The sequence below is a fragment of the Saccostrea cucullata genome, unplaced genomic scaffold (genome assembly GCF_032062105.1).
Source record: "Saccostrea cucullata isolate Sc308-1 unplaced genomic scaffold, CSIRO_AGI_Scuc_v1 ctg1220, whole genome shotgun sequence".
NCBI classification, from domain to species: domain Eukaryota; kingdom Metazoa; phylum Mollusca; class Bivalvia; order Ostreida; family Ostreidae; genus Saccostrea; species Saccostrea cuccullata.
This window is the reverse complement of record NW_026931211.1, coordinates 272,782-344,870: the sequence shown is the minus strand read 5'-3', so window position 1 is coordinate 344,870 and position 72,089 is coordinate 272,782. Positions and strand designations below refer to the sequence as shown.

At 33.6% G+C, this 72,089-nt stretch overlaps 4 protein-coding genes and 2 long non-coding RNA genes across 7 annotated transcripts in view; 4 read left to right on the top strand and 2 right to left on the bottom strand.

The window, feature by feature from the left end:
- Nucleotides 1–2,402, top strand: part of LOC134231809 (uncharacterized) — a 2,683-nt gene extending 281 nt beyond the window's left edge. The window contains exons 2-3 of the mRNA XM_062713780.1: nt 2,051–2,161; nt 2,308–2,402. Of these exons, the coding sequence (XP_062569764.1) occupies nt 2,051–2,161; nt 2,308–2,402 (206 nt within the window). The remainder of the gene's footprint in view (nt 1–2,050; nt 2,162–2,307) is intronic.
- Nucleotides 2,403–20,896: 18,494 nt separating this feature from the next.
- Nucleotides 20,897–22,694, top strand: LOC134231833 (uncharacterized). The gene is made up of 3 exons (XR_009984635.1): nt 20,897–21,010; nt 21,598–21,702; nt 22,583–22,694. It is a non-coding gene; the product is annotated as an uncharacterized LOC134231833 (long non-coding RNA).
- Nucleotides 22,695–28,896: 6,202 nt separating this feature from the next.
- On the top strand, nt 28,897–39,626 carry LOC134231824 (uncharacterized). Its single transcript, XR_009984634.1, has 4 exons — nt 28,897–28,940; nt 29,161–29,315; nt 32,601–32,705; nt 39,503–39,626. It is a non-coding gene; the product is annotated as an uncharacterized LOC134231824 (long non-coding RNA).
- Nucleotides 39,627–46,521: 6,895 nt separating this feature from the next.
- Nucleotides 46,522–48,538, bottom strand: LOC134231823 (uncharacterized). Its single transcript, XM_062713792.1, has one exon. The coding sequence runs from the start codon at nt 48,313–48,315 to the stop codon at nt 46,657–46,659; it is 1,659 nt and encodes a 552-aa protein (XP_062569776.1). The 5' UTR covers nt 48,316–48,538; the 3' UTR covers nt 46,522–46,656.
- Nucleotides 48,539–55,573: 7,035 nt separating this feature from the next.
- Nucleotides 55,574–63,043, bottom strand: LOC134231808 (protein O-linked-mannose beta-1,2-N-acetylglucosaminyltransferase 1-like). Its single transcript, XM_062713779.1, has 19 exons — nt 62,890–63,043; nt 62,147–62,221; nt 61,276–61,360; nt 60,771–60,901; nt 60,473–60,538; nt 60,235–60,348; nt 59,889–60,006; nt 59,460–59,558; nt 58,675–58,796; nt 58,422–58,492; nt 58,170–58,245; nt 57,856–57,981; nt 57,477–57,532; nt 57,258–57,330; nt 56,931–57,059; nt 56,359–56,549; nt 56,036–56,144; nt 55,787–55,858; nt 55,574–55,627 (listed from the first exon to the last, which is right to left on the bottom strand). The coding sequence occupies exons 2-19, from the start codon at nt 62,183–62,185 to the stop codon at nt 55,574–55,576; spliced, it is 1,731 nt and encodes a 576-aa protein (XP_062569763.1). The 5' UTR covers nt 62,186–62,221; nt 62,890–63,043.
- A 7,095-nt stretch (nt 63,044–70,138) lies between these two features.
- Nucleotides 70,139–72,089, top strand: part of LOC134231822 (trimeric intracellular cation channel type 1B.1-like) — a 4,943-nt gene continuing 2,992 nt past the window's right edge. For both annotated transcript variants that reach the window (XR_009984633.1, XM_062713791.1), the window contains exons 1-3: nt 70,139–70,351; nt 71,675–71,831; nt 72,022–72,089. The exon at nt 72,022–72,089 is cut by the window's right edge and continues 117 nt beyond it. Coding sequence is in view for 1 of the 2 variants with exons in the window: in XM_062713791.1 (XP_062569775.1) it covers nt 70,222–70,351; nt 71,675–71,831; nt 72,022–72,089 (355 nt within the window). In the remaining variant the exon portion in view is untranslated. The remainder of the gene's footprint in view (nt 70,352–71,674; nt 71,832–72,021) is intronic.

The window sequence follows — 72,089 nt, the reverse complement described above, 5'->3', positions numbered from 1 at the left end:
GCATATATTTGCCCCCACAAAAGTCAGATTTTGAAAACTTCCTGAAATGTGCTGAATTCAATAAATTGTAAGAGAAATATAAATTAACAGAACATATTATTGTTTCAAAGTAGTTTATTCACAATTTTTGTTTTTATGACGTCACAAACTAGTCCGATTTTATTATCCTTTTTCAGAAAGAGGACAAAATGGGCAAAATTTCAACAATTTAGCTTTAAAATTTATAGAGCGCAAGTTTGTTCGGGAACAATATTTACATATTTCATTAATATTATCATTCTACACATTATATTAAAGTATTGAGCCTGAACACACATGCGTTCGGTGACTTTTACTCAAAATATTGACAAAATATGTACATTTTTATGTAGAATTCATAAAAAACTGAAATTTTCGTCATTTTTGTGACGTCATTTTGTACATATGACGTCATTACTTATGAAAATATTCAGTGCTTTGAAGTCAGCATATACCCCCCTGTTTATGAACATAATTAAATATTTCTCCATCAAAGTGTAGTTTGGGAGGCAAATATCGGTTATTACCGAATAAAGTTCTTTAATCTCCGATCGTAGACCAAACCCCAACGCTGAATTCATGATCTGACATTTTACAAAACTAGTGAATGTTTACTAGTACTGTAGTACTGTTACTTTATTTTAGGCCGAAAGAAGATTTTAAAATAAGGCCATTCAAAGTTTTTTTCCTCTTAAGCGTCCGCTTATTTTAAATAAAATAAACAATTACTTACTCGTAAAACAATCATACAGAACAAAAAATAAAGCACAGTCAGATTTAGTTATATATAAAAAAGAAGTGATACAAGGAATATTATTATACCTCATATAAATAAACACAAGTAAAGAGGAATCTGATTGGCTAGTTACTTTCTTTATGTGTCGATATGATATATCCCGACGAGCTTGAGATAAAAGATACCACAGAGTATGACACATCTGTTTTATATTGGGATGTTTTACTTGAAAAAGACGTTAATGGTAACCTAACAACCAAGTTATATGATAAACGTGACAACTTTAACTTTTCTATCGTCAACTTCCCTTACTTATGCATCAATATACCTTCAAAAACCTGCATAAGGAGTTTACATGATGTATAGCAATTAGTTGATTCTATACGCAGGAGCATGATCTACGTATGTACATTTTTTAACACGAGGTATATTGAAAAACAAGTCGATGAAACAAAAATATCAGCAGTCTCATTTAAAGTCATCATTTTGTAAGTTCTATGGTCGATACAATGATCTTGTCAGCGATTGTATTTTGTCCTTAAGTCAATTGCTAACGTTTTTCGCAGTAATTATTCGTCAATTTTTTAAATACTGAATTGACGACGGATTTTTCCGTTATTTCCCGATCATGACTAAGCGAACACGGCGGGTGTGACCGGTTGGCAGAAAATGTTCACTTTTCCATAGGACCTGATCCCACCTCTAATGTTTTGAAGGTCTGTGTTTGCTCTGCTCCCATTTTGTACTGTTAAATAGACTTTTGAGCTTGAATGCTGTTCGTTATCGCCATATATTCCATTTCACCAGAATGATCAATTTTAGGGCTACTCTTTTTTTTTTCTTCTGCTATTTGGTATCTTAAACCAAATCGCATGCAGACCCTAAACAAATAAAAAAAATGGAATGGGCTAAATTTTACTTGCTCATATTGACAAATATTGAAAAGCTGTGACAGAATCTGTGCTTTTTAATAAAACATATGGAGATAACAAACAGTATTCAAGCTCAAAAGTCCATCAAATATTACAAAATTACTTTAATAAATCTCAAGAAATTAAATGAAAACTTTACCTTCTTGGCTCTTTTTTCATAGAAAAATACCATCAAAACAATAGTCCACGAAAACAATACGAAAACGATACAAATTATGAGCAAAGCAAACAGGAACCACTAAACTATCAGTTGTGTGATCACGTTCCATGGAGGAGTGAGCATCCCCTGCCAACTGGTAACTCTACACCATTTTCAGCATCATCGATGTTATTTCTTTTTAAACACTTCCTTTCTGTTATATAGCGTCCTGCTACAGTTGTTTATATGATGGTCAATGTAATGGAAAGGTCGTCTGTCCAACTGGTCAGGTAGCGGCGTGCTCTCGGAGACAGTGTTTTTGCAAAAGGGGAACACGTGAGTATTCAAAGCACGTGTTTGTAAAACTAATTTAATGTATTTTGCTATATAGTTTGAACAGAAAAAAATTATATTATAAACCAAAAATAAAGACACATTGCTGGCATGTATGATTCACACTGGTATGTTTTTTTTTAATCTAGGATGCACGATTGATAGTAATTGCAAAGGCGACTGCTACGAGTATCAGATATACTGTAAATCACATTTTATTCGATATATGATTGTCGGTCATTAAAAGTATTCCTTACGATTATATAGTTTTTGTCATTAAATAAGAAATTAAATGCTGAACAATAAAAATTTTTTTATATACGAGTCATTTTATTATTTGCCATATTTAGCAGACAGTAGTGTACTCTCGTCTTTGTTTTTTTCTTATAATATATTATTTTTTTTAGTGATGCATGCTCTTGTGTATCGAATAAACCGAGAGACATAAACCCCAAATGCAGTTAATCATGATGTGTCGCCACATAAGTAAGAGATGTTGAAAAGCTGAATGGTTGAAATCCATTGGTTTATCATAACGTGTTTTCCTGTAAGAAAACCATTGACGCCATCTTTTGAAAAAAAAAATCTCTAAAAATGAAACGTATGAAAGGTATGTCAGACTCTGTCGTATTTCAGGCCAGGCTGGGAATATATCGACTTTACATATGAATGAAAGTAATTAACTATTGTTAATACGGCGTTGATGTCTTGTACATAAATGTCAAGATGAAGAATAGAAAGCAAATATTTTCTTCTCATGTAAAAGATTCTGAATAAAATTTACTCTCTGTACGTGGATCAAAAATAGGTATGTTTATTTTTACCTATTGGAATTCCAGTAGAGTTTTAAAGGTTTAGTCTCCAAAACCTTCATTGGCTCGACTGATCACATCTTGAAAAAAATGAGACAGTTGTTCCTTAAAAATGGAACATTTCCTAGCAATATATTGGAATTGCCATGAGTACCAATTGCGACCCGTTATTAGCACATCTATTTACGTGTTCATATGAATCAAAATTTGTACAAAATCTTTTAAGTGAAAAGAAAAATGAACTTTTTGTGCACGTGTGATCAATTTCTAATAACAGGTAGGTTATTGACTAACAAGTTGATGAAGCAAACATATCAGCAGTGGCGTTTAAATTCATCATTTCGCAAGTTCCATGGTCGATATAATGGTCTTGTCAGCGAACACAATTCATCATTGAGTCAAATGCTTTCTGAATTTTTTCAAACTGATTGCGGTTGCTCGCTGAGTTGTCCACGAATTTTATCGGGTTTTTTTCGAACATGAGAAGGAGCACATTGTGACTGGTCGTCAGCGGATTCTCACTTCTCCATGGCACCTGCTCCCATCTCTGATCTTTTTGAGATCATGTTTGCCCTGGTGCTATTTTGAAATGTTAAGTTGATGTTTGAACTCGAATACTGTTAATTATCTCCACATACAGGTATTTCATTACAATAAATAAGTTCTACAAGCTGTGATATTTCTGTTCCTTTTAATGTAAACAGCAGTAAGCAATTTTATACGCATATATACATTGTAAGGCCTTGTAATTTGCTACTGCGTATTAAATGATAAATTGGCTGCAGGAATCACCGTCACATGTGGTGTATGACAAAGGACATGTTTATAGTGCAATTAGTTATTTACAAAATGATATATTTTATCATCATATATCGACATATGTTAGAAATACATCCAGGAATCTAGGCATATATAGAGGTTTACAGTTACTCAGCAGGTTGGCACAGGAAAAGACAAACCAAGGACGGTATGCAATTACTTCTGAAACACGTGGTCATCTTTTGGCTGTTTGTAACAGGTGAGTTAAATTATAAATGTGGATTTTCCCGGAAATTAACACCAAAAAAATCCAATTGTTTAGAATATAGGTAAAAAATTCTTCCCTCAGATATAAAGAAAACGAAAGTTGTCTTTGCATTGTTCTAAATATGCCATTTTTGTCGTGTAAATATATCTAATATCAGACATTGTTAACAACATTGCAAACTCTAACAAGGTTTTCACAGTTATCCAGGCATATTGTTCTGGAATACACAATTTTTGTCTATTTTATATGATAAATTGACTTTAAGTTCAAATTCAAATTTTTACCCATTTTGAACATCACACATTGTAAACAACATTACAAACTATAACAAGGTTTTATATAGAGTAACAAAACAAATAGTTATCCTGGCATATATCCTGGATAAAATATAAATCTATGTTTTCTTTTCTGGAGAGAAAAAAATGTGTGTTATTCATCCTAAAGAGTATCTGCCATTTTTTAACCTTAAAGGTCGGCAGATAAAAAATGATGAATAAAATAATAATGTGGTTATCAATCGATCCATTTTTAGTTACAGCCTACGGTTGTAAAAATGATGGTGAATGCGGTGGAAAGGTTGGCTGTCCAAGTGGTCAGGTGGAAAATTGCATAAAATCACGATGTACATGTAAAAAAGGGACAAGTGAGTATTTTGCAGAATTAAAAAATCAACCAAATACAAATACCATTTACAGTGAAATGAACCTGTTTCCTTTTAATACATCTGAAAATTTATGGAAAACACAAAACAGTATAGATTATTTGTATTAAGTACTGTTGATCAAACCCCATTAAGTCATTGATGGAAGATCAGGAGTGTTTCATTGATAAAATTATTGCTTATAAATATTGGACTAATTTTCAGTTTTTTTAATTCAGAATGTGTGTTTGATCGTAACTGCAAAGACGACTGCAACCCAAACCAAAAACCGGACTGTTACTGGTTTAGATGTTTTTGTCATAATTCTTAATAAAGAAGACAAACATTTTGTATATTGATTAATTGATGAGGTGTATGCGACGAACATACTTAATGCCAATGTATAGAAACAGACCAATGCAGTCAAAATATAATAAGTTTAATTTTTAAATGAGTTGTGTCTTAATTGACATTTTGAGAGATTACGTCTGTCACAAGAGGACTATTATGGAATGAAACTCTAAAACAAATTATATATTTAGAATTAATAGAACCTGATATTTGATCATGTATTCATACAACGTACGTCTTTAATTCAATCAGACTCTGGGCGGGTGTGAGGATGCTTCCTTCTCCGAAGTACCTGATCCCCTCTCTGAAATTTGAGAGGTCCATGCTTTATGCCTTACTTACATATTTGTATTGTTTACAAATATTTCAGATCGATCACTGTTTGGTATCTTTTTTCCTTTTTCTGTTTACCAATACAAAAAGTCCTTGTTTCAATAATTCTTTCTTTGTTTTGTGTCATTTAAAAGTGTGAGAACAGAATAACAGAAGTACAGAAGAATGTATTCATTACATTAAACTTTTCCGAATTGAAATTCATGCAGCATTTAGATAGAATGTTTTAATATTCTTATGCACAATCGAATGAAACATATGGAGATAATGAACAGTAAGATCAAAAGTCCTTAAAACAAAACAAAATAGGAGCAGAGTTAACACGGACCTCTAATACATCGGAGGTGGGATCAGGTGCCATAGAGGAGTGAGCATCCCCTGCCGACCGGTCACACCCGCCGTGTGCTCCTTGTCATGATCTGGAAAAAAACAAAACAAAATCCGTCTTCGATATGTTTCATTCCTTTATTCCTTAATAAATCAACATGTATTTTATCTAACTGGACTGACCGATCATATATGAATCACTGAGGTAATAGAAAAGAAGTAAAGCGGTGGATCGATCCGGTTCACGATTTTAAAATATCTACACAATCGTTTAAAACTCTTTATTATTTTACATTAAATGTTTAAGCTTAACAAGCTGACCAAAAATGAAGAGATTATGATGAATTTAATCACGTATAGCACCTACGTTAATATTGACTCAGACAACGTAATACAGTCATGTAACAAAAAGTCTTGTTTCTCCTAAGTTAAAAAGAAACATCCAAATGTGAAACAAAATTTTCGGACTCAGGGAAAACCTGGGGTTATTCCCGTATCAACTTGATTGAACTTTGATATCTAATAATTTTTGAGTCATCATAACGTATAAAGCTATATGGCATTAATCTGTCTCTGAATTTTCTGACCCTTTTGTCTAACTGCACAGTCCTTTACCAGAAGGTGGTGGTGTTTCAATGTGATAAGAAACTTTTTTTTTACCTACAGTAATAAAAGTATTCTATTTTCGTGTTGTTGAATTGAGTAAAGCAATGACCTAGCGTCGTTTTAGATACCTCTAGGGCTTGAGTAAAAACTGTATTTACGACGTACATTAACTGTTTTAAATCATATATTAGCCTTATATTCCCACATATGTTCAAACTATATCCGGGAAGCTTTGTTTATATAAACAATTTAAGATTTCTAACATATTGGTTCCCGAAGCGACGCGGTATGAGCATTTATTTACAAGTAGTCTTCCTCTAGCTATTTGTAACAGGTGAGTCTGTTTTATCTTGGATCTCTTTTTATAGGCTTAACATTGACTTTCCGGCTCCAATAATGACCATTTTTATGTATATATTATTATGGGCGAGATGTTTTAATTCAATAAAAGGAAAATGAAACAGTTTCATCTGATTTTTACACCAATTTTTATGTCAGCAATTCCTAGCTAAGGCAATTCTACTTATTAGCAAAATTTTTGAACACCATACGTTGATTTAAAAAGGAGATGTAGAACTTGAAACTCTTCATGATGTAAACATGGCTCCTGTCCTAATTTTGTTTATATATAGAAAATATCGTATTTATAACTTTAAAAGATTCAGCAAATAACTATAATAAAATATGTGGAGATAATGAACAGTATTCGAGGTCAAAAGGCCATTAAGCATTACAAAATAGGAACGGTGCAAATATGGACCTCCAAAAAATCATAGGTTGGATCAGAGGCCACGGAGGAGTGAGCATCCCCTGCAGACCTGTCACAACCGTCCTGTTCTCCTTGTCATATTCGGAAAATAACGTGAAAATCTATGGGTAACTCAGTGTATAAATAATGGCCTAACAATCAATATGAAAAAACTCAGCATTTGACTAATGATAAGTTCATGTTTTTCTTCACCCTATAACTATGGTCCTTCTGGACACTCATTACAGGTGACAAAATTATAGTTAATAATGAGGACCTTAGATCACTTATTTTAAAAGGCTCTAAATACGAGTATAGGGGAAACTGACCCTTCAACTGGCGTCGGAATTTCACAAATATTATGATTTCACCAGACGATGGGCCAGATATGAAAAAGACGTTGACACTTTGTCGGAATGGATTAAATGTATCAGATCCATGTTAAAAACATATGTCAGTTTTGATTTTGATATCCCAAAGAACCAGAATGAATTTAAACTACCACAAATATATTTAATTATAAATTGGATTACGGAACTTCATTAGAATTCTTATAAACAAGAGATGTTTGTAAAACACTTATGTCCCCTCCCCAGAAAGTCCAAGGGGCATAAATCTGTCAAAAATGGCGCAATCGTACCCAAAACAAAGCTTGACCTAGATTTTCATTGGATAATTCTGTATACTCAATTTCATTTCAGTACATGTATGTGCAACTTCTAAGAAAAAAATGGAAACGGCAAATAATTGGAATTTTTAAGTCCAAGGGGCATAACTTTGTCAAAAATGGCTCGATCGTTCCCAAAACAGAACTTTACCTAGATATTTTTCTGTGTACCAAATTTCATTTCGGTATGTGCAACGGCTGTGAAGAAAATGAACGGAAACTAAGTGGACCAACAGACCGACAGACAGGAGCAAAGCAATATACCCTCCCTTCTTCCAAGGGGGACATTACGAAGACACATTGGGGGTTCCAGTAAATGCTCAACCAAGAATCTTTCTTTACTCCTCACTAAGATATAAACAGTAGTTAAGGAGAAAATTCAAGAGAACTGTACAATAATATTTTCAAGAAGCAGTGTAAATCAGATGTGGATACTGACAAATTTCAAGGAACTTTTGAAAATTAGAAATCACAAGATTTTAACAAAATCAACAGATTGAATGACTTTTCAACTTTATACAAAACCATTCCCCAAGAAACTTACTTGGTCATTGGTCATTTGCAAAATTATTTTTTATGTTCATATTGAGAAATGGTTGTGTGTAAAGTTGAAAAGTCAATTGATTCAATACGCAAGATCATCCTCTACGTATAAACAATTTCTAAAAAGAAGTAAATTATTGACAAGCAAGTTGATGAAACAAGAATATCAGCAGTGTTGTTTAAAGTCCCCATTACGTAAGTTCTATGGTCGATACAATGACCTTGTAAGCAAATGTAATTTATCATAAAGTCAAATGCAGGCTGATTTTTTTTCACAATAGTTGTTAGTTCATTTTTATATACTAGATAGAAGACGGATTTTTCCGTTATATCCCAAAAGCATGCTTAATAGATGCACAATTTCTAAAAGGAGGTAAACTATCGACAGACAAGTTGATGAAACAAGAACATCAGCTGTGTTCTTTATAGTAGTCATTTCGTAAGTTCTATTATCAATACAATGACCATGTTAGCAAATGCAATTTATCATTAAGTCAAATGCTGACTGACGTTTTTCATACTTATTAATAGTCCATTATTTATACACTGAATTGGCGACGGATTTTCCATATTTTCCCGATCATGAAAAGAAGCACACAGCGGGTGTAACCGGTTGTTAGGGGATGTTCACTCCTCCATGGCACCTGATCCCATCACTGATGTTTTGGAGGTCTGTGATTTCTCTGCTCTTATTTTGTATTGTTTGACGGACCTCTGAACCTGAATACTGTTCGTTATCTCCATACATTTCATATTGATCCTTTTTAAAACCTTGTAAACAAATTTCTAAATACTATTTTTCAAAGTTCTAAATACCTTCAGAACAAAATTTTAAACACAATTCAAAAGATTCTTAATACACTATAACACAATTTTGATCAGGAAATGAATTTGGGATGATCAACAAGCAGATTTACGAAGAAATAACATGATTAATTAAATAAAATGTAAATAACGAGTAAATACAAAATGTGTGTAATGTAGAAATGAAACTAAATATATAAAGCATCTTTTTTTAATTGTGATAATGTATTGAACTATGTTGTACAATAGAAACATATTGGTGTAGAGTTCTATTTAGAAACAGAATCAAAAACTCATTTTCCGGAAACCATTAGTTTCAGAGACAGGTGAAATGAATTCAGAAAACTACAGTGTGGTGATCCAGAAAGTCGGATCACGACGACATTTGAATGCGTAAAATCAACATTAAAATTGAGTGATACATATTATGTGTATAATAATTGTTTTTATCACATATTTTCACCTTTATCCCGTTGATAAAGCTCATGTGATATCGTTTTCGTATCAACCCTATGTATTCCTACGCCGCATGACGTAATGTATATAAACAAATACATATGCAAGATGGAGAGAATGACTTAAGTTGTCAAATTTCACTTTATTTGATATATTTTAACAATTTTTATTCATAATTTTAAAAAAATAAATGCTGAAATACTTTCTTTCTTTTATTTTTGTACGAACTATTCCATACACCGTAATATTATTTGTTACGTTATTTGGTCCGAGGTAACTGTAAGCGAACTTTGAATGAGAAATAAAGACAAAATACACATTTATAGTGAACAAAAATATGTGATAAAAAAAATCTCCCACGGTTTGTGGTTTGATATGATTTTTATCCAACGAGTTGTGTGTTTTCTATACCCTCTCCAAGGCTCGGGGATAGAAAACACACAACTCGTTGGATAAAAATCATATCAAATCACAAACCATGGGAGATCATATATATCTTTCATTATTAACAAGAGTCCGTGTATTCTAGAAGAGAAATCAGTCAGATGTCATTTACAGATCTTATTTTGTTACTATCAGGAAAATTAATTCATCCAAAAGAATTTTTTAGCACTCAAAACAAATATCTAATTCATCCGAATATAAAATATCCAATTTTCAAGATCAGATCGAACATCCAATAGAAACATGTATTTTAATATATTGCTTATTTGTACCTGACCCCACCTCTAAGGTTTTGGAGGTCCTTGTTTGCTCTGCTCGTATTTTGTATTTATACCCCACGCAACTAGTTGCGTGAGGTATAATGTTTTTGACCCGTCTGTCAGAGTGTCAGTCAGTCCTTTTTTTGTCAGCGCAACTCCTCATAAACCGCTGCACAGAATTTCGTCAAACTTTGCAGGTATTTAGGATACAATGTGTAGATATGCATATTATCAGGAAAATTCGATTCCTTTACTTTTTCCGGGAATTTCCACACGTTTCAACTTAGATTTTTGGCCATACCTTGAATATAGAGATGAACAGTTTGTCAGCGCAACTCCTCATAAACCGCTGCACAGAATTTCATCAAACTTTGCAGATATTTAGGACACAATATGTTGATGTGCATATTACCAGGAAATTACGATTCCTTATTTTTTCCGGGAATTTCCACACTTTTCAACTTAGATTTTTGGCCATACCTTGAATATACAGATGAACATTTTGTCAGTGCGACCCCTCATAAACCACTGCACAGAATTTAGTCAGACTTGGCAGATATTTAGGACACAATGTGACATTGTGTAGATGTGCATTTTACCAGGAAATTCCGAATCTTTTATTTTTCTGGGAATTTTGGCACTTTACAACTGAGATTTGTGGGGATATCTTGAATATAGTGATGAACAGTTTGTCAGTGAACTCCTCATAAACCGCTGCACAGAATTTCATCAAACTTTGCAGATATTTAGGACACAATGTGTAGATGTGCATATTGCCGGGAAATTCCGATTCTTTTATTTTTTCCGGGATTTTTAGCACTTTGAGTTTGGGGGAGCGTGGGGTATGTGAGCTTGCTCACTTTTTCTTTCATTTTTAATGGACTTTTGAGCTTGAATACTGTTAATATCTTAACATATTCTATCTAAAGCGTCTAACCAAACAGATAAGAAGTCAAAAAACAAATTTAAACTTGTGCAAATAAAAATATCTAATTCGTTTGAAAGTTGCTTAATTTGCCTAACAGATATCTTATTCGTCTGAATAATGTATCATTATTCCTAATGAAGAATTTATTGAATTAAATTTTAAAAACATATTTTATTAAAGATGGGGCTCAATTTCTACAACTTAGACTGTCCTCTTTATATTTGAATTTTATAAAATTGCAATATCACGAGTGCAATTATTTTCAGCAACGAAACAATTCAAAGACGATAAAAATAGATTTTAAAATGTCTAAATTATATTTGTGGATCAGAGAACGAACCAACACCACATATCATCAAATACACATCTATAATGCACAAATTGTTGGATGATAATAAATTAGTCACTAGAGAATGTCTTGTTTGCATAATTTCTACAAAAAAAGCAAATTGTATGAATCTTCCAATCGTTCAATTGCACACCTTCAAAAGCAGACACTTTTTGTAATCATATGGAGCAGAATTTTTCCAAAAACTCCTGCATGAGAAAAATAAAACTTGCTGTGGCCTTTTGTTCGATATTATACAATTATGGACTCTTTTGATGTTGAATATGGTTTGTAATTCTCCAGAAAAATATTCATATTGACTGAGGCAGAACCGAGTCATTTTCAACACCAACACCATTGTTTATGTAGCAGTATACTCTTAGCGTGTGGGGTTTATGTCTCACAATTATTTTGATACTCAGGAGCAAGCAATCTTCATGAACAATTTCGAAATCTAGACGAGCTATTGACAAACAACTTGATTAAACAGGAATATCAACAGTCTCGTTTAAAGTAATCATTTCTCCAGTTTATTGTAGATACGTATATCATGGGAGCAAAAAACTTTTATCATTAAGTTAAGTGCTGACTGATGTTTTCCCTACTAATTGTCAGGGCATTATTTAAACACTGGATTGTCCGTGTTTCCCGAAGCACACGTGGATGTGATCGGTCGACAAAGATTTTCACTCATCGATAACACCTGATCCTACCTCTGGTGTTTTTGGAGGCCTGTGTTTGCTCTGCTTTCAATGTGCATTGTTTAATGGACTTTGAGCTTAAATACTGTTTAATATCTCAATATTTCTTTTCTATAGTAAAGCATGTATTGGCAAAATTACCCTCTCCACCTCTCCCGTTCCTGTTGACTTCATATCATATAATAGGATAAGATGATATTTATTTAAAGTCGGGTACATCATCAACAACAAAAGAAGAGCTATTTTCTGACTACATAGGTTACATATACATGATATAATAGAAGGAGGATATGGAGATACCGAACAGCATTCAATATCAAGGTCCATAAAACAATACAAAATAGGAGCAGAGTAAACACGGACCTCCGATAATTCAGAGATGGGATCAGGTGCCATGCTGACTGGTCACACCCGCTGTGTGTTTCTTGTCATGATCGGGAAAAAACGATCAGTCAGTATTTGTACATCATAAAGAATAAGGAAGAAAGAGTAATTAAAATTTTTTTATCACACTTAGAGTACTAAAATATCAATATATCTCTTTGATGATTTACAATGGCATATGACATAGTATTCATCACACTTAGACCAACAAACTGAACGAAATAAACCCTGTTTTCTAGACAAGTATAAAAAAAATAAGAATTAGCGACAAGCACAGCAATTACACCAATTTCCGTACCAACTATACCTCTACTGTAATTACTCTATATAAAATTACTACCATAAAACTGTCTATTTCCCCGAGAAGAGACAATTGCCCTCATCTGAGGACTACTCCCTGGAAAATCAGAGCTACTCCCTGGGACTACTCCCTCATGAATATTAATTATTAATTTTAACCTATCAAAGTGTTCAGTGGGCGGAGCGTTCATGTGACGTCATGTTATTAGCAATGTAACTATGACGGCAAAACATTTCGACATGCGATGTCAAAATCATATTTGGATATGAAGACAATGATAATTCTTCCAAATGTCAGTGAAAATACTTTTTAAAAATAATTTAATTATTTTAAGACACAATGCATTACTTATCATATAATCTGTTAAACCGCCTGAATTTGTAATTATGCCGCTACAGAGTGTTTTTTTTAAATGTCGGAATATCTGGAAAAAAATCGCCTATGATTGTTTTGGTATAATAAAACAGTTATAGAATGTGAACTCGAGAAATAGAAATTTATGGTTACGGTTACAATTGCCGCCTCGGGAAATAGTTTCCTCCCTCGGGGAACCATAAATTTGCTATTTCCCTCGTACCCATTCCATAACTGTATATTATAATGTCTTCTAAGGTGATGTATCCTATCTTAGACAGAAAAGTATTCACTGAAAAACGAAAACATATATTTTCCAAGTTGAGGAACATGTTTCGTTTTTACTATACACCTTCAGTACAACATATTTTTTTATTTATGTACGAAACACGTGTGTAAGTACACGTATGGCAGTCATTTTTGAATGACAATTTGTTGGGAAAAAATTTATTTCTCGTAACCCGTTGAGGAATTTTACAGGTTTTGTTCAATTTGACCAGTGGTTCTCAGTGGCGTGTATTCCATATAGGCAAAATGGTTGTAGCCTACACATCATTTTCTCAGGGATAAAAATTTGGTTGAATAACGGGATGAGGAGATAATAATAAATCCTACCTTTTAACAACATTTTGTTGCAAATGCCACCAAAAAGCACTATAAGCAATCCTTACTTTATACCTGTCAAATTATGTTTACAGTTTATATTCAAGAAAAAACTTCCCATTTCTAGAATTTTTTAGCCAAAGTTCAAGTGTCTGTATCAAACTTTTAAAAACCATCGAAAGCAAGGGAAAGCCATGATAAGTGCAGGAAATGAAATTGTTAACTGAAAATATATTTGGTGTATGAGTAGGAAAATATAAACAAGTCTACTTTGACCCAGCGAATGCACTGTCAACCTTTTACTTATTCCAGTACAATATGCATTTAAATTTAAAAAAAATTATAAATCTGATGACATATTGCATAGCGCTTCCCAGTACTTTAATTACTTTGATTTGTCATGCTTTTGACAGAGAATGACTGGAACATTCATGTGTCCATCATTGAGGAGCTGATGTTCGCAGACGTGGCGTTGGTGGCATACGAAGATAGTGGTACTTCTGGGGGAATCAGATTAGAGGCACCGCCAGGGAGGGAGATCTTCTAGCCTAACAGCGAGGATGGATTCAGGGTGTGTTTCCATAGCAACAGCTACTGGCCAAAATTGAAATTTTAATTGCCAATACCTACATACGAGGGCTGTTTAATAAATAATGTCCTAAACTGTATAATATACCATACATATATCATATGACATTAAGCTTGACTTTTTCGTAGTCTGAATTTTTAAAAAATTGTAACACTGCATTAAAATCATTGTTATAGAATCAGTAAACGACTCATTAAATCTGTTGTAAAACTCGTTCAGAATCCCAAAGAAATCTAAATATTCAAAATTTACGGCAACCAATGTCTGTTTTATAGACAAATGAGCAGGTGGATATCAATGATAAAAAAATTATATAATGGGCATCAAAAATGGATACCGTTCTTGCTAACAAAACATTTAACAACTTATGTACCGTATGCCAAAAAAGGTCACCCTCTTTGTGTTGAAAAATGAGTAAAAACGACAGCGTGTAAGAATATCGAACTAATTATTTTAAAATATCAGTAACTCTAGTTTTCCACGTTTGTTTGAAATTCCAACAGAAACTTGAATCCATTGCTTAAACCCCTCGAAACAAAATTTACAATAAAATGTACTTGTCAAAAACAGCAAAGGTCTGAGAATAGCAAAGAATTGCAAGAGCACAAAGACAGATTTATTAACATTTTTCTTAATATTAGTGGTCTTGTTGTTCAAATTCGTATTTGTTGAAATCTAGAAAGCAAATTTGTCGCAAAAACATTAGAAGGTTAATGAGAGGATGGAACCAGAATCAGGAATCCACTACATAAATTTCTTCATGAAGAGTATAAAAGGAGTTTTGGGAATAAACAGAACACCTTAACAATGTTCTACAGCTCTTTCGCCTTCTGACTTGTTTCATTTTCCAAACTTAAAAAAACATCTTTCAAAAGGAAGAAACGAGTCCAGGAAATCATACAATCTACAAAGGGTGATACGTTTTTGGGGTTTTCTTGTTCAATTCAATTCCATTTATTCATTGATTCATTCAACAAGTTAGCATACAACCACGTTAATTACAAAATGAAAAAAACAGTGTGTTTTCAGATAACTAAAACGCGAGCTAAAATACATACATACATAAATGTGAGTGTTCAAATCAGTGAAGTCAATTATGTTTACAACTTTAAGTTACATAGTCATTTTGCAAACAGTATAAAATGAACAGATATTAACACTTGTTTTACTATTTCATTGATTTTGTAGACAGATTTCGTGTATTCTCAATTCTGTAAATATGTGAATTTTGTTGAATGATTCTTAATTGTCTGAGAGATTGTTGGTATGAGTATAATCAGTATAGTATGGCTGGAGGTTCCCTGTCACCTGTTGACAAATCCCAAAAATCTGCCATGTTATATATTATTCATATAAGTATTTTACAAATATCAACTAACTGAAATAAATTATGTACATCAGTATAATAATTCTGATTATTGTAGCTGTTTGTATTTTGTGAAGTGGTTCTTGTCTGAGAGATTGTTGGTATGAGTATAGAGCAGACTGGAGGTTCAATGTCATCTGTTGACAGATCCCCAAAATCTGCCACGATATGTCTCTCTAAAGTATAGGTATAAACTAGAGCTGTTTGTGCTCTCATTGCGTCTGCATGTCTGTAACACAAGATCTCTAGCATGTATAACATTATCAAGGATGGGATAATTAATAGATCCTCACGATTCTGTCGACCAGACAGTTGTTCTGGTATCAATTCACTGATGTTAAGACTTTTTATTGTAAAGTCTGATATCCCCTGCTACAGCCTGTCTCATCTTTGTAGACCAGGACTGTCCCCCTACTGCCTCAGTATACATCTCTGTATCTACATTTGACAAATACATCACTACATATGGCTGTGCTAACTTGGCCTTAATAATCTCTATAATAGATAAAGCTTCCATGTATCTAATTGTTTTGTAATAATACATGGCTATGTACATTATGTCTGTAATACAACCAAACTTGGCTGCTAATTTCAGCATGTTAAAGGAGATTTTGTCAGCTCTATACATCAGTTTGTTTTTATATGTGTAGGTTTCCACGTGTGATATAAAGGCTGTGTTTTGAAGGACATCAGCTGTAATTTTCTGTACAATTAGAACTTGATACTGTGTCAGGATGAATGAACCTATCATCTGTTCTATTGTTTGTAAATATCTCATACAGCGTTGTATGTTTATATTGACTATTACATTAAGGATATATAACTCATAATATAGGTTTACATCAATTTCAGCCTCAGAAATCAGAGTATGTTCACCTTTACAGATGGAGAGTCTGGGGCTATGAAGGACATTTATGATATAAGACCTAATGGAGGGACTGTGTAACAGGAGTGTTTATCCCTTCTCATACAACCCATACAGTCTAATAAATAACTGATGTTTTGCTTCGACATGGATTTTGCTAAGAAACATGTTGTTTTCTGGAATGAAAAAGTTAGGACAGACCCCCTCATACACCCATTTGAGGATGAGTTTAAAACAGACCCAGAACCCCCCCCCCCCCAGGAGATTTTGTGGATTCCAGTGTTGTAATGTATTCTGTTGAATCACCCAGAAAACTGCTGTCTTAAAGCTTCATGTGATAGGAACACAGTAATTTATCATCACTTACTTCACTGTTAATTATATCTGTTGAGAACAATTTGAGTAAGCCGTACGTTAAGAATTGACAGTGGTTCATTGCATACATAAGTTTTTGTTCAGCCAGAGATAAAGAAATTCTCCATTCATGGTCTTCATGTCTGCCTAGTTTATGTCCATTTGCTACAAAGTGACATCCATTTTTCACTATATCATTAACAACATGAGGCTGGGGCCATGAGTGACATCTATCTATCCATGAGGAGGCAGATGGAGCCAAAAGTCACAAACAAAACAGTGGGCATTATCAAATCCTAATGATTGACCAATTGTTAAACTGGAACAGGGTCCATGTGGAGTAGTTCCATATGGTGATACAAAACAAACTATTTATCTGTATTTAGAACTAGATATATATAGTGCCTGTTATTCATTCTAACACAAGCTCTCTGGACTATTATGTATACACTTGGTGACAGTAAATACAACAAAGTGAATCCTGGTGGACTATCAGAACAGTCACTGCAGATCAGTGTTTGTCTGTGTGTGTTATAATACTGAGGCTGAGATAATTCCCAGATCACACGGTGATCGATTAGCCACGTCATATAGTCTACGTCTGATCCTTCCAGTCTGAGTCCTTCTCTTTGACTTCCACTCAGCATCCCATTGGTCACATCATTTGTTTTCACTTGATTGTCCACCACATCCCTGGTGTCCATCACATCTCTCCTCATGGCCACCAGTTGTGAGGTCCCCACTTTACGACACAGTCCCACAAACACTGACTCTGGTATGTGTTGTATGGCTGTTTTCCTGCATGTCTACATAATTATGTTGAATCTTGCATCTAAAATGTCAGATACAGGCGTCAGTAAGTAAATTTGCCCATATTTGATTTATATTTTCTTAAAAGATTGGTAACTTGCATGTCAACATAATTAACTTGCATGTTGATATAAATATGTTGCATGTCTACAAAATTATGTTGCATTTTAACATAATTTACAGAAATATGCAACCATAATATAGATAGAGTAATATTATCATTCAGACAGACCTTCAACTGCAATTGTTGTTGATAACAATTTTACAATGTTTTCAATGTCACAATTGCTGAAAGCAATGTTTTTTTTTTAATCTCTCAACTTTGAAGTCACGTGCTATGACACCTTGCTATACAAAGACTGTTCCAAACGGAAAATAAATGAAAATGTAATAAACAGAAAACTCAATTATTTTTTATATTTTGTAGTTGAATATGGAATTTATTTCATTTTTAAGACAGATTTTAAAATATGTTATCTCATGCTTTCTACTATTCACAAAATAAAAAAATCCTATCCCACTTAAGTCTAGTGAAATAAATTCCCATCCAACGACAAAACATTGAATATCCTCTATGTACACACATTCATACAGATAATGTAGACAAAGAGTGTAGAATTGTAAAACACATTGTTTGACTATCTTCACTTCTGTTAAATGATCTTATTTTTGATAGGTTTCCAGCTTTCTAGTCTATTTTTAGTTCAGCAATTTAAAGTAGAGGTAATGATGTTGTTTATATTTAGATCAGCAGTTTGAACTGGAGGTAATGATCTTGTCTATGTTTAGTTCATCAGTTTAAATTACAGGTTATGATCTTGTCTATTTTTAGCTCAGCAGTTTAAAGTACAGGTTTTGATCTTGTCTTTTTTAGTTCAGCAGTTTGAAACGAAGGTCATGACCTTGACTTTTTTTAGTTCAGCAGTTTGAAGAGGGGGTAATGATCCTGTTTATTTTTAGTTCACCATTTAAAGTACAGGTTATGATCTTGTCTATTTTTAGTTCAGCAGATTGAAGTACAAGTTATGATCTTGCCTATTTTTAGTTCAGCAGTTTAAAGTAGAGGTTATGATCATGTCTATTTTTAGTTCAACAGTTTAAAGTACAAGTTATGATCTTGTCTTTTTTTAGTTCAGCAGTTTAAAGTAGAGGTTATGATTTTGTTTATTTTTATTTCAGCAGTTTGAAGTGGAGGTTATGATCTTGTCTATTTTTAGTTCAGCAGTTTGAAGTGGAGGTTACGACTGGGAATCACTGGGCGGCAGAGACAGATTTACCAATGCTAGGTTAGTAAAAATGTACAACACATATACTAACATTAAAACCCTCATGCAAAGTATTTTCAGTAAATGTGAAATGGAGATAACAGGCATTGGAACATGTAACTTTTTATTGTTGTAGAAAAGAGAGATCCATCCAAGAAACCACCACGGAAAGATTTAAAGAAGAAATCAAGTACGTTACGGAAAAGTAAATATTTTACAGATTCCACTAAAAGAGAAGTAAATTATATAAATAATGGTATGTAATATATTAAATGATTCCACCTACTGGTAAGTTAAGCTAGCTAAATTATTCTATACCATTTTGCGGTACTAGTTAAATGAAGACAGCTATGTAATGATATACTATGGCCATATGTAAAGTAACCATCCAAATAAAGAAAGATACTTTTAAAAATGTTAAATGATAGCATATTTCATCAATAATAGATACATGTACATGTAAAAACTTGGTTTGTATAAAAGAAGTTGTATTATAAGATTATAGCCTTTTGATCCAGTACAATCCCTCGATATATAGACCTTAGAGAAAGCTTTCTCTAAGGTCTATATATCGAGGGATTGTACCGAATCAAAAGGCTACAATTGTTTTATTATTTTTTATTAGTTAATAAGAAATGTCTTAAAATCCTTCTTTATAATACTCAGTACCTTCTCATACAAGGCATTGTTATGTCATTGCATTATTTATGACGTCACAGTAATGAAAACCAGCTGCAGTATCTGTTTTTAGAAACATCCAGTCTATAAAGACTATTGTGACGTCAGCACTATTGTTGCTTCACAGAGGAACGTTTCCAATTTTAGAAACAGCAGGTTTATAAGTTTTTAAAATAGAAACATCCAGTCTGTAACACTTTTTATGCTTGATCATGTGATCCAGTTTGAGCCAATCAGATAGTTGGAACAATAAAGAAAAATAATAATATGTTTTATAGCGAACAGTATTCAATCTCAAAGTCCATAAAACAATACAAAATAGGAGCAGAGTAAACACGGACCTCCGAAACATCAGAGGTTGGACCAGGTGCCATGGAGGAGTGAGCATCCCCCGCCGACCGGTCACACCCGCCGTGTGCCCCTTGTCATGATCAGGGAATAACGGAAAAATCCGTCGTCAGTTCAGTGTATAAATAATGGACAAACAATTAGTATGAAAAACGTCAGTCAGCATTTGACTCAGTGATAAATTGTATTTGCTGACAAGGTAATTGTATCGACCATATGGCTTACGAAATGATTACTTTAAACGAGACTGGTGATATTCTTGTTTCATCAACTTGCTTGTCGATAATTTACCTCGTTTTAGAAATTGTTCATACGTAGAGCATTCTCTTGCATATCGAATCAGCTGAGATATATATACTCCGTATATAGTTGATGGTATATTGCTGCATAAATAAGTCACGTATGTCTAGCTTTCTCAGTCGGTGGAATGGACACAGCGTCTGTAGACACCGAGAAAGATTCATGGCAAAAGTATCATTCTTTTTATTGATTTATTTTTTAAATCAATTGATTCTTTTAGATATGAAACATTTCTTAACAGTTTTTTGTTTGCCTTTTTATTTGTATTAAAAAATTAAAACAAGCTCTCCAATCTATAACATTTTCTGTTGCCTTTTACTTCAGTCAACAGTCAAAAAATTAAGCTAACAGTTTAAAATACTTAACTTAGTAAATTGTTTTGCATCTATTGGGATCACTATGTCACATGTTGTTATAATAACGGACATGTTAGGTGTATTCAACGACGTGCATGATGTTATATTTTATCAAATCCTGATATTTAAGAAGCATTATATGTAGTTTTATACAACATCGCATATCCACATGTTCGAAATATATCCTGGAAGCTCGGCATTTATAGGGGTTACAGATACTAAACATATACGTGCGGGAAAAGACTCCGTAATTACATGTATTTACTTTTGAAACACGTGGTCGTCTTTTGGTTGTTTTTAACAGGTGAGCTAAATTTCATTTTTGGAACACTATTCCCCCCCCCTTTTCATATATCCCTGTTCCCAGTAATTAAAGAAAACAAAAGTTAATTTTAATGCTGAAACTTTTTGTTGTTGAAATTGTAAATATGCCTATTTTTTTATTATTGCAACTTTTTGTCGTTTCAATAGTAATTATGTCCATTTTTTTTATAAATACAAAATCTTGATCTAGCAATCATTATTACGTATACTGTAGAAGTACTTTTTTCCGCGTGGTATTATTTTACGCTATGTACGCGGTCACAAATTTTCCGCGGAAATTTGTCCAAGCGTACTAAATACTAATGTAAGGCATATAGTGACAGTTTAAAAAATCCGCGTAATTTTCTACTCGCGGATTAAACAGAAATTGTAATTCCGCGGAATTATGACCTCGCGGAAAAAAGTACGTCTACAGTACCTATATGAATATAAATTAATGTTATTAATTGCTATATTCTGGGGGAACATGGTTGTGTTCTTTATCCCTGATTAAAATATTTGCCAGCAGGTAGGACTGAAATTAAAAAGAGAAATAGAATACTGTGATTATCAATCGGTTCTTTACAGCCTACGGCTGTGATCATGATGGTCAATGTGACGACAGGGTTTACTGTCCAAGTGGTCAGGTTGAAGCTTGCTCATACAGACAGTGTACATGTAAAGTAGGGACAAGTGAGTATTCAGCAGATTTATAAATCAGTCAAAGAAAAATACCATTTACAGTGAAATGAGTTTGTTTTCTTAAAACTTTATTATATAAGATGAACACAATTTTTCACAAAAAATCTTACGACTTAGACTAAAATTTCACCGCTTTGTATTTTTTTAGTTTAATTAATAAAGATATTTTTCTAAATAATTATATACAATATATCACAAAATATATCATGCAATACCAAAGTAGTTGTTGCAACTTAGATATACATGTTGTAGATGGGGAAAATTTTAATCTTATTCATTAGATTTTTTTGTAAAATGAAGCACAGTGGTTAAACGTTTTAATGTTTTAAGTCTTCTGCCCACGAATATTTAAAAGTAAAACCTCATGAACCTTATGGTGGAGAATCAGTATTGTTCCTTTGAAAAAAACAATAAACGTTCAAAATAATGGAATAATTATCAATGCTTATTAACCTGTTTTTATGCGCCCTTATCGATAGATTCAGTGCGTATATTGTTTTTGTCCTGTCTGTCTGTCTGTCTGTTTGTCTGTTTAGCTGTTTGTCTGTCTGCTGTCAACTTTAACCTTCGTCATAACTATTGAACCGTGAGAGATAGAGACCTCATGTTTGGTCTGCATACTTTACTAATTAAGCACTTTCAACTGACACCAAAGTCAATGACCTTGTGACCTTGACTGTGACCTCTATGCTAAAAATAGCTTTTTCAAACTTTCATATTTGGTATGCAAACTTCACTAATTAAGTGCTTTCAAAAGGCACCAAGGACAATGATCGTGTGGCCTTGACTGTGACCTATATTCTAAAAATTGCTTTAACGTACTTTGTTGCCGCTGGGCGCATAGTGTTTCACAAACACATCTTGTTTTTAGGATGCTTGTTTGATCGTAACTGCAAAGACGACTGCTACCGAAACCAAACCCCTGACTGTCGCTGGTTTAGATGTTATTGTCATAATACTAAATAAACAAGACAAACGTTTTGTATTATAATGATTAATCGATGGAATGTATGCAACTAACATACTTATTTCCATAATATAGAAACAGATCACTGTGAGAGGTATTAAGAGTCTAAATTTTATAATTTAAAAAAAAATGATTCGTGCCTTAAAAGACATATAATTACATTTCAAAATATGTTTCCTTAAGATTCTTTCAAATTAGAAAAAGGTTCATCTTCTATCATGGGATGAGTAATGAAATATATGGAGAAAACGAATGGTATCCGAGCCCCAAACTCCATTAAACAATACAAAATAGGAACGGAGCAAACACGGACCCCCAAAACATCAAAGATGGGATCAGGTGCCATGGAGGAAAGGACATCCCTGCAATCCAGTTAGACCCGCTGTGTGCTCCTTGTCGTGATAGGGAATATAACGGGTAAATTTTTGGACTGAATACAACACAATTTATACACTGGATTGACGACGGATTTTTTTCCGTTTTCCAGACCATGTTAAGGATCACACGGCGGGTGTAACCTGTGGGCAGGGGATGTTCACTCCTCCATGGCACCTGGTCCCTTATCTAATGTTTAGGAGGTTCGTGTTTGCTCTGCTCCTATTTTGTATAGTTTTATGGGATTTTTGATCTTGAATACCGTTCGGAATTTCTATATGTTTCATATGAATTGCAAGGACAGATCCTTGGTTTTTTGGGTTTTTTTCTTCATTTGACTAAGGATTACTCGATTAGTACTTATCTTATAAATACACGGGGATGAAGGTTTGACAGGTTCAAAGGAGTTGTCCAATCCTTCTAGGTACCTATCATCCACTCCCTCTCTCTTGATTTCACAAATTATTTGTTTTTTTTTTTAAAGATCGATCACTATTATAAAAAGAACTTTTTGATGTGTTCAAATTTACAGCAGTAGTCTATTTATATATATATATATATATATATATATATATATATATATATATATATATATATATATATATATATATATATATATATATATATATATATATATATATATATATATATATATATATATAAGCACTAAAAATGACCAACGACACGAACAATAAAAATTGTCAAATTTTCGGGACGCCCTGTCCCTTCCTCAGGACAAAAAAAAAGTTAAAAAGTCATAAGAACAAAGGAAAAAGAGAAACAAAAACAACTAGCACTACTACTAAACTACTAAACACTAGATATTTACATACTTAATTACATGATGAATTGGAAATTTTTAAGAACACTAATAAAGAAAGAAATCCGGACCGCTATGAAATGCGTCCGGTCTATCGGGTATACTCGGGTGAAGTGCGATTTACATAATTGAACGAATTAATTATGCTAATTAATTACGACAATCAGTAAATCGTACATTGTTTCATTCTCTCAAAATGGCGGAAAAATAATATAGCAGGGATATTTAAACATACGAATTATGATCAATTATAAATTGTAAATAAATTATAAATAATTCAATTAAAAATGAGATTGGTATCAACGTCTATGAGACCTTAAATCCTATTGACTGTAGACCAGGACAATTCTATCTGCTTCCTAAAATACACAAAGAAGGCATGCCAGGTCGCCCCATAGTCAGCGCAATTGGACACCCCACGGAGAAAATTTCTGAATTCATTGATTTACATCTCCGTCCACACGTAGAGAATTTGCCATCCTATCTCAAGGACACCACGGACTACATTAACAAGACGCCCTCTACTGGCCTCCCAAATCATACCCTCCTCGTGACTATGGACGTCACATCTTTGTACACCAATATTCCACACGATGAGGGTATCGAAGCCTGTAGAGAAGTCTGGGATAGTAGATCCATACAAATTCCTTCTACAGAGTCCCTTGCTAAGCTCCTTGAACATGTTCTCAAGTTCAACAACTTCATGTTTAATGGAGAACATTACCTGCAGGTTAATGGCACTGCTATGGGTACGAAAATGGCACCGTCTTATGCCAATGTCTTCATGGGCAGACTGGAACGCAACTTGTTACTTCAAGCACCATTTAGGCCCCATAGCTGGTTGCGTTTCATTGACGATATAGAGATGAAGTGGGTGGAATGTCGCGAGAGCCTCGAGGCATTCATTACGTTTGCCAACACCTTTCATCAATCGATCAAATTTACAGTAGACGTATCTAATTCGAAAAACGTATTCCTAGATACTACATCTACCCTGATTGATGGTGAAATCGAATTCAGTCTCCACACCAAACCCACAGACTCCCACCTATATCTTATGCCCTCTAGCTGTCATCCACCACACACTTTTAAGGGAGTGCCTAAAGGTCTAGCCACCAGAATTCGACGCATCTGTTCGTCCCCTGCCTTATATCAGGAGCAAAGTGGTCTTCTTAAGTCCCACTTATGCAAAAGAGGCTACAATGCCCGCACCGTACAAACAGCTATTGATAAGATGGCGGGACATGACAGGCAAAACCTATTACGCTACAAGGAGAAAGACAATAGCGGCAGGGTCCCTCTGGTAACCACATACCATCCCGTCCTTAAGAACCTTAGCGGTATCCTTCAAAAGAACCTACCAATTCTCCATTCAAACAAACGAATGGCAGGGGTCTTTAAGGAACCCCCATTGGCTGCATACAGACGCCCAAGGAACCTAAAGGACATGGTAGTAAGAACCAGACTGGACAACCCATTACCTAACGGGGGCTTTAAGACTTGCTCTGACAGAAGATGTCTTCTTTGTAAGCACAGCACTGACACAGACAGTTTTAACAGCCCTGTTACAGGCCGCAGCTACAAAATACTAGGGAATTTGTCCTGTCATACTGACAACTGCATTTATCTAATCAGTTGCAAAGTTTGCTCCAAACAGTATATTGGTGAAACAGGAGATCTCCGCAGGAGAGTCAATAACCACCGTTCGACCATTAGGACCAAAAAACTCAATGAACCCGTTGGGGAACATTTCAACCTTGAGGGTCACAAATGGGAGGACATGACAGTAGTGGTGATTGACCATAGCCCAAGATGGACAGATGCTCAGAGAAAAAGCAAAGAAAAATTCTGGATGCACAGATTGAAGTCATTCCGCCCTAATGGTATTAACAAACTGAATGACTTCACCAGAATGAACGTAAACTAGACCCAATTCCTGATGATACTAAACAAGATTATTCTCTCAATTTAGTGTAAACTCTTCAGTTAATTTGCGTCACCAACTCTCGAACAACTTTCATAACTATGTATTGCTTACACCTTTGTTAATTATTTTTTCCCGGTAATAAGTCCTTAAATATTTCAAAATTTATAATTGATCATAATTCATATGTTTAAATATCCCTGCTATATTATTTTTCTCTGATTATTCTTTATTAAGTAAATTTACGCCATTTTGAGAGAATGAAACAATGTACGATTTACTGATTGTCGTAATTAATTAGCATAATTAATTCGTTCAATTATGTAAATCGCACTTCACCCGAGTATACCCGATAGACCGGACGCATTTCATAGCGGTCCGGATTTCTTTATTAGTGTTCTTAAAAATTTCCAATTCATCATGTAATTAAGTATGTAAATATCTAGTGTTTAGTAGTTTAGTAGTAGTGCTAGTTGTTTTTGTTTCTCTTTTTCCTTTGTTCTTATGACTTTTTAACTTTTTTTTTTGTCCTGAGGAAGGGACAGGGCGTCCCGAAAATTTGACAATTTTTATTGTTCGTGTCGTTGGTCATTTTTAGTGCTTTATATAAATTTCCATCCGTGACCTTGTATCTACTTGGTAGATCCGACATTTAGGATATACAGTGTTGTTGGTTTTTTAGTGCTTTATATATATATATATATATATATATATATATATATATATATATATATATATATATATATATATATATATATATATATATATAAAAAATAACAGAACGCCGATTAAAACTCATTTACATTATATTGGCCAAACCGGGGACACCCTAAGACACCGCATGACCGTCCATCGTCAACAAATTCGTCAAACTGAATACCAGTGTACTGCCGTGAGCGGACATATTAGAACATGTGCTGAAAACATTTTTCCTAATTTTACAGTGTTTCCTATATACAAGTTCTATAACAAGACTTCCGAAAAGGAACGTGAAACCAAGGAAAAACATTTTATTTCATTGTTTAAACCAAAGCTAAACGCCCTGTCATAATAGACAATTTACAATTTTCCCGCATTATTTGTCTAACTGTTAACGTAATAACGTAACATAATGACGTCACAATGAACTGTACTAAAGCGCAACACTTTTGACGTTACATGACGTCACAATATACTTTGAAATGTTTGTATCTATAGCAATATGTCAAACTCCTGATGATACAATTGAAACCGGTATGAGTTTTAATCGGCGTTCTGTTATTTTTTACTATTTAAATACTTGTGTGGATTTTTTTATCAAACCTTTGGAATATATATATATATATATATATATATATATATATATATATATATATATATATATATATATATATATATATATATATATATATATATATATATATATATATGTTTTGGGTTTTTTTTTTTGCTTATGTAGATTAAAATTTGTGAAGAGTTTTATCACAAGGAGTATAAGGTGGATTAAGTTTTTTCAAAGGAAAATTTGAAATAAAAAAATAATATTCTTCAAAATAACAGCAGGGCCATTTTGTTTATTCAGGTTAGTGTTGTAGATAGTTTTTTTTAAACTTGATATGGGATGCCATTGATTATTCTCATCAAAACATGTAGAACAATATATTCGAGTTAGGAAAAAGTAGGACTGAACATTGTGATATCGAAAATGCTATGATGCATTTTTACTATAAAAAGAAGTTAATTGTAATGAACAGCAGAACGTTTTGATAGCCATTATAATTTCAAGTTTTCTGCCGTCAGCACCCAAAAAAAAATACTACCAAAACAACTATAGTTAACTATAGTAAATCAATGTTCCAAACTTATTACGATAGTAAATCAAACTTCCAAAGTTTAATCATAGTAAATTTAAGTTCCAAAGCTATTACTACAGTAAATCAAAGTTCCAAAGCCATTACTACAGTAAATCAAAGTTCCAAAGCCATTACTACAGAAAATCAAAGTTCCGAAGCCATTACTACCTTAAATCAAAGTTCCGAAGCCATTACTACCTTAAATCAAAGTTGCGAAGCCATTACTACAGTAAATCAAAGTTCCAAAGCCATTACTACAGTAAATCAAAGTTCCAAAGCCATTACTACAGTAAATCAAAGTTCCAAAGCCATTACTACAGTAAATCAAAGTTCCAAAGCCATTACTACAGTAAATCAAAGTTCCAAACTTATTATGATAACGATAGTAAATCAAAGTTCCAAAGTTTTTACCTTGGTATTTTTATAGTAGGGCATCCCTTATTTTGATAGAAATATACTACGATCATCGGTATCTTAAGTGTATGTCTCCTACTTAATGTGAATCGCAAGAGCAGTCCTCTACGTACAAAGAATTTATAAACCGAAGAAAGGTTTTAACAAAACAACACAAGTTACTCCCATTCATATGTCGACTCGAATGAGAGAGATCATACATAGAGCATGCTCTTCTGTATTGAATCAACTGAGACATATAAACTCCGTATGAAGGTGATGAAGGTATATTGCTGCATAAGTAAGGGAAGATGAAGATTGTAAAGTTAAAGTCACGTTTATCATAAGAAGGATATGGAGATAACGAACAGTATTCTATATCAAAGTCCTTAAAACAATACAAAATTGGAGTAGATCCAACAAAGACCTCCGAAACATCAGAGGTGGGATCAGGTGCCATGGAGGAGTGAGCATCACCCGCTGACCGGTCACACCTGCCGTGTGCTCCTTGTCAATATCGGGGAAATAAAAAAATAAATAATCCATCGTCAATTCAGTGTATAAATAATGGACTAACAATAAGTATGAACAACGTCAGTCAGCCTTTGTCACAATGATAAATTGTATTTGCTGACAAGGTCATTGTAGCGACCATAAAATTTACAAAATGATGACTTTAAACGAGACTGTTGATAGATATTCTTGTTTCATCAACTTGCTTGTTAATAATTTACCTCGTTTTAGACATTGTTCATACGTAGAGCATGCTCTTGCGTATCGAGTAAACTTAGAGATATGGATTCTTTATGCAGGTGATGAAGGTATGTTGCTGCATTTAACTTAGTTGTTAGGCTACCATTTATGTCTTTTTCAGTAAAATATCCAAATATGAAACAGATGTGTGAGACTCTGTGGCATGTGAGTTAAAATCCAAATGATAGTCTAAGTACAAGACAAAAGTTTATAGCAATTTTTAATTTTAAGCATATACATATAAAGCCTTGCATTCTTACAGCATATTAGATAAAAACTTTCACTACAGAAATCATCATGTCACATGTGTTTTATGAAAACGGACATGTATAATGCATTCATTGATTTACGTAATGATATATTTTATAAAATCCGGTTATTCAAGGAGGATTTTTACCATCATATACATCCACACATGTTCCAAATAAATCCGGGAAGCTCGGCATATATACCCAGTAGATTGGTACAGAAAACAACGCAACAAGGACAGGATGCATTTACTTCTGAAACGAGTGGTCATCTTTTGGCTGTTTGTAGCAGGTGAGTTAAATTTCGTTTTTGATCACCAAAGCCTTTTTAAAAACATAAAGCAATGTCTCTCAATCACTGATAAATAGATGGTACGAGTATTTTAGTACCAATATTTCATCGTTTTTCATTCATCCCTTATGTAGATATTTATTTCATTTTCTATGGTCAAATGCTGTAATTTATTTATTGAAGAAAAGTGATATCCTGTCACAACGAGAAAGGATATCAAAATAATATGCTGTCAAAGTTAGTGAATATATGAAGTCCGGCAAAACTCTTTGTTTTTATTCCGTTCGATTCACCAAAAGTGTTGTAAATGTACTTCACGAATTGCAAGAGGATAGAGAGAGTCAATAAACCACTTGACAGAGACTTTAATCGATAAGTTTCTCAAATATGTTGTTGAAATCCATGATTAAATGTTTTCAATCTTGCATTCGCATAAGCCATGACGTCGACTCTCAAATGCTCTTAAAGAATGTTTGATGTCACTGCTTTGTGGCAACGCACTTTGAAAAAAATTCGCATTTTGAAATTTGAAAAGTGCGTTAAATTTGGGACACACTCAACGCACTTTGAAAAAACATTTTCAAAGTGCGTTAAGAGTGTACATAAACATTATTTACCTTGGGACAATTAAGGCACTTTGAAAAGAATATGTATAAAACAAAAAAACTCTTTACTTAGATTTTAGTAAATGAGAGAATCAACTTTTATTAATTATATCTTTCGAAAAATATTTTAATTTACATATATTCATTTAACATCACCGTTCACGGTAGCTCAGTCGGTAGAGCGCTCGCTCCGTGATCGGGAGGTCGTGAGTTCGTATCTCGGCCGCGACTGACCTAGTCGTTAAAATGGGTAGCAACTGTTCCTTCGCTATGCGCTCGGCACTTTGAAGTGAAAGTTGCGGGTCCTTCGGATGAGACGTTAAAAACCGAGGTCCCGTGTCAGCGGCAGGCGTTGGCACGATAAAGATCCCTCAATGCTCAATGGCCGTGAGTTCCGAGTAAAGGTCAAAATTTGAAGCCCTTCACCGTCATACGGTGACGTCTCCATATGAGTGAAAAATTCTCGAGAGGGACGTTAAACAATATAATCAATCAATCAATCATTTAACATCATTGGGAATAAAGAGAAGACGAGTAGAAGGTCTCTCAGCCCAACTATTTTTTTTTATATACATTGTACATAGTCTCCAGTAGCAAATTGAATGTGGACACCCCCCTCAAAAGCAAGCCCCGATTTTCAATGCCTATATATCTTTGCAAAAGATTTGAGTTCTTAAGACCCCCCCCCCCCTCCCGGTACCGATGTTTATGCTACACCCAAATATATGTATTTGTATAACTGGCATGACGTTGAAAACATTCAATAAATTTTAGTTTACATATAAAATGCATTCAAACTGCAAAACTTAGGTAAAACTTTTAAGAGAGATAGAATTTTCAAAGTATGGAAAAATCAAAATCGCTCACTTTCACATCCTGATGTGCCCTAACAAAAAAATATTATAGTTTACTATAGTTAACTATAGTATCAAAGTTAAAACTTTGGAACTTTGATTTACTATAGTGAAAACTTTGGAACTTTGATTAACTATAGTGAAAACTTTGGAACTTTGATTAACTATAGTGAAAACTTTGGAACTTTGATTTACTATGGTGAAAACTTTGGAACTTTAATTTACTATAGTAAAAACTTTGGAACTTTGATTTACTATAGTGAAAACTTTGGAACTTTGATTTACTATAGTGAAAACTTTGGAACTTTGATTTACTATAGTAAAAACTTTGGAACTTTAATTTACTATGGTAAAAAATTTGGAACTTTGATTTACTATAGTAATAACTTTGGAACTATGATTTACTATAGTAATAACTTTGGAACTTTGATTAAGTACTATAAAACCTTTGGAATTATGTTTCTGCTTCCCATTCAGTTCATTTTAAAAACTTTCAAGAATAAGGTTCATTTAAGTTTCAGGGAACGTTTTAAAAAAACGACCTGTCCCCTAAAAGAACGAAACACAATAAATGAATTTTAATGTACAAATTGTCTCTAGCACCGATAAATAAGCAATATTTATTATTATTTGTGGGGAAAAATATTATAAGGGAAAAAATCCGTCATTTAGAATAAAAATACTTGCTTCTTTAACTTCAGATAACTTTTTTTTACCTGTTAAATGTAAATATTGAATTTAAATAAATACTTTGCATATTTAAATTAAGATGAACAACAAAACCAGCCTAAACAAACCAATATCATTCCCCTTTAAACAGACTAATAATAATAAAAAACTTAATCAAACTAAATACAAAAACTTAAATACTTTGATTTACTAAAGTAACAACTATGAAACTTTGATTTACTATAGCGAAAACTTTGGAACTTTGATTTACCATAGTAAACTATAGTAAACTATAGTTTACTATAGTATTTTTTGTTAGGGATGGCCTCATCACCAAAGAGTTATCAAACAGGTTGAATTATTTATTATACCCAAAATTTGCAAGAATATTGACCAAGTCATACATATTTTGTCAAAGTGCGTTAATATGGTTCGATATTAACGCACTTTGAAAAGAAATTTTATTTTTTCATAGTGCGTTGATTTGGTCCCAAATTCAAAAAAATTTTCAAATTGCGTAAATTTTCAAAGTGCGTTGTAATACTGCCTGCTGAGAAAATCCAAGAAAGTTGTGTTTTTGATGTTGCAATTTTTTGCTGTTCTATAAATCGCAGTTTCTCGGACCTTTCCGACCAGCGGAAAAACAACTTCGAGTGTACTACACAGATGCCATGAACAACCCCAATCACAAACTTTGAAATAAATGTTGGAAGACCTCTTATCAGTGGAGTATGGAATCAACTTTATTCAATGTAAAGATATTACCTAAAATATACTACAGAAGGGACTTTTAATCTCGTCTGTCCTATATTTAAGTAAAGACGGAGATGTAAAACATTTAAAATTCGCCCGTTGACGTTAATACATTCGAGGTTGTTTTGACGACCACTGACGGAAAGACCCAAGATGATGCGATTGTTCGTTGTATATGTAAATATCACACATTTTTTTTTATCATCATTAAAAAATCTTACAATATTTTTACAATTACCCTTGTAAGTATTATCTGGCTTGCCTACATAAATGAATATCTATGTTATAAATTGTTGCTTTTTGAGATCAGGTTGTATAATTAGTTAATCACTTATCCGTATTAATGCGTGATATGAAAAATTAAAGTAATTTTATTTCAATCGATCACGTATTTTACTTTACAGTCTTCTCTTGTAAATATAATTTTGAATGCAGTGGAAAGGTTGGTTGTCCATATGGTCAACTGGAAGCTTGCTCATATAGACAGTGTACATGTAAAGAAGGGTCGGGTGAGTAAAAGCAGGATTAAAAATCAACCAAACACAAAAAAAATTATTATAAGCATGTAAACGTTTTTTTAAAACTAATATTAACATTCACGATGGGGTTGATTTCGCGAAAAAATAATAAATCGCGAACATAGCAAAATTAAAACCATCGTGAGTATTTACCAATCTACAGTTCGTCTTACAATGAAACTTGTTTATTTACTTTTACAATAAACAATGGTAAATTCCTTTCCTACGTCGATACTGATCCTGATGAGCTTGAGATAAAAGATTTCAAAGAGTCTAACACATCTGTTTCATACTTGGATATTTAACTTGAAAAGGACGTTAATGGTAATCTAACAACCAAGCTCTATGATAAACGTGATGACTGTAACTTTTCAATCGTCAACTTCTCTTACTTATGCAGTAATTTACCTTCATCATTTGTGTACGGAATGTATATATCTCAAGTTGATTCGATACGCAAGAGCACGCTCTACGTATGAACAATTTCTAAAACGGGGTAAATTATTGACAAACAAGTTGATGAAACAAGAATATCAGCAGTCTCGTTTAAGGTACTCATTTCGTTAGTTTTATGGTCGATACAATGACCTTGTCACCAAATACAATCTATTTTTGTTAGTCCATTATTTATAAACTGAATTGACGACGGATTTTTTTCCGTTATTTCCTCATCATGACAAGGAGCACACGGCGGGTGTGACCGGTCGGCAGGGGATGCTCATTCCTCCATGGCACCTGATCCCACCTCTGATTTTTCGGGGGTCCGTGTTTGCTCTGCTCTTATTTTGTATCTTTTTATGGACTTTGAGACTGAATACTGTTCGTTATCTCCATATCCTTCATCATTGAGTCAAATGCTGGCTGATGGTTTTCATGCTAATTGTTAGTCCATTATTTATACCCTGAATGGATATTTTCGGTTGGGTGAACTTCTACTGCACTATCGATAATGGACAAAGAGTATGGAAACCATAAATAGCAATTATGAAATGAAAAAATAATACAAACTTGTTGGTTTTATATGACGTTTATTTTGAACATTTAGTTTACAGCACCTTACTATTTTAAGTATTTCTGAATTGGATTAGTAACTAGGCTTTTCCTTCATCCGTGTTCTGCAATATTTTAATTCAGATCATTGTGCATTGAGTAATATTATAAACTCTGATTGAATCGCAAACATATATACTATGCTTTTCAATTTATTAACTGAATTTTTCACACAACATAAATTTTTAATCAATGTCCTCGATTGGTTAATCATTTACAAAATAGCAACTACAGGACCTTAAGTATGGGTCTCATTATCCACATAAAAACTTTGCATAGTTTATTTGTTAATTTTTCAATGATACATTGTAATTGTAATTGAAATATACATAAAAGGAATATTCAAAATTCAACGTATTTTATTCATGTACTTCTTTTCTACAAACTTATCCAGCAATTATTTCTACAACACTTGGAAGAATAGATCTGGGGTGAGGCCAAACACTGTTCAAAGTTTTGTATACTTTTAACTTTGCGATAGATCTTTCTACAATTGATCGATGCCTAGAAACTATGGTATCACAGTCATTCTACAAAAACATGACCAATTAAGATTTTTTATGTCGCTTTACTCGCTTACAAACATACCGTTCTACCATCTTGACTATAAATTTTATGATCGATTTCAACCGTAAGTCTCACCATACACACATGGTTTTGTAAATAATTACCGATATATTTGCAGTTTCAATAAGAAAATGGATATATATGTAATGTTGAAAAACGAATTCAACTGCAAATTTTCATGTCGCTACATTTATTTACAATAACAAGATGGAATTCTCAGCCGTAAAAGAGTCCCAAATTAAACAGATTGCGATAAATGTTAAAAAAAAAGTTTTTCATCCTATATAAAATGAAATCAAACCACTTCTCGCAAAGAAATGCATGGATCTTCTTTCATGCGAAATCATTGCATATCTATAAAAATCGATTAACTTCCGCAACCATTTTCCTCTCAAATTACACGAATAGAATGCAGATTTCAAAAAGAACTAAAACTTATCTGAAAGTGACCACGGAACCTCACATCTTTGATTCTAATAGCGAGTCAGCTATTTTAGACGATTATATTTTTGAAAAAACAAAATGAATTACAGAAAATCTGTTGGCTCTCTTAAAAATTTAAGTGAACTTCCGTAACGGTATTTCAGGAAAATTTTTTGCATTAAAGGTATACAATTTTTTATTATTTTAGGAGCGAAATGCGTCATACTTTTGTTTAATATCCTAAAGCAAGCTTTGATTTTAACTATCGCCAAAATCTTAACTTTTATTGCTGGGGAATTAACTTCCTTAACGTTACCTTCCGTAACTATATTTTTACCAAAATTTTAATTTAATTTCAGATTCATGCAAAACTTTATAAATCGTATTTTACCTTTCCATACTGAACATCAGACACAAAATTGGTTAAATTCAGCGTTATTTAAAAAATAAGACTTGATCAAGCATTAACCTTCGTTACCTTACCTTTAAATTAATGTAGTATTAAAATTGTTGTAAAAATTTAACGATGCCTGATTTGTGGACACTACTTTTTTTTCAAGTTCACTGATATGTCCTTAGGGGAATTATTATTATGTTCATTTTGTTTTTGACACAATTATTCTTTTCATGTTTTATATCTTGAATTGGTCCATTTATCTGTAGAGTGACTGATTAAAGGCCTCTTCTTGACTTTGTAAGGGAAAATCATGCGGCACTTTTATAACAAAAAAGGCACCAAAGCTGATGCAGGCGCTAGGTGTAAGGTCGAGGGAGGACTGATTAAAAAATTATTATACTGTGTGACAAATTCAGTTAATAAATTGAAAAGCATAATATATACGTTTGCTATTCAATTAGAGTTTATAATACTACTCAAGGCACAATGATCTGAATTAAAATATTGTAGAACACTGATGAAGGAAAAACCCAGTTATTAATCCTATTCAGAAATACTTAAAAAAGTAAGGTGCTGTAAACTAATTGTTCAAAATAAACGTCATTTAAAACTAACGAGTTTGTATTATTTTATCATTTCAAAATTGCTATTTATGATTTCCATACTCTTTGTCCATTATCGATAGTGCAGCAGAAGTTCACTCAACCGAAAATGTCCACTACTTGATATCTCGATTACTCAACTTAGCGGAACTCTTTCGCGACGGGGGTAGGAAACGTCTGTTGGTGGGGACAAATGTGCTAGTGAATTCAATGCAAGTTCGGTAATTGTTTATAAGGATAGATAAGTAAAAATCCTGGTGGAATACCTTGCTTAAAAATCACTGAACCAGCCTAATTAATTTTTGAGACGAGCTAATCCTAGAATGTTACATTTTTAACAATATTTTTAACTAAGCAGACTTTTTCATAAAATTTTCATTGAAAATCGTCACATTAAAAAGCTGATAAAATATTCTAAACTTTCCTTAGTTGACAATCTAAAATTTGAAGTCCAATTCTTGGCAATATATTGTACTTTCGGCATTAAATTTATCGAATCATTTGATTGTTACTACTGTAAACAATGCCATGTGCACCCAAAATCTAGAGCTTTCTCGACCCTCCCGCAAAAGAGCGGTAGTCAGTTAGATAACTGCGAGGCACTCGCGATATTACGTATTGACGACGGATTTTTACGTTATTTCCCGATTGAAACAATGAGCACACGGAGAGTGTGACCGGTTGGCAGGAGATGCTAACTCCTCAATGGCACCTGATCCCACCTCTAATGTTTTGGAGGTCCGTGTTTGCTCGGCTCCTATTCTGTATTGTTTTATGGACTTTGATATTGAATACTGTTCGTTATCTCCATATTCTTCATTAATCACAAAAAAGCCAAGCCTTGAAATCCACCATATTTCATGTTAACGACTACTTATTGTATTTCTTACAAATATACATCAACTATTGCATCCAAACTTTTAAATTACAAGAAAAGTTTACAGGGCCTATATATCGAACATCTGAAACATAATTCTCCATCATGTTCATGTTCTTCTTCGCCCTGTAACTATAGCACTGCTGGAAACGTTGTTCCTGGTGAGGCAAATATAATTAATAATGAGGACCTAAGATTACTTATTTTAAAGGTCCTAAATATAAGGAACCCCAATTCTTCAACTGGCGTCGTAATTTTACAAATATTATGGATTCTTGATTGAAGATTATGCCAGGCGATGGGCCAGGCAGTGAAAAGGCAGTCACTGGCACTTGGTCAGGATGGATTAAATGCGTCAGATGTATGTTAAAATCCCGCATCAAGCGATGAAGGACCAATAAAAAAAACATGTATCTTTTCTGAATTCAATAATACAGATTCTGAAGTTAAAAAAGAATTTGATTGATTACAGGAATATACAGGTCTCTGCTGACAAAGCTAGTTACAACATTGTCTTTGTAAGGCTCATTATACAGATATATTTTAGATGAACTTGAATGTAATTCTGCAAATGTAATCCAACATATACTCATAGTCCCCTTTCAGATCGAATATTTCAAACAACAAAAATGAATTTGAATTACCATATCTATATTGAATTCCGAAATTTCAAAAAAAAACTTACAAAGAAGAGATAACGAACAGTATTCAATATCAAAGTCCATAAAACAATACAAAATAGGAAGCAGAGCAAACAGACCCCCGAAACATCAGAGGTGTGATCAGGTGTCATTGAGGAGTGAATATCCCCTGCTGACCGGTCACACCCGCCGTGTGCTCCTTGTCATGATCGGAATATAACGGAAAATCCGTCCTCAATTCAGTGTATAAATAATGGACTAACAATTAGTATGAAAAACGTCAGTAAGCATTTGTCTCAATGATAGTACAGAGATACAAAGATACATAATGGATTCCAGTTAATGCTCTTTCTTTATTCCCTATTCATCTTCGCTAGCAAAGGGTTTCCGATCTGAAATCTACTCTACAACTAAGTAGAGTAGATTTCGGATCGGAAACCCTTGGCTAGCGAAGATGCTCCCCATTAAAATGTTAACAGTAGTGAAGAGTAAACTTCAAGAGTACTGTGCAACAGTATATTCAAGAGGTGGTGTAAATCAGATGTGGATACTTAAAAATTGAAAGGAACTTTTCGAACATTTGAAATGTTACCAAAATCAACAACATAAAAACGTCTTTTCAACTTATATACTATAAAATCACATTTTCGTAGGGTCAATTTTTCGTAATTCCAGAAAAAAGTATTTGTTCGTGGGGATTTGATTTCGTCGATGTAGATCTGTTCAGTAGTTCTGTATGGTAAAAATTGAAATTCGTTGAGTTCATGACTTCAAGGGTCTCTTCTTACCTCGAAAACACCGAAAATCATCCTCAGCCCCACGAAAGTAAGTGATTTTACTGTATCCCCCACGATAAATTAAAGTCCAGGCTTTTTGATATCTTTGACAACTGTTTACTTTACTGACCTGATCATTGGTCATTTGCAAAATTATTTTGTTATATAAAAAAAATATTCTGTTGTGCACACAAGTACTCTGAAGTTGATATTAAAAATATGTTGGAGTTTCTGGTTGACAATATCTATGTGGTTTTTGGACACAGGGTCTTCCAACAATCCATTGGGATTCTCATTGGTATCAACTGCGCCCGTTATTAGCAGACCTATTTTTGTGTTCACATGATGCAGAATTTGTCCAAAATCTAATGCACAAAAAGAAAAAACACTCGTCGTTGCCTTCATCTCGACATTTTGGTATATTGACCACGTTTTATCAATTAACCATGGTTATCACCAATCTTATATTGTTATGTTATGTACCGGTGAGCTTGAAATATAAGATACCGCAAATTCTGACAATCTGTTTCCTATTTAAAAACATTACTTGAAAAAAAAAACGTTAATGGTAATCTAACAACCAAGCTTTATGACAAACTTGAGGACTTAACTTATCAATCGTCAACTTCCCTTAAAGGGACATGGACACAGTTTCAGTTAAAATTTCAAAATAATTTTTTTTCGTTTTTACAAATATGAAACCAGGATCTTTCTTATGATCATCAAAAAACGTCAGTTGTCAAGATACAAGACAGATTTAGAGCCCCAAACCTGTGTTATGTAAACAAGGCTAGTGTCATGATTTTGTTTACACAGGTTAATATTCAAATATATGTTCGTTCAAAGTAGATAATATCAAATAAAAGTTAATTTTAAATACGATTCGACAGTTACTATTGATTTTCTGAATTTCATTTGTTATAAATATTTTCTATATTAAAACAAACACAAGGCACGAGCCTTATTTACATTATGAAGACCTTTAAGTTCTGTATTTTGTTTGTTAATCAACAAATGATGTCCAAATTTTTGCTAATCAATAGATGATGTCTTAATTAAACTTTGTTTTAAAAATTCAGTTGTTCATGCCCCTTTAATAATGCAGCAAAATACCTTCATTACTTGTATTAGGGATATACATCTCTCCGTCGATTCGATACGCAAGAGCATGCTCTACGTATGAACAATTTTTTTAAAAAGAGGTGAGTTATTGATAAACAAATTGATGAAACAAGAATCTCAGCAATTTCGTTGAAGTCATTATTTCGTTAAATTCTATGGTCGATACAATGACCATTTAAGCAAATTCAATTTATCATTCAATCTAATGCTGAATTTTCATGACATATTTCATTATAATTGTTAGGCCATTATATAAATACATGTAGTGGATGTTTCGTTGAAAAAAATGAATGCTATAAATATTTGACTATATCATGGAATTCTTTCATTCAGGATGCTTGTTTGATCGTAACTGCAGAGACGACTGCTACCGAAACCAAACCTCTGACTGTCGCTGGTTTAGATGTTATTGTCATAATACTAAATAAAAAAGGAAATCGTTTTGCAAATCACATCATTTATAAATTGATGAAGTGTATGCAACAAACATACTCAAGTTAATGCCATAGTATAGAAACAGACCGCTCAATCAAAAGGAGTCTAAATCTTATGGTATTTTTTTTCTAAAATGATATGGAGATTACGTCAATCACAACAGGACCATTATTGAGATAATAGTGGAAAAGTGGCAACTGATGTGAGGCCATGTATTCTTAAAAAGTCTTTTATGTAATCAAACTCTGGGCCGATGTGACCGGTCAACAGGGGATGCTGACTTCTGCAAGGCACCTGATCCCACTTCTGTTCCATGGTTAATGCTTTCTTCACATATTTGCTTTGTTACATAGTGCCATTGTACACTTCCTATTATTCTTTTTGATGTAACATATATATCGGGTTACCTTGGCAGAACATGGACACTCCCATTAACCGATGAATGCTTTGTGACAAATTTTGTTACAATGTAAATTTGACTGGCAGTTTTGAAGTGTCTTTCAAATTCAACACATGGACTCTTTAAAAACTTCTTTTCCCGGTACAAATGAGCATAAGAAACCATACATGCTCATGATTAGCAAAGGTGCCTCTGCTAAAATTATGAATATCATAGCCCATGGTCAGAAGTTCTAGTATTAAAAGGCTCTGTTGATTGTATTGAAATCTTCTGTACTTGGAAAACACCTTTACGAAGTTGGTTAAGAAGAACTATACCATCAGTAGAAGATATGGGCTACTCGTGGAGGCAGGCGCAGCATGTGGCAATGAACAGAGAAATATGGCGATCGACAGCTTGTTGAAGCCTTATGTCCCATCGGGGAGGAAGGGGATAAGTGAGTAACTAAGTTAGATACATCTCATTAATTTTTTTAAAACATAAGTTCTAAACTATTTTCTTTGGTTGACAATTATAGGCTAAACATATACTATTTTACAATTCTATCTTTGGTAAATAATTCATCAACAAATCAATTATACTTCATGTTTCTCTAATTTATTTGCGTTTAATCATTATGACAGTAGCATTTCCACCACCGACAGTCCGAGGTTTGGTCGTCATCGTTGCAGACATCATCGCAGTCACGATCAAACAGGCAATCTGAATTTAATATATTAGTTACGTAAAGAGGAATTAAATCTCTTATCCCTCCCTGTGGAATACAGGAAATTTTACTTTTAATTCTCCGTGGATACTGCTTTAACCATAAGGGTCGGACCACATTATATTTTCAGAATTAAGAAAAGGCGTTCGTTTCAGTTTAATATGGAAAGTGCGTTTGGTTGTAAATCTGTAAATAACTCATCCGTTCCTATTTACATGTACACTGTCTGTGTAACAAGCTTCCACCTGACCACTGGGACAACCAACCTTTCCTTCACATTTGCCATCATTCTCACAACAGGAGGCTGTTAAATAACATAAATTTGATGTTTTGAAAGTGTGTGTATCTTGTAATTCAAACGATACATAAAAACACAATTATTAAATAAAATCTTATCCTATTTTTATTAAAAGTTTCAATTTTATTGAAATCTTTCTCAGACTTTTTGGGAAAAATCCCAACCTCGTTTTTCTAATCCAAAACTGAAAACAAGAACTTTCAAGTAACATATATTCCCCATTTTCAATACATTTTTTTTATTTGTAGGATTCGGGAATGACATTTATTGTTAAAATTATATTGATCATAATATATCAAATTAAACGGAGGCTAATACCGTAAATCTGGAAATTTTTCCTGTAGATAAATTTTTAGCAAATTTGCGAGTTCATAGCATTCGCAAAAATATTTTTCTTAAAAATAAATTACCAATAAGAAAATGTAAACAAAACAGTGGTCATTCGCAAAATTTTGAAACGTAAAAATTAATCAACAGCATTTTGACCCGAATTCGCAAAATAAAATCGTAAAAATTTCCAGATTTACGGTGTTGTTTGAGAGAAATTCTTGCTTATATCTGCTATTAGTAGTAATCCCAAATAAAATTTAACCCACCTGTTACAAACAGCCAAAAGATGACTACATGTTTCAGTAGTAATTGCATGTCTTTGGTGTACTGTGTGTGCAGAGTGCCTGAGGACGTCTATTTATACTGAAATTACCGGATATATTATGGACATATGTGGAAAATTGATGTGGAAAAACTATTTTACTCCTTCAATTACAGGATCCATGATGGTTTAAATCTTTGAATACACCATATATGACCGGGATAATAAAACACGTGTGGCCTTGTGATTCCTGATGTTGACATTATTTTTAAAAATAAACTATATGCACTGCAGCAATGACCATAAAACTTCTATCAGGTGAAACATATGGAGATAACGAACAGTATTCAAGATCAAAAGTCCATAAAACAATACAAAACAGAAACAGAGCAAACACGGGCCTCCAAAAAATCAGAGTTGGGATCAGGTGTCATGGAGGAGTGAGCATATCCTGCTGACCAGTCACTCCCGCCATGCGTTCCTTGTCATGATCGGGATATAACAGAAGGTAAAATCCGTTGTCAATTTGGTGTATAAATAATGGAACAACAAATTAGTATGAAAAACGTCAGTCAGCATTTGACTCAATGATAAATTGTATTTGCTGACAAGGTCATTGTATCGACCATAGAACTTATGAAATGATGATTAAACGAGACTGCTGATATTCTTGTTTCATCAACTTGTTTGTCAATAATTGACGTCGTTTTAGAAATTGTTCATACGTAGAGCATGCTCTTGCGTATCAAATCAACTGAGATATATAAACTCCGTATGTGGGTATATATATCAAATCGAGTATAATATACTAGTACATTTGTAAATAGTATTATGAAATATGAAAGACAACATGAAACACTTTCTTAAGATCGAACATCACTTATAAAAGGTCGATGGCGCGATAAAGAGGAGGCGACGATACGATGATATTGACGATGATGCAATAATGAGAGAATGCTTTGACGTTGGTGCGATTACATGATGAAGCGATAGTGAACATCGCACAATCGTCATCGCATCATCGTGTTATCATATCATCGTCATCTCGCTACCACACCTTCTCTTCATCGTCATCGTACTATCGGGCCATCGCACTATCGAAGAAAACTTCGATCCCACGATGACGCTATCTAGTCTACATAATACACACTTAAATACACAGTGGATAATTATTTTTGCAGTACAAGATAAATTTTCTAATAGCTTACTTCATGGGTAAAGTGTCAGGTAATAAATTGAGAATTTTATATAAATTTTATATAATCAATCATGAAAATTCATGAAATATTCATTTTTCTATATAAATTATTAAAGATGTGTTGTAACTTTTAAGATATCCGATCCTCAGCAAGGAAGGATAACTCCAAAAATTGCTATTTAATTTAAAAAGCATCGATATAAAGCTTGAAAATGAAATTTTTTCATGCAACAATTTTCATTTTATTCATCTTTATATGATTCAAGGTTTTTGGAAGTCTTTGAAAAGGTCTTATAAAATTTAACATTTGTACCCTATAAAAGGAAAAAAATAAATACAGTTTAAGGTAGTCCGATCCTCAGGTTTAGAAAATTAGCAGTTAAGTAATCAAAAATACTCATAAAAGTATCTCTGAATCAACAGAGTTATGTAAATTTATCCACAGTATTTCGTTAAAATTATAAAAAAAAAAATAAATAAATAAATAAATAAAAAAAAAGTTAATCGTATTATATAGGGAAAATTGTCAAATATCCAATATGTTTGCAGAAAAAGCGAAATGGAATACCAGCGATGCATTTTTATTGCAAATTAATAAACAAATATATTTTAGGTTAAAGAACGATAAATATCCAGGCATTCAGAGAAAATGTCATGATTTTTATAGGCATTTGGTACTTGTTGTCTTCTATTTTCGTCACCTTTTTCTATAATATATAGTGTAAAAGGCTTTTGCTTTAATTGCAAGACACCATAAAACACTTCTTATTTCATATCATGCTAATAAACACTGGTATCTACGACTGGATTCAAGACAATCTCAATTCTCTAAAACTGTATAATTTTTCCCCCTTTTATTAGGGTACAAATGTCAACTTTTATAAAACCTTTTCTAAGACTTCCAAAAACCTTGAATCTTGTAAAAATGAATAAATCGAAAATTGTTGCGTGAAAAAAAATTAATTTTCAAGCTTCATTTTGATGCATTTCAACTTAATTATTAATTTTTGGAGTTATCCTTCCTGGCTGAGGATCGGATATCCTTAAGAGAAATAAGATTTTCCTGAATACAGCCTTAGACACCAATGCTTATTAGCATGATATGAAATAAGAACTGATTTGTGGTGTCTTGCAATTATAGCAAAAGCCTTTTACACTATGTATTATAGAATACATAGTGTAAAAGGCTTTTGTAGAATACATGAAGGAAATAGAAGACATTTAATACCAAATAAGTATGAAAATCATGACAATTTCTCTGAATGCCTGGATACCTATTGTTTTGTTTTTACCTAAAACATATTTGTTGATCAATTTGCAATAAGAAAATGAATTGCTGACTTTTCCATTCTCTTTTACTGAAAAAAACATGGGAGATTTGACAAATTTCCTTATGTAATATGATTAACTTTAATCTTTAACTTTTTGAGAAATACTGTGGATAAATTCACATAACTTTGTGGATTCAGATATTTTTATGAGTATGTTTGATTACTTAACTGCTGATTTTATAAACCTGAGGATCGGACTACCTTAATCTATATTTTTCTTTTAGTTGATGGAGTCTCTTTTATTTCGAAATCAAACATTTTTTTTTAGAAACTGTATTGAGGTTTTAGTTTTGTCACAGAAATAACATGGTAAATCGTTATGTATTGACTCTATAATAACCCAGAGTAATGTATTTTCTCTGTTAATCTGGAATCGATTGAAACTGATCTACAGAAAGTTTGTAATATTACACGGGTCCATAGATTTTTCATTAGTTATCGATGGTTTGTTCAGCAAAAAATAAGGTTCAATGGCCAAGATCACTTGACTTACTAGTTACTAACAAGTTTGATGACTCTGAACCTTTAAATATCTGAACAAGATGAGTCTGGGAGCTTTTGACTAAGGTTGAAGTTTCTCATATGCAAGTCAAACTCCAAGGTCAAAAGGTCAAACAGTGGATTTTCATAAAGGAATGTCTTGTCATAAGGAATAAAACTAAAAAGTCCTAGTATTAAATATTAAAATGTAATTACCAAAGTTAAAGTTAGGTATTTTTTGTCAAAATGATTCCAAGGTCAAATTTCTTGATACCCAAAGAATGGTCTTGTTGCAAGGAATATATCTATGAAAGCCAGATCCCCACTCACTCAAAAGTTATTGGCGAGGTTAAAGTTTATATGATGAAATTCCGAAAGTCACCACATGACTAGCTTTTTGGTTTAAAAAATCGAATAACTTGTCCATAAATGTATGATTCAAGGGCCCCATGTTGCATCAACTTTTTAAAATATTGGGGATTCAAAAGTTTCTTTTGTTTTTAATCCGCTCGTTATCTCTACTAACTTAAGGGTCAAATTCCCCCTCTTTAATGGCAATATGTCTTTCCAAATTGGTGATTTTCTTGAAAAAATGGGCAATATTCAAAAAATATTTAACGCAAATAGCACAAATGACCATAACATTAGTTCTTTGAGCTTTCGACTCAGAAGAGCTGAAAAGTATATCTGTCTGCATGTGGCATTTCTTGTCATAAAGTATATGAAGTTCCTTATACAGAGATTTTGGTCAGATAATATAAAATACAGGTAATCTAATGTTCAAAAATACTTTGGCTTTCTTGTGGAAAAGTTGTCAAGTCGTATAGAGTACACATTTTTTCACTTGAAAAGGAAAATATCTGAAACAATGCATTTAATTAAAGTCTCGTGATTAATGGTTTAATGAGTTTTATACGTTTTTTCTTTTAATCACGCCTTTGGATGTGGTTGCTCTCTTAAGAACACGGGGTCTATTATTTCTTTCCGGGATAAGATCCGTCTCCGGATTGGATCGATAACTATAAATCCTCATCCATAATAAATCCATCATCATCCATAAATGAAATATACGCAGTTATATGTAGGAATATTAATAAAAATCTTATTACGTTTTCGATTATTTTAGTATCTGGTAGTAAATGCATTTTCTCTCTGTCGAAACATTATACACACTTGATTTAATCCCAGTTTCTAAAATAAAACAAACCCCTCTAGCGAACAAAACCAAAATTCACCTTTACAAGACGAACAAAAAATCTTAAGAATAAACAAAACAGGTTGAATTGCGCTGTGTCAAATTTAAAACAACATCTCAGTGTTACTTTTATGTATATGTATTCAGATCGACGCCAGGGAACTGAGGCGTGTCATTTTCTTTTTATCTTTAGAATCAACGGCCATAAAAGGAATGAATAAAATACACAGGTAAAATTACAGGTATATAAAATCATGCGATCTGGCGTTTTACATTAACCAATGTTTTAATTAAATTAGAACATGTTTAAGATGTGCATTTGACTATGCCAGAAATAATAATTTATGACCCTTTGTGTGTGAAGTTCACTTTGTAGTTCGCAATCGGCTAATATTATCACAATCTTGACAAATTAGATATGTTATAACCGCAACGAAAAAAGGTATATATATATATATATATATATATATATATATATATATATATATATATATATATATATATATATATATATATATATATATATATATATAATGTACACTCTGTCTAGAACAAAGATCCTAGCTAAAATTAATATTTCCCCTTTGATTTTTTTTGGGTCGGTCACAATACCTCACTATCCCACTGACATACGGATAGGTTTATCTGTAGTAAATTACTAAACAATCGTATTTAAGCATAACTTTCGTCTTACAAATGCATTTTCACAAAATTCTTGTGCAATTTTCAAATCATAAAAAAATATCACTGAAAATTCTTTAAAAATAAATGCAAATATGATCCTTTGAAAGCTTTTGTGAAAGCTGCAAAAGAAAACTTGGCACTTGTTAAATATCACTGTTAATATTAAGTCTATAAATAGAACGTATGCACAGAATGTTTCTTCTTCCCTGATGAATGGGAGGATGTTTTACTGCTAGTCTGTTTTGTGTCTTTTTTACTCGCCCCTCCCCGACTCGAGCCGCTAGAGGATTCTGTCTTCTGAGGACTAGATTTCTGGACCTGACTCAACTTGATCGTCGGCGCGGAATCGGCTCTTGTATACCTCCGCGGGGGAACGGGCGGAGGGGCTTCAGGGGGTGTGGTAGGTTTATTTCCGTTCAGTTCGTCGACGGATCTAAGATTTTCGGTCCCCTTATGTAGACCAAGTTTGGCAAGGTCTGCCGGACGATAACGACTGCTCTGATGGGCAGGTTCACCCCGCTCCAGGCGTTCTAACCTGGACCGGAAGTCGTCTAACTTCTCATATGCAGGCTCCTCAAAAAAGCTTTCTTCATCTGAATCGTAATGGAATTTTTCTTTTGGGGGCATTTTCCCGTCACGTAGGTATTGATACAGCTCATCCACATCGTTCATTAGGACATCCTCGCGACTTTTCGATCGCTTCACACGAGAATGACCATTCGAACTTTCTTTTGGCGAAAACATATTGGCCATTTGGTGAGACTTATTTTTCACCATGGCAGCTTCCGGAACGGCTAAAATAAGATGTATGGTATTGTTATAGTTGGCCACCATTCTGTTTACCTTTGTAATAATGTCTTTAATTGTCTGATTTTCAAGAATCTCTGTGGAGTTTACTGCTGGCAAGACTTTCATTAGCACCTCGGTAGGGACGGGTGTGATCCGGAACATACCACGGTCCAGTGGACACAGAAACGCCACTTCGTCCGTGTAAACCCAGTCCAGACGGACTATCCCCGTGAAGCGGTTAGTGTCCACTTTGGGCCACACGCCCTGGACTAACTTGACGGTGAGGGGCAGACGGAAACGCCCAATAATGTCTTTAATGGTCATTACTCCAGTCACGTCCTGAGGGCCCGCGATGGACGTAAAGAGTCCTCTTTGTTCCAAATCAAAGAACAGAATAACACCTTTAGAATCTCGACATTTTAAAACCTTACGACGTTCCCCTGTCGGTGCTTTCACTGTGACGTCACCCATAAGGGTCAAAGATTCCCCACTCGGCACTATCTTTGATTTATCATACGTCATCTGTCCGTCCTCGTTGGACATAAATGCCTTAATATTTTGTCTTACAAGACACCGATTCGGCCTAACTTTGGCCAAGTGCATTACACTATCAATCGGCCGGGCCGATCGGCCGTCTTCGGACAGGAGTTCGAACCATCCCTGATACGTGATAGGGATCGAGAGTCTCTGTTCCAGGGGATGAAGGCGTAACCGTCCGTCCCGACCGTCAATTCGCTGAACACTGTGTGACAACACTTTTATGTTTGTTTTGATAGAATGAATCAATACCTCTTGTTGTAAGTTCCTGAATGGAATTTTGGAAACTCCCAAATTCATGAACTGTCCCTTGACGATTTTCCCCAGGGTGGGGATATCCACCTGCATGAGAACGTCCCTGAGGGTGAGGGGCTGGCTGTCCCACACGGCCACTGGGAGAGAGCCCATGTCTTTCGCCATACTGTGTATCGTGTTTATGTTCTGACAATTTGCATACCTGCCCAGCAAGTCTGGATAAGCCTGAAATAGCGTGGCACTCATGTGGAAAGGTTCTGCGGTCTGTCTATACACGACTGGCTAATCCCGTTAACGTTCACTGCGCAGTATAAACAGAACCGTTAGGGGAGAAACTTGATCGATGGTTGTTCGCGCTCAATCGGTTGGAAATCTTGATATCCGAGAACAGACCGGGATTTAATTCAGTCTGTACGTGTATTGACAGAACCTAGGTCTAAATGTCCAATATTGTCACGCCGTGGTACAGCGCAGTGTAATACGCCTAGAGATCGTTCTCGCTCAGAGTTGATACATGTCTGTTTGAGAAAATCGGGTGCGTTCGGTTTTCTTGATTTTGGGTTGGCGGTCAGCCATGGACAAGGGGGTCTTTGCCTCCCACTCGAATTATACCCCGCGTAAAATAACCACAGGGGTGATTCATGTCAACCAATCGGTAAATGTTTTCTTTGTGAATGATCTTAAAATTGTGTCAGTTTGCCAAGTTGGTCGTGTTTCTTTCTTTTATTTTTGAAGTGAATCATCCCTTTGTTATAAGGAATCAATGACATTTTTTCTTTTGTACATTTAACAGTTTTAAGTATTTAACGCACATTATACGTAGGCGTCTGGTAAATCCCCAAGGCCATGGCCATTTAAATGATATTATAAAAACACATTGTCTAATTTAATGTACAAACAAAATATATTTTAGCCCTCCTCCCTTCCAAATAAATAAATAAATAAACTTTTTTTGCTGACTGGATAATTTTACGGTTATTTTCTCTATTCTGTCTTTGTCAATTTTTTTGGTCGTTCGTGTCAAAGTCCTATTTTAATTTTTACACTACTTTACAAAGAGAGCCCCTCATCTCCGGTTACTGTTAATCTGTCTACAGTGTAACCGATTTATCTTCGGTAATTACCTAATTGTGTCGATCGTTAACCTACTTAAGCCGTAACAAAGAACATTTTTTTTCTAAAAACTTGATTCGTTTGGGTTTTAAAGTCAATGAATGTTAAAGTTACAAAAAATAACACAAGTTTAATTATAATTTATGGATCAATTTAGAGATTTAAATCTTTACATACACTGTATATCTTATATCTTTTTATAAAAGCGTTTTATGCGTATTCCCCAATAACAAAGGCTGTCGAATGATTTTTTTAAGGAGGGGGGGGGGGGATATTGAATATAAGACTAAAAGAAAAAAATACATTCCAAGAAAAATTGCAAATTTAAGACCATGCAGTTCCAAGGACGATTTTTCTCGAAAGGCTACTTACAAAATAACAAGAATGATACTAGTAGTTTTCTTACTCTCTGATTCGACTCTTTTGAGATAGTATTATTTTTTCAATTTTGAAATGTAGCAGAATTGGGGAAAAACTTAACATAAAAGCCATATAAATTTAAACATTGTTCGATCTCGAGAACATAATATGTTCTGGTCAGAACATGTTCATATAAACAATGACAGCTTTGACTTTTCAGCATAACTGTATCATTGTAAGATTGGTACCCATCTACTTTAAGCCATTTACCCCTCCACTAATGGACTGTGACACAGGGTTAATGGGATGAAAAATTCAATTAAAGACAGAGGGCGACTCTTTTCAAAGTGTTAAAAAACTGTTACCATTTGGTAATCAAGCTCATGTTGATGATGTGTATGTTGTTCTATGTTCTAACTTGTCACAGGCCTTTGGGTCGCTATAATTTGACTGAAAAAGTGAAGATATTTTTAAACCCCTATAATGTAAGTTTGATTAATAAGGTGATCTAAAGGCCTCTGAATTTCTTTTTTTTTTAACTGGTTAAGAGAAATATGACACATTAACTCTTTACACAGGGTTTTTGAATTTCAGAAGAGACAGTCTTGCTCAACATTTGCACTTTGTTTGCTAAAAAAAAAAATTTTTTTGAAAAGAATAATCATATGGCCTGTGATAATTGCATATGAATTGGAAAATTTTGAAAGAGATACTTTGAACACCATGATATGCATAACTCTTCAGGAGCAGTGAAGATTTTCAGAGAATTTAAACTTATTCAAAAAAGCCCTGAATTAAGAGCTTTTGTAGAATCCCTGACCTAGGGGTCATGAAGAACACTTTGTGTCTTTGATCCTTTGCTTTTAAAACCGTATACATTTACTTTAACTGCTTAATGTCAAGGAGCGGAGATTTTCAAAGATAAATGCATTTTCACTGTATTATTATTAGAGCCCCACCCTATACACCAGAACCCATGAGCCCAGGGTAATAAATTTCACAATTTGGAAGCTGCATCCCTGCTTATCATATCCATTTACTTAGTTTGTTTGCTGAATTAATACGAGGGAGGATTTTTAAAAGAATGTATGCATTTTCCTTATGGAATAAAAGAGCCCCACCTTAACTCAAGAACAGCAGAGCAAGGGGCCATGATTTTCACAATTTTGCTGAAGAAGTCTATTCTTATTTCATTAATATCCCAAGATTTTAAAATACACCGTTTAAAATGCAAACCTATAAAAAAAAAGATTTAGAGTAAAAAAAAATAAATATATATTCAAATTAATTTATTTTTCAAATTGTGTTGGTACACCTAAATTTATTTGCCAGCTATAAGGAAAAAACTTATGATCACATTTTCATTTTAAATAAAGTCGAGCAATGAGGTGGATCATTCCCATGAATAAGAAGGGAATTTATGTGGCCACAAATACTCATATTTAAATCTAAACCGCGGTTTCCAGTTCTCACGATAAGTAATTTTCAACTATGACAAACCAAAGGAGAAAATGAAACGTTTAGTTAAAATTGGTGACAAAGACAAATCACTGTGATTATTAGTATAACTTAATTGTCTGAGATAAAAATATTCGTGTTTTTTTTCTTATCGCACATATCATGTGTTTTCCTAATCCTTTTTTTTCAGAATTCAACCAAAGTTTCCAAATATTTTCGGATGAACGGAATCAATGAAGGTGGGCTTGGGGAGGGAATCTTACTTTTACATAAGAATATAGTCATGTATATAAGAAAGGAATTCCAATGACATTTGGGAAAGGCTTCACATGGTAATATACATGTGAAATGTATATAAAAAAAAAATAACGTTAAATTCTTTCACTTAATTAAGGTAGGTTAAAATACAAGACTAAATGAAGTCAGGTTTTTTTTTCGAAATTCTGTGTTCCTTCGCAATTTCTTTGTTCTTGAGGTCAGGTAGTTTATTAATTATTCCTTTGTGATTTTTAATGGATATTTGGCTGACTATGGCTGTAGAATTAAGATCCTGCATTTTCCTTGTGATTTGATGGCGACATTAATCTGTCACAGAGAAGGGTAATCACGTGATTTATCTTCCTTTCTCGATCACGTATTACTATTCCTTTGTGATTTGTAATGGATATTTGACTGACTTTGCTGTAAAAATTAAAATTCACAAAAATGACAAAACATAGGTTTATCAGTGTATATTCCTTGTGATTTTACATGAAACCATGTTAACGCGACATTACTTTGTCATGCACAGAAGTATGGTAACAATCATAAATATAGTTTCACGTTTGTGATTTATCAACTCTTAACTATAGTTTACGCATTTCTCTGTTTATCTCTGTATTTTAGGTTACTCCTTCAATAAAAATAAAATGAATTGCATAATCCATTCTCCTAAGGAAACTATAGTAAGTGAATTATCAAAATGAAAATGAGCTGCATGATATTAGTTTCTCAAAATTTGATACCGAATTCTTAATGCTTGTAACCTTTTTATGCCCCCGTAATCGAAGATTCGTGGGTTTATACTTTTTGCTCTGTCTCACTCTATCTGCACCTGATAAAAATCCTGTTTTCACTTGCTCCTATACGCATATGTTCTCGCATTTCTATTTACCAAATCAAACATTGTTTTTTGTTTGTTGCATGTTTAACGTCCCTCTCGAGAATGTTTCACTCATATGGAGACGCCACCACTTGCCGGTGGAGTGCTGCAAATTTTGTCCTATACTCAACATCTTGGACCATTGAGCAGGGACATCTTTATCGTGCCTACATCTACTGCGACACGGGACCTCGGTTTATACGGTCTCATTCGAAGGACCGGTCTCCACGTCCCACAGTGGGATTTGAACCCTCATCGTAAAATTGGCCTGGGGTTCTTGAGAAGAAGTTGAAAAAAATAAAAGTTTAGAGACTGATGGATGGACAGACGGACAGCTAGACAAACGATGGAAAACGGCTCATTTGAGCTTTCAGCGCAGGTGAGTTAAAAAAGTATGGTGGGCCCCTGCCTCCCCCTCCCCGCGTTCTACGGGCCTGTAGATGCAGGATGTGAAGCCAGACTGTCATACTTCTATTAAAATTTGAGTCAAATAGGGTTTTTATATGTACTAGCATGGATATACTCCATTCCATTAAGATAAACTGGGTTGTGCTCCGTGACAAGGATATGAATGATGCGAACACAGTACAAAGTATCCAACACTATCTGAAGGATAATTAAAGTGTAAATTTTATCTAAATTCAGATAGGTATAAAGAACTGGCAATGAACTTGTGATCTGGTAAAATAACTTCATTTGATAGGAAGAATGTGCCATACACACAACCTGATGAATAAAAACAAAAATACTTTGTTATAACAATTTATTAAAAACCTAATTTTTTAAATACACAAGCAAAACTTACAGCTAAGACTAGATCATAAATGAAAAAAAAAATAAAGAAAAGTTTAAGCATTATTGTTGAACACATTTACTGTTAAGTACAAGTTATTGTACAATCTTTGAAAAGCAAAAAAAGACAGTGGACCTCAAACTAATTTGATTTTTGTGCAAGGTTTTGGTCTGTATCTTTTCATTTGGATTTGTTCTTTGTTAAATATACAAATGAGGTAAAATATATTAAGCATATTATTGCATACTAATACATTCAAGATTTTCAAAATACTGAATCATACGGCAACAGAGGTTAACAAACCATCAACAATGGAGCATTTAAAGGGTAAAACTATTGCACCAAAACTACACTGTAGCACGGATCTGAGCACTATCTTTGATAAAATAATTTAATTATTTTTGTGAGCAAAGGTGGTCATTGTGGAAATGAATTTTATTGCCATTTTACCAGAGTACTTATTGCATTCATAATCATTGATTTATTTACAAGAATGAGAAGAATTAAACAAACTGAATTTCAACAGGGAAAGATTGTATAATGCAAACAAAAAAATTAGATAATAAAAATATACGCATAAAAATAGACAATGTAACAAAATATCTCTCTCTTAAGATTTAACAGTTTCAAAATAAATTGCATAGATCAACATGGTAACTCACAACCTGTTTTATGACGAAAAATAACAGTATTAATATATATCAGACCCAGCTGGTGTAAATTACAGGTACGCACAGGTAAAAAAAAATACCAGCATCACATGCCAAGGGGGTGAAACTTGGGTAACATTATTGGAAAAAATAATAGAACAATCATTTAACAGAACTATAAATAACATTGACAATTTCTGACTAGAATATCAGCTTATTAGTTGAGATTTTAACACATGAGATTATGGCATCTCTTCACAAATCTTTATCAATGCAGTAAAACTCGTTTAGTGTGAACACGAATATTGCGAATTCACGGATATGGTGAAGTTATTTTAGATCCCTAGCTATATAAATTTAATGAATTCCTTATACGGAAATAATGAATTACGTATATAGTGAAGTAATTTCACTGGTCCCAGTGACTTTGTTATAACCTAGTTTTATTGTGATTAATAAATTTTAAAAAAAATGCATAACAATTCCAACACTCAATAAACAAGATATATTGAATATCCCAAATTTTACCTGCAGTTAAATAATTTTAAGGCAAATTCTACTTGCAAACATCAACTCTGATACACTGTATTACAATGAATAAAAAAAAAAGACGAAAGAGACAAAAAAAAGATAAGGGTTTTCTGGGTTTCATTACCTAAATAAAGCAAATGCCTAAAAAAAATATTTGGTACTCTGATTCCTCATAAAACTGTCTACCTTTAATTAACGTACAAAATATTTACCATTCACAATTCAGTGTAAAAAAAAAATAATGCATACTGTCAATATATTATTTAAAGTCCTTAAAGGGCATTAAAAAATAATAAAGCCTCAAAAAGTGGCCTAGAACATTATAGTACAAAAATAAGGCAAAATTCTTGTAACACTAGCAATAGCTACTGTAAAATAAATAAAGCAGAATTTTTATTATTACACTATCAATAACTAGTGTAAAAATAAGTAAAACAGAAATCTTGTAACACTAATTAGTACTAGTGTTACATAAATAGGGCAGAAATCTTGTTACACTAATAAGTACTAGTGTAAAATAGTCAATTAATACCACAAAGAGTATTTCTTTAGTATATGACAAACTAAAGCCTCAACAAAAAGAGGCATGGCCGCATTCAATCATCATCTACATATTCTAGGACACCTGTATAGCTATGTATTTTCAGACACATGTGTAGAGTATGCTTGATACATCCTCATGACAAGGCACTCTATGGAACACAACCTAATTAACCCTTCCTTCCACCGGTATGGTACAGATTTGTAGACTGGAAGAGCCGAGTTCTAGACGTTATCATCAGGGCTTCTTTGAGGGCTCCTTCAGGACAAATGGTGTCACGTTGCTGGGTTTATGTGTACTACAAGTTAAAAAGATAACATGGTCAGCTAAAAAGAATATTTCTCATTTATTGATTATAGATTGTAAATTTTTTTAAAAAATCTAACGATAATCATCATCTTCTTTATTCTAAATTATTCTTTTTACTAAAATTGAGTTTTTTTATGCAGGTTAATATGTTTGGATTTTTACACTGTGGACAGAGGTACTTAAGAAATTGTTAGACACACAGACAGACTTACTGATATGGAGAGTTAGGCACGCCCACCATCATGACTGGGGTACCATTGAGATACAATCGCCACATGCTCTGGTATAAAATAGGATAGGATTCTCATTTACTCTTGGTATTTCTATCAATGTTAGAATACCATATACAGATATGTCATAGGACATTTAAATAACATTGAATATCTTGGTCTAAAAATGATATACTGGTAAACAAACATTTCATATTACATGTATAATGATTTTTTATGAACATGCATATAGTATGTATGCATAAAATAAACACAGTATTCAAAGTCAGTTATGAACAACATCATACAATGCATATCCTTATATTTTTTTAGACAGATTTTTTTTTAGGTTGGAAATAAAAAAGAACTAGAATCATAATGAAGTTTTTTTAAGAGAAGCTATATCCTACCTTGTGGTAACCTGTAATTATCAAGATCCCACAGGTGGTAGCACTGGAAGAGAGAATGAAAACTTGGCAATCAAGCTATCATAACAATTAAATTATCTCCATGCAAAAAATCTTAATAAGCCTGAATACTTTAGTTTCATCAAACTTGTGTACCGGTAATATATCATCACAATATAATTAATATAACACCATAAATTGATACCTTGGCGATTTGTTTCCACGTAGTGAAGTCTGTGGGTTGCTGCATCTGTATATATAACACATGGACGGCGTCCTAGATAGAACAAAAATTTAGATATCTAATTATCATACGAGTCAGTCATTAGTGCAATGTCATCTTTTCTTTCTTTTTTAAAATGCACAATTCTATTCAATGACCTTTGATTTCAGAGATGAAGTGTTTTACATGCTTTTATTTATGTATATGAGATGTGTGTCCTGTTTGTTTTACCTGATTTTTTGGAATGAGGCTGCTATCACAAGGATCTTTGGAATGATCTACCACTTTCGCTGTCTTCAGAATCTCATTAATCAACTCTTCATATTTCTCTGAGGTCATCCTAATGAATATTCATGACGTGGTTATAACAATATCGATCAATAGATTATTTGTTTTAAATGTGGTGCTTTCCACTTAGATTTCATTAACTTCTTTTGTTTTAATTACTTGCTGTAGCTTTGTTTAGCTTTGTTTACATTTCTTGGCTTTTTTTTACACGTCCAAGTTTTGTTTACATGTCTTAGTTTTGTTTACCTTTTTATATTTTTGTTTACCTGTCTAAATCTTTCAGAATGACATTGGACTCATTCAAAATGGAATGTTTCTTGAAGTAAACTTCTTGGAAATATGGATTCATGTTGAGTCCTTTGGACCCGAAGTGATACGTGCGTGAAATGTCGGGGATGATACACTCTCTGCCCTTCCTCATCGTGGGTAGTCTCATCCACATATCCCAGTCCCACTGCTGTTAACAGGAAATGTAATCCGGATAAGTCAAAAATAATCCAGACAGAAAATATAATCCAGATAAGGAAATATTATTCTGACAAATAATATTATCAAGACAAGAATTATAATCCAGAGAGGAAATATACAATGATAATGATCAAAATTGTTCAGAATTATTTGGGTTTAACCCTACTTTCTTTAAATAAAAAATTATGATGAGGAGTCAGACAGACAGACAGATTGTTAAAGTGGACAAATGAGATTTAATGTTCCTGCACTTTTCCAAAAGCAGGGAACAATAAAATAAGTGATGTGCCATGCATGAGAAAACAGTCTGATTGTATGTATGAAAGATAAGTAAATGTCTACCGATTTGTGTTTCTGGAGTAACTCTTACTTTATCAGGGGACGGCCATTGTTTCTCCAGTTCTGTTTTAAACAGTTTCTTCTTGAGTAGCCACCCCAGTCCTGGCATTGTCTCCACCCTATAGAGAAGGCTGGGCTCCTTACAGGAATGAGAGTACCCCTAGAACAAACCAGATTACCTGTATCAACTTACATCTTAGATAAAGATTAAGTAAATGTTATTGACATTCTTTTCAAAATCTTTAAAGAATTAGAAAGACTATAAAATTAAGTTTAAATATAAGAGAATTTTCTAGCAGTGTACATGTTAGTTTACGTTGGCTTTTCATCCATTTTTGTCATCAGTGTCTATGCTTACCTGGTCATTCCATGCTGAAATGCAGTAGAGAGTGTAATCCTTCTCCATGAGATGAATTGTCTGACTAAAATAACTGAGGGAAAAAAAAAAAAACTCTTGCTTTACCCAAATAACCTTTAAGATTTATCTTAATTTATATCAACATAATTTCAAAGGTTCTGTTTACATAATTTCAAAGGTTTTTCACATTATTCATACATTTGTCAAAATTCCACTTACTTAAAGAAATTGTCAAAGACCAGGTCCTCCACTATAACTATTGTATATAGAGCTGACTGCAGAATAAAGGATATGTTAGACTATTACCTGTCTTTAAAATCTAAGCATTGTAAATAAGATATTTCAAGCAGAATAAATGATAACACATTTATAAGCAAATGTGGTATCAATAACAAATATGCAATACAACTTTTTAACACTTGCATTTTAATTAAAATTACACACAATATTCTTTTTAATTAAAGTCTTTCATGATAATAGAATTCTTGGAAAATAAAATTTGAACCTACAATTACAAACTTTGAATCACTGAAGATAATACTGTTACAAGAAATGAGGTACACATAAACTTACTGGTTGAAGGTCAGAGGTTACTTACTGGGTGAAGGTCAAAGGTTGCGGTCAGACTGGCCTTGTAGTGCTGACTGACCCTGGCATTCTTCTTCCCGAGCGGCGTGTGCTGAATCCCCCTCAGTCCCAGCAGTCTTGTCACCTCAAGGGGCTCCTACAGGGGAAAAATACACATTCATTGATTGGTCAAAATCTTACACATTACCACAATGACAGTAACAATTAATTATTTGACATTTACATTTTTATAAGAATTGTGTTTTTGCTGAAGGATCTATGAGGAGTTAATAACAGTGTAAATAATGTCCCATTTACTAATCAGCACAGTTAAGCAATTCTCACCTCAAAAAATCCATCGATAAAAACTGTTATCATTTCCGTCTTAACTCCAGCTGTAGACAAGAGCCTGACAAGCATTCTGAAAAAGTCAATACATGAACAATACTGAAAAAATAATTATATAACCTATAAACAAAGTCATTCTGGAAAACATTTTAAAGAATTCAAAAATTGTCAGCATAAATATTTTGTGTAAATTTACTGTTCAACTTGATAGATTAATTCTAGACATTGATATACACCTGTATCACTCACCTGTACAGATACTGGGGTCTGTTGCTAGCTATCACTGTTATGGCCACATTCTCCAAATTATCCTTGTCCAACTGTACCATCAGAATAGCAAAAAATAAAATAAATAAATAAATGATTTACAGATCAGATAAGTCAAAGCACAGTTTGTGTCATTAAGGTAAATGTTATATTAATGTTTAACTCAAGATACTATATAATGCCCATGAACAAAATGTACATGTATAATGAATGCCAGACGGATAATTTTTCCTACCTTAGGGGGATGAAATGAGATTGGGTCCGGATGTTGACAGTCACAGACTTTGCCGTACCCCTCCATCTTCTCACAGAATGCCTGTCTCTTAGGCTCCGACTCAGTCCAGGGACAATTGGCATCTACCAATAATTACCAGTCATATTATACAGGAATAATCATATTTCAGGTTACTCTAACAAATACAGAAAAACTCTTTTAGCATGAACACGGATATAGTGAATTCATGGATATCACGAAGTTTTTCGTGGTCCACGGCCAAATTCTTAACAATTCTTTATAAAATTTTACGGTTATTACGAACTCTGATATAACGAATTTACGGATATAGCGAACCGATTTTTAGTCCCCTAGAGGTTAAATATAATGCAATTTACATCTTTTATAACGAGTTTTCAAGCATCTCAAAATTTTATATATTGAATCCACTTTATACCAGTAAGTAATTTTATTTAAAATTCAATTCATTAAAAAAACCCTTAGTTATCCAAAGAATGTTATGTAATAATTGCTTCCCTAACATATTCGGAAGTAAATCTTCCAAGGAAAATGTGCATATTACGGATTCGGTTTATAAAGTTATACAAATTCGTTATATGGATATAACGAATTACGGAATAGCGAATTAAATTCACAGGTCCCCATTACTTCGCTATAACCGAGTTTTACTGTACAGTTAAGGAAAACATTTATGAAACTAGTTATAATACAGTTTGTCACATCCTTAAATTATGTGAAAATGTATTTACCCGTTACCATGTCAGGGTACCAGCTGACCTCCTTACCTTGTAAGGGCACCAGTTTAACGACCTCGTTGACGGTGATTCGGTCTCCCCAGCTTCCCATTGTAGCGGCCTTGTTGTGACGCTCACTGATCACCTTACCTATTGGTAAATACAATTATAAAAGTAGAAATCTGTACATCATCCTCATAATTATACTGAATTAGCTGCAATAATGTAACCCTCAACTTATGAATTAAGATATATATGTGTTAGAAAATTAAATAATTTAAAGTTTATTTATCTCTTAGATCTCTTAGATTAACACATTTAAATTTATCTCTACTAGCAAGCTCTAAATTAGCTTTCTAAATCTTCCCCTGGATCATTACTATGTATGTACCAGCTTTATTGAATCTATTCTTGAATCTCTGTACATATTTCCTTTACCGAAGCTTTCCCTGAATCAATATTCCGTACAAATGAAAGTACCTCCTTTGTAGCAGATGAAGATCCACATGTCTCTAAAGGTCAGTTTCTCCACAGTCATGCTGCCCATCTTACCCAGGACAGCCCGGGCTTCAGATCCTAGCTGAAATGACCCTTCATCCTGAAGAAGTAAAATTAAGAAAGAAAGTGAAATTACAGGTAGAATGTACATGTTTTTAATGATCTACGTGATGTTTTGGTAAGCATAAGTATTTTTTTGATTCTTGCAAACTGCAAGTTCAGATTGTAATTTGTACGAATATTCCCTCAGCGCCATTCACATGACCAATAACTGCCAGTAAGTCCTAGTAAAATAAGTGCTAGTATAACCTGTTCTCCTGATACTTACTTTGATGGTGAAGATTAAGATTCTATTTTTAGAGATGCGGTTGATGAAATCTAACATGGCCTTATCTTCTCCCCCGCTGTATGTATCAAATACCTGCTTTGCCATTATACGTCCCTAAAAAAGATGTCAATTGGCAAAATGTTGTTATTCAGTGGTGTTCCAAGAAACTTTCAAAAAGAATTTATGACCAGTACTGGACAACACTATTCACACACAAGACTTTAAACTTCATACTTACTGTGGCTTGATTTAGGACCAATAAATGGATTCCTCTGTGGACATCAAAGTCATCATCTTGATAAACCTAGAGGTAAAAAGAGGAATTAATTACTGAGAGAGCATTAACACACTGGACATATTTTGAACGGGAACACAAACAATCACAAAGTCTTTACATTTAAAAACTTTGAAATCCATGTATGTAAAATGCATCTGAATTATTTTTCTATCAATTAAACATTCTGGTACAGCAGAATGTAACAATAGGACATTTTTATCTGTCTGTCCAGCTTTTTTTGTTTGTTATAAACACACACCGTGTTCCCATTGACTGTTACTAACACCAGGGACTTGCTTGACGTTACACCCAGCGATATTTCCGCAGGCAGTTTCTCCTCAACTTTTTTCTCTGAGACAGCTGGGGTTTCTCTTTTCTTGGATTTCTTTTCTGTTAATTTAGAAAATCAAAAGAAAAATCTTCCCAATATTATTTACATGTGTGTATGGAAATTTTCTTCTATCAAATTTAGTGTGTTTTTTTACTATATTGGTCTTTTTTCATGTTTTTTTCTTTTTAATTTTTCGTTTGAATGCCCATTATTCACCCATCTGTGTATAATTGTTAAAGAATTTTCAAAACCATACTTCTCCTACGTGTAGAGTTTAGTCCAAATTCAGTACAACTTAGTACTGCATGTACACAAATACCCGGTATACTAAATCATAATATGTGAATCTATTTGAGAGATTTTGAACATGATGAACAGTGTTGGCCATAGTTACTACAGTAACTTTTTTTGTCAATTCAAGATTGGTACTGACCTTGATCTAGATTTCTCTGATGAGTCTGCTTTATAAACGAAATGTTTATTATCGCCGTGACGATCAGAATCAGCAACAAACCGCCCTGTAACCAAGACAACAGAATTAGTCCACATCAAGTTCTCTTTCACTGACACCTTTTTTATGTCAATTCTATGTATAGAGGTATGTTTCTGAAATCATTTATCATAAACAATCAAACATATATACTATCTTAAATCAGTTGAATCTAGTTCTCTGGGGAACATATGTCAAAAACACTACTACCATTTGGATGATGAAACAGTGTGATCAAGCATAATGGAAAGTACAACAGTCAACTTTGGTGATGGGTGTTACTGGGATATTCCAAAAATTTTATATGTGCAGAATTTATGTGTGCACAGTTTACAGCTATGTTTCTTCTATACTGAACATTTGGTATAATTAATATTGCATGTAGCTATAAAGCTTGACTTTCAAAACTTTCCCCATAAGAAAATTATGGTTTACCGAAGACAATGGTCTTCAATATGTTACCCCTAACAGCTTGCAGACTCGCAATCTTAAATAAAATCTTTTTTTCTGTTGTAAGACATTAGATTTCCAATTTTGAATGTATAACAACATAGTGATGTCAATAAATAAATTGAAATATATAAAGATAATTGTAGTATGTAACATGAGACCATTCTTCAAGCTCTCCAAAATACAGAATAAAGAGGAGGGCACTAAGTCTGCTTGATTTCGGTAATATGCAGACATCTTTTTTTCTTTTACTGCTGGCATGTTCCCTAACACCAAAGTAATAGGCAGTCCTACACTTCAACATAAGTCTTGATACTTTAAGTTTAACAAGATCATTATATAAATGGAGAAGCAAAATGATTACCTGCAGAATTCTTGTTACCCATTTCTTTCTCAGGAGCATATCGGAAAATGGGATGTTGGTGAAAAACTAGTGTTTCTGAAAAGCAAATAAAGATTTTTATTTAATGCAATTTGAAATATATGTATCCATGGGTATATTTCTATTGCAGTGAGCTAAAACAACGTCATCTGTTGCTTGAATAATTTTCACATATCCAGCTTGGAAGTTGTATGAGTTACAACATTTACAGGAGTTTGACACAGTCCTATTGACTCTGGTTGTTTGGAGGACAAGTCATTGGTTACTTTTTGACTAGCTCAAAAATAGTTTTCAGTAACAATACAGTCACTGAACCTGTGCATGTTCATTAATTAATTTGTCAGTTATTTACAACATTCTACTATTTACAGAAATAATGCTAGTGTATCTGTGTGTGTGTGTGAGGGTGTTACTAAACATTAAGTTACTAGGATGACCCAACTGTCACTGATAATTGAAAGGTGATGCTCGAGTTTTTCACCTCATACAGATGTTGAATATTCATTATAATTGTCATATTCAATTAAAATGAAAAATAAAAGCATGCTGTAAAAATTGAAATAACTACATCTTGCTCATTTGTGACATTTCTATTTTTTTCTATGGCAGATTATAAAAAATACCCCGATTTTCCATCAGTGCAATATACTAACAGCTGTCAGTTGAGCTGTTTAACACTTGGGCGGGGTCACTATTTATTACGGATTCTACCTGTCAGTACTTACTTCTAGTATAAAATTCAATCTTTTACAAGTTGGAAAGATCGCTTTCACATTCACTATTCATGTTCTTTAGTCTGGTATGTGCTTTTAGAGAACACAGTCATAAATTATCTACAAAACCACAAAAACTTTGCAAGTTGGAACAACAGGATAAACATAAGCGGCTGCTAAAATTGAAAACAACTTGGTAATTATAATATTTCCGGAAAAAAAAGAAACGTCTCACATCGTCTCAACACAGGAACCTAGATCTAAAAAAAAAAACAAAAAACAAAACAACTGTATATTATTCTGTTCATTTTAAAAAATGGACTAGTGAATTAATTGGCCCTAGTCCCATCCAAACAGAAAATATGACCAAATTCAAAGTTCTTCACGTACTCCAAGGTAAGTGTCATGAGAGACAGAAAATAACGTTACCAAATAAAAAAAAGAGTACAAGAAATATATTAAATACATTATTATAAGTGAAGTGAAATATGAAAGCCCTAGCAGCAACCACAGACGCTTGTGGAAAGGACCCAAAGATATTTCTATTCATTTTTTTTATACCCCCCACTTGAAAAGTGGGAGGGTATACTGTAATCGGTATGTCCGTCCGTCTGTCTGTACGTCTAGCTGTCCGTCCGTCCGTCTGTTACGCTTTAGGGTACCCATCTCTTATCCGCAACTCCTCTTAAACCACTGAATGAAATTTGATAAAACGTTCACAGAATTTTTATATACATTACCATTGTGCACCTCCTACTTTGCTTTTTGACCCGACACATATTTTGGGTTTCCCATAGGAAAACATGGACACTGCCATTTATACACATATCGGAGGCTGGGGGTATCATTTAGTGAGATCAATGTTCACAATACCTATAGTTTTTTCATAAGGGGGCCGACTATAGTTTCCATTGCGCAATATTTCGCGCATCATAGTAAAATGAAGCGTATTTATTGTTTTACTGCACCTTTTTTCACTTAATTATTAAAATTAAACAAAATTAAGAAATTATAGGTATAAAAATGTAATTTCAATTTGATGTAACTGATTTTTTAACCGATTTTGCAACTGATAGGTAGGTTGACGTCGCAGCAGTGTCTTTTTGACGTTATGATAATCTGAAGCTCTTAAAGAAAGGGGTAATAAAAATATTATCACAGAAAAAGTAATAAACATAAGCCCTTGAAATTTAAAACATAGAAATTTTAGAATATCTTCAATATTTTCATTATGTTTTCTTGTGAATCCATTGTTTACGTCATATTTTGTAGAACTTTATAAAAATAGTAAAATTTGCTCATTTTTTTTTGCATTTTGAGATGCCCCCTCTGGTAACAAGACGGTAGAATTTTGTGTTTCTTACATATATTGTATCATATAGTATTACTCATAAAATATTATAGTTTGAACAAAAAGTCTATTGTAGTATTTGTATAATTTGCTTTCAAGTGGTAAAAAATGGCATTTTCCTATATAATCTTATAGTAAATGTACCTGTATTTTGAGACGGTCCCTCAAAAATACCTGGACGGTAGATTTTCCCCAAACTTTGCAAGTAAACTGAAGTTAATGTAAGTTATATATGGTATAAAAATGAAGAGTTTCGCTATTGTAGTTTTCACACAATAAAACTATAGTCGGCCCCCTTAAATTTATTTTCTAGTAAAGATTCACATTGTATTCCATATGAAAAATCCAAGAGATAAGGTATACCCACGGTATTATAAAATACGTCGGTATGATTTTTTTTTTTAAATAAAACGTTAATTCTACCTTATCTCTTGGATTTTTCAATTTTTCATGTATTTTTCAAGTTCTCAGCTCAGAACTCAGCCTCAAATCTCAGAATTCTGCCTCACCTGAGATTTTCAAAAAACGCCGTGCCACCAACATGTCGGAGATTGGTCTCACGTAAGCTGAGATCTGAGAAAAATCTTAGATATATTTCCGTTGTCATATGCGGCCTTTTTTCGAAAAATGCAAGGATTTGTTGAATCGATTATTGAATTTACCTTTTATACAGTTGTTCATCCATTATTTAGGTGTAGATCGCAGAAAAAAACACACACACACACCATTTCCTTCGTCTTTTATTTGCTGTTTTGCGTGATTCAACCGAGAGGATTCCAATACGACATTTGCGACAATAAATGTTTATCTAACCTTCGTAAATTTATTTCTACACAGGTAAAACATAAAAAACATATCAAAACTTTGTAGTCTTGGCTCGTATGGAAGGGAATTACCGCCAAAAGTCTATGTATCTTGCTTTTATTCTTATCATGCCTACTTCTTCATGCTTTGTTATTATTGTAATTATATGTCACTTTATTGTTCTCATATTCGTCTTTATTACATTTCACTTTGACTTTTATTATTCTTCATTTTGTCTTTACTTCTATGTTGCTTTATTCTTGTAAATTCATTCTACTTTCTTTTAAACTTAAACAGTTTCTTTAATAAATTATTAACATTATCTCTACTACGAATGTTAATTCAATCACGCTAATAATGAAGCATATTCAATGAAGACGAATGGAACTTGTCAAACCGTCAAAATTTAGTGAGGCATTATAACGCTAGGGGGCGTGGTGTTCGCTACGAGTGTTGGTAAAACTAGGTAAGTAAACCCGGGTCGGGTTATTTGAGATTCTTCAATATACGCCTTAATACTTTATCAATCGAACTTCTGAAGGCCGGATCTGATCTCCCGATCCAATGATGGAAACTTTATATTTATTTTCTCTGGGCACACAGGAATAGCGGCTTCTTTTTTTCAGACATAACTTTATACTACAGTGGCGTAGCATCGTTTTTGAAAGTGGGGGGGGGGGGGCAGCCCGAGAATTTTTTTTTTTACTTACCTGAGAAAGTTGACAAGCGAAAAAAAAAAAAAAAAAAAAAAAAGGGGGGGGGTAAGTAAACTTTTTCTCAGTGTCAACTACTTTTAGTACCAATTCTAATACTACATTTTTGGTACATCAATAAAAGTCTAAAAGTGGGGGGGGGGGGGGCAACCAGGCTTTCAATTAACATTTCCTATAGTACAAGTAAGGTTGGTAAAAAAAGTGGGGGGGGGGGGGAAGGCCCCCCCGGCCCCCCCTGTTGCTACGCCCCTGTACTATACTGAATATGTCATTTAAAGGCCGACCCACTTTTTGTAAGAGTAAGGGTCAAATAAATAAATGTAGTACGTATAGTAGGAAGAAAATTTAAAGCAAAAAAAAAAGAAATGTCCATTTTCAAAACACAAAAATCCTATTTCTTGAGGAGGGGTGGGGTGGGGGTGGGTTGAAGGTTCGAACTCCAGTGCCAAAGTTTTTTTTCCAAATACCACCACTTTCCCCATTTTAAACCTTTACTGCATCGTGTCCATGGTAAGTGTGGGGGGGGGGGGGGCTAAACCTACGCAGGAATGTTCAATGTCTATACTAAGTCTATCTTTGGAAAGAAGTGGGGGCTAAGCCCCCCCCCTCCCCTCCCCGGTTCCGACGCCTATGTATTTTCAAGTTTGGACAATTTCCTGGGGTTATTTTGCGCTTGTCAAGTTGTTTTCAGCCGGGTAGCTTGAATATTTATTCTCTTGTTGCCCCCCTCCCCACTTTCAAAAAAAGATGCTACGTCACTGTTCTCTCGCCTGAAAAATATAACTCTACTAAAGTTATTTGTTGGATATTTGAATTACAGTTTAATTGTTGTAAAAATGTTAAATATTTTGATACTAGTTAACCCTTATAGATTGGGTTGTTTTTCAGAACCTTCCACCGAACTGAACTTTAGAACTGAACTTTATTTCACGACAGATAGTAACTGCTGATGTGCGTGATTCTCGGGACAGGGCTTTGCAAAGGAGTGAGGAGCGTTATGGGTAGGCAGGCGCGGATCCAGAATTTTTTTCCAGGGGGGGGGGGGGGGCAACCAAGTAAAAAAAAATCCAATCCCAGAAATTTCTTGACAAGCATAAAAAGAAGAAAAAAAACCTAAACTCGCTCAAACGTCAAAATTCTATTTCGTGGGGGGTGGGGTGGGGGTGGGGTAACTTTTTTCCTTGTTTTAGTAACCTTGTTAATTCCAGGGGGTTTTACCCCCCCCCCCCTCTAGATCTGCGCATGGAAGGCGAAGTCGGAACCAGACTACATGCACCCAGGCATACGAGAAACACCCCGGTCTTTTTTTCTGCGTTAATATTTTATATTAAAATAGCACTTTTCAATAAAGAAAGAAATATCTTGGTGGTGGTGAAAGGGGGGGGGGGGGGGTTCGTCAACTTTTTTCAGTAATAAATTTTACTCATATGCCACTAAGTACATGACTTTTAATATATAAATTGACTATTAGTACTGCAACAAAAAGTGTCAGGGATAAGGGATGGGGGGCAACAAGCCTTTCGCTGAACTTTTCCAGTAGTAAAAAGTTACGTTTGGAAAATGTTTCTTGGCCACCCTCCCCTCTACCGATGAAACTTACCCCATAGGAGGTCGTCCACCCGGAAGTCAGTATATATATTGAGACTTTGGTGGTGTGATTGTACATTGTATAATTTCCTTTTCGAGAATTTTTCACTCAAATGGAGAAGCCACCTCTTGCCGGTGGAGAGCTGCAAATTTGTCCTATATACGTATTGAGCAGTGAGGGATCTTTTTTCGTGCCAGCACCTACTGCGACACGGGACCTCGGATAATACGGTATAGATCTCATCCGAAGGACCGAACTCCACATCCTATAGTGGGATTCGAACCCACGACGTATTGGTCGCACCCTTACTACTGTACTTCGTGACTCTATATTCTAGCAGACGCCGTAACCACAGTGCCACGCGGGCGACTGCATCCAAGGGGGGGGGGGAGAGAGAGAGAGAGAGAGAAAGAGTCATTATCCATATGTACTCGTGAAGATTATCTATGTTTAACAAAATGGTTAAACTGATTTAATTATAAAACACTATTAAAATGATATTATTTAAATATTTATTTATATAGAGAACGGATAAATTTTCTTCAAAAACTGAAAACGTTAATTAGTATATATAAACATTGTTTTACGATTTTAAAAAAATTTAAAAATTTAAGTTTGATTAATAAAGTATTAAGGCAGTGAAAAACTCGAATAACCCCGGCACGGGTTTGCTTACCTAATTTTACCAACACTCTTGGCGAACACCCCTGCCACCTAGCGTTATAATGCGGCACTAAATTCGGACAACTTGTATTCGTCTTCATTGAACATGTTGAATATGCTTCATTGCTTGCGTGATTGAGTTAACGTTCGTAATAGTTATAATCATTTAAGAAACTGTATCAATTTAAAAGAAAGTAAAATGAATTTACAAGAATAAAGCAACATAGAAGTAAGGGCAAAATGAAGAGGGATAAAAGTCAAAGTGAAATGTAATAAAGACGAATATGAAAACAATAAAGTGACATATAATTACAATGATAACAAAGCATAAAGAAGTAGGCAGAATAAGAATAAAAGTAAGATACATAGACTTTTGGCGGTAATTCCCTTCTATATTTAGGCTATTTCCTTTTTTTTTTGATTGTCAAGTTTTTTTCAGGTAAGTTAAATTTCTTTTCTGTGGCTGCCCCCCCCCCCCTTCCCGATGTCAAAAACGATGCTACATGTATGTCACTGCATGTTGTTATAAAGTCGATCTAAATTTTATAGATTTATTTAAGAACCATATTAGACAATGTTATCATCCATGGAGGTGATTTACATATTTATCTCGAAGGAATATAAATATTTGTAAAATATAAATTTAATCAGATTTCATTTTATATTTCATAATTTATATTTAGGCTAATAAATACATGTCGTAAAATACACTGTATAACTACCGGAGAAAAACAAAAGATGTGGCTGCATAGGCTTGAAATCTTATCTAGTCATATTTCCTCTCCTTTACATGAACATTGTGAATTACATCTAATTTTGTCCTATGTCACTAATAGCACATTAAATATGAATTTGATAAATTAATTCTTATATATAAATGAAGATATACTTGTTTTATAGTGTGTCACTAGAATACCAATAATCCCTTTCTTCTTTTAATTTCATGATATCATGTGTGACGATGTTAACATGACCCCCCCTCCCCCTCACAAAATGGAAATTAACTATCTTTTTGAACTTGTACGTTAATTTCGTGTATTTGTGGATTTAATTGTGCACTGTCCTAACATTTGCGATCATTTTACCATAAAAGAATTCTTTGAGATTTTATTTGAGACTGGTATCCATCAATCTCAAGATTTTCTGAGAAATCTCAGATTTTTTTCTCACCTGAGTCGGGAAAAACGTTGGTGGCACGCCTCTTTGAGAAAAATCTCAGACTTGAGAAAAAATCTCAGATATGAGAAAAAACTCAAAAGATAAGTCTGAGTTTGAGAAAGTATATGTTTGGTGGCACAGTTTGGTGAGAAAAACTCAGATTTTCTGAGAAATCTCAGACTTGAGAAAATCTATTCAAAAAACCATATGTACCCTCGGTATCTATATTTTATAAAGGGGGGGGGGTACGTCCTGTCCACTGGCAAGCACCTTTGGTACTTGCTTTTCTGATCATAGATCTGTGCACATATTTCATTTCTTAAAAAGCTTATCTTAATTCTCAAAAATATCTACCTTAAAAATAAATATAATTTAGTAGTCCCTGGGCTTTAATGACGATCATAGCTATAGCCTAAGGGCTATTTTAGTTATTTTTTTATTGTCCATTGATTAGGATAACACCCGAGAGAGTTTATCAGGTCAGGCCAAATATACCAAGTTCAAGTTCATTTATTTCGATCACTCACACCAACATCAGCGATACCTGAGGTAGAACTTTGAATTTTAACATTTCTACCACGTCAATAATAAATTTAATTTTAATATTCAATTTCTTGTGGTTTAATTTATAGTCCTTCCATATATTCGGGATTCTTTACTGATCATGTTTCTCGATCATTCATTACTGAACTGTTTTAGAGAAAATGAGTTCTTCTGATATTCTTTTTATAACTTTTATCAAATTTATTTTTAATCATATGTTATGTTTTATAAGCTTGATACAGTGGGTAAAAGTTGTACTACTCATGAAAACTCGATGGAAAATATTGTATGTAATGAAATTCAGTTACATAAAAAACATCTGAATTTTGGAAGAAAACAATTTGTTTTGTGTTATTTATCTTTAAGAAGGGATTTGCAGAGATCCTTCTGCATCTTAGATGCGGGTTTCCTAAAATTCAACATCTCAACTAAGTACGACTTAACACTCACCTTTTTCGATTTCGACCTTCCGGTTTTCTTTTTCGAGAACCGCTGAGGTAGCGGTTGAATTAATTAAGGACAAAATGGATCCGCAAACGTTCCTGGATATCGCCACAAAGGTGACGAAGTTAAAGATGTACCCCTATTTCGACATTGCTCACTACACTCTCATGTGCATGGCGGCACGGGACGACGCACCGGCGAACGCCGCGGGTAAGTTGACCCCATCCCATATAAGGATATTTTATTGTCAGATGTACGATTTGAATTTCCGCGGTCTTGAATCTTATTTAGACATAAGTTTGTTTTTTCAAAGAATTACTTTACACTTAAGGTTCTGAACTTTGATCTTTATCCATTCCTCTATTTTCGCATTCACTGATCTTGACAGAGCGACTGAATAGGGCTTTGTTTATTGTGGATGTGTTGTAAGAAATAATTTTTAAAGGATGACTGGTTATTATTTTTTCATATTTGATTTATAAATTGTGTACATTTTCTGGAAGCATAATTCTTTCTATTTTTCAAGAAAATATTGACCAGATGTAACATACCTTGAATATATCTAAAACATCTGTTTTACATTATTATGACAATCTATTTACAGAAGAATTCTGATTACACTAGGTGTGAAGAGTTATCATAACGTGAATTATTAGTAATTTGTGAGAAACACAAGGAAAACACTGTTTGACTCTTAATGCTAATCACATGGTTTGTACATTTCATAGTAAGATAGAATATATTATTTTCCCCTTTGGCAAATTCATTGATCATGTTAAATAACAACATGAATATCATCCATGTAAAATTTTAGCTACATGTAAAATTACTGATAAGTAAAGAGTAACAGTGGGCTACAGTAATTGAAAGGGGGAAGAAACTTAGATTCTAGATTAGGCTACATAAATGATATTCTCTGATTCTCAGGCCAATCTCCAAAACAGATTTGGGGGGAGGCTTTAATTTATCATTTGGTGGGTGGTACAATAGATGAGTAAGTTATTTTTTAATACCCAAATTTTCCATAAAATAATGATTTTTTGTTGTTGTTTTTCAAAGGTATATCTTCCATTTCTGATCAATAAGTCTGCATTATCCATTGCTTAGCAACGTGTGAACATCACAGACATTATCTTTGAATGTTTTTTTTTTTATGAAGTAACCAAGACTCTTTGAAATGGCTAACCTAAGCCATATTGGACTACTAGACTACAAGAAAATGAAGGCTGAACCTTTTTTCCAGATTGGTCTCTGCACTACTAACTCTTTATTTTATCAAAAATACAATGAAATTTCAAAGTTGACTACCACAAAATGGATTTGCATGGGCTTGAGAATTGTCATTTCAATTTTATTTAGCCTTAATAGGAGGATGGTACATGTTGGCTTAGGGGGGTTGTATGATGAAAAAGAGACTAGGCTAAATTATTTTGCTGTATTGAATCTACTTAATCCTGCTATGAATGTATTATATATGTATCATTATATATATTCAAAATGAATGACTTAACATATGTGTCTGTTGAATTGTAGGGGGAACAGCTTTTTCCAGAAAGCACCCCCTCTCCTGCTGGGTGTCGTCCATGTTGCTGTGTTTTGCGGGGAGTCTGATTGCAAACTTCTTACTGGGAGAACCTATTTTAACACCATTCAAGGATCACAACTCACTGCTGACTGCCTCAGTTGTATGGTATGTCCTGTTGTCAAGGCATTCACACAAAGCTTATTGCATTCTTTTCCTCTTTTGCCATCAGTAATGCATGCATTAATTTTGTTTCTGAATCAGATCTTGAAAATAATCTAAAATCACATCACAGATGAGATGAAATTTTTAGAAGTTATAATAATATTTAATTCTCTTGTTTATTGTCTTCTTCCAGGTACTTGATATTTTATTCACCATTTGACATTGTATACAAAGCTGTAAAATTCCTACCATGTAAACTGG

Coding starts and splice junctions, on each gene's coding strand:
- LOC134231808 (XM_062713779.1), bottom strand. CDS start 62,185: ATGCTCCTGAGAAAGAAATGGGTAACAAGAATTCTGCAG. Junction 60,007..60,234: donor TCTTAATCTTCACCATCAAA/GTAAGTATCAGG, acceptor TTACTTCTTCAG/GATGAAGGGTCATTTCAGCT. Junction 55,628..55,786: donor CGTGGAAACAAATCGCCAAG/GTATCAATTTAT, acceptor TCTCTCTTCCAG/TGCTACCACCTGTGGGATCT.
- LOC134231823 (XM_062713792.1), bottom strand. CDS start 48,315: ATGAGTGCCACGCTATTTCAGGCTTATCCAGACTTGCTGGGCAGGTAT.